Source organism: Manduca sexta, chromosome 24 (genome assembly GCF_014839805.1).
Source record: "Manduca sexta isolate Smith_Timp_Sample1 chromosome 24, JHU_Msex_v1.0, whole genome shotgun sequence".
Classification (NCBI taxonomy): domain Eukaryota; kingdom Metazoa; phylum Arthropoda; class Insecta; order Lepidoptera; family Sphingidae; genus Manduca; species Manduca sexta.
The window spans coordinates 7,738,414-7,810,167 of record NC_051138.1 but is presented as its reverse complement, the minus strand read 5'-3'; the positions used below and the strand labels follow the sequence as shown (position 1 = coordinate 7,810,167).

The 71,754-nt window shown below is 34.8% G+C and overlaps 6 protein-coding genes across 11 annotated transcripts; 5 read left to right on the top strand and 1 right to left on the bottom strand.

Annotated features, from left to right (window-relative positions):
- The first annotated feature begins 2,724 nt into the window (after positions 1–2,724).
- On the top strand, positions 2,725–10,587 carry LOC115446664 (ATP-dependent DNA helicase Q5). Of its 2 annotated transcripts, none has more exons than XM_030173418.2 (11): positions 2,725–3,044; positions 4,073–4,719; positions 4,872–4,977; positions 5,193–5,353; positions 5,954–6,144; positions 6,756–6,965; positions 7,497–7,701; positions 8,266–8,475; positions 8,687–8,837; positions 8,918–10,210; positions 10,295–10,587. In XM_030173418.2, the coding sequence occupies exons 1-11, from the start codon at positions 2,948–2,950 to the stop codon at positions 10,396–10,398; spliced, it is 3,375 nt and encodes a 1,124-aa protein (XP_030029278.1). In that variant the 5' UTR covers positions 2,725–2,947; the 3' UTR covers positions 10,399–10,587. The 2 variants fall into 2 exon arrangements, with proteins under 2 accessions (XP_030029278.1, XP_030029277.1); XM_030173417.2 differs by having other exon boundaries at positions 2,726–3,044; positions 10,292–10,587.
- A 1,522-nt stretch (positions 10,588–12,109) lies between these two features.
- LOC115446668 lies at positions 12,110–27,465 on the bottom strand. Its single transcript, XM_037442390.1, has 21 exons — positions 26,570–27,465; positions 25,523–25,683; positions 24,803–24,922; positions 24,587–24,730; positions 24,347–24,440; positions 24,150–24,283; positions 23,788–23,982; positions 23,175–23,495; positions 21,401–21,553; positions 20,945–21,126; positions 20,130–20,289; positions 18,479–18,608; positions 18,175–18,255; positions 17,795–17,929; positions 17,463–17,637; positions 17,122–17,271; positions 16,774–16,910; positions 15,970–16,188; positions 15,764–15,840; positions 13,665–13,802; positions 12,110–13,128 (listed from the first exon to the last, which is right to left on the bottom strand). Exons 1-21 carry the CDS (start codon positions 27,225–27,227, stop codon positions 12,838–12,840), a joined length of 3,855 nt encoding a protein of 1,284 aa, XP_037298287.1. The 5' UTR covers positions 27,228–27,465; the 3' UTR covers positions 12,110–12,837.
- Positions 27,466–29,424: 1,959 nt separating this feature from the next.
- LOC119190471 (transmembrane protein 177-like) lies at positions 29,425–33,272 on the top strand. Its single transcript, XM_037442440.1, has 4 exons — positions 29,425–29,758; positions 29,897–30,033; positions 31,132–31,223; positions 31,760–33,272. The coding sequence occupies exons 1-4, from the start codon at positions 29,601–29,603 to the stop codon at positions 32,345–32,347; spliced, it is 975 nt and encodes a 324-aa protein (XP_037298337.1). The 5' UTR covers positions 29,425–29,600; the 3' UTR covers positions 32,348–33,272.
- A 1,247-nt stretch (positions 33,273–34,519) lies between these two features.
- LOC115446666 (lipase 1) lies at positions 34,520–42,674 on the top strand. Its single transcript, XM_030173423.2, has 5 exons — positions 34,520–34,974; positions 40,839–41,043; positions 41,317–41,681; positions 41,782–41,940; positions 42,196–42,674. Exons 1-5 carry the CDS (start codon positions 34,819–34,821, stop codon positions 42,580–42,582), a joined length of 1,272 nt encoding a protein of 423 aa, XP_030029283.1. The 5' UTR covers positions 34,520–34,818; the 3' UTR covers positions 42,583–42,674.
- A 2,216-nt stretch (positions 42,675–44,890) lies between these two features.
- Positions 44,891–55,020, top strand: LOC115446661 (tetraspanin-13). Of its 2 annotated transcripts, none has more exons than XM_030173413.2 (6): positions 44,891–45,176; positions 45,964–46,131; positions 46,526–46,624; positions 47,380–47,499; positions 48,539–48,667; positions 51,226–55,020. In XM_030173413.2, the coding sequence occupies exons 1-6, from the start codon at positions 45,117–45,119 to the stop codon at positions 51,322–51,324; spliced, it is 675 nt and encodes a 224-aa protein (XP_030029273.1). In that variant the 5' UTR covers positions 44,891–45,116; the 3' UTR covers positions 51,325–55,020. The 2 variants fall into 2 exon arrangements, with proteins under 2 accessions (XP_030029273.1, XP_037298101.1); XM_037442204.1 differs by lacking the exon at positions 51,226–55,020 and adding an exon at positions 49,982–51,201.
- Positions 55,021–56,258: 1,238 nt separating this feature from the next.
- LOC115446677 (uridine phosphorylase 1) lies at positions 56,259–70,190 on the top strand. 4 transcript variants are annotated; one of them, XM_030173441.2, is made up of 9 exons: positions 56,262–56,414; positions 62,489–62,696; positions 63,060–63,183; positions 64,599–64,760; positions 67,650–67,835; positions 68,060–68,198; positions 68,722–68,915; positions 69,634–69,707; positions 69,963–70,190. In XM_030173441.2, the coding sequence occupies exons 2-9, from the start codon at positions 62,527–62,529 to the stop codon at positions 70,069–70,071; spliced, it is 1,158 nt and encodes a 385-aa protein (XP_030029301.1). In that variant the 5' UTR covers positions 56,262–56,414; positions 62,489–62,526; the 3' UTR covers positions 70,072–70,190. The 4 variants fall into 4 exon arrangements, with proteins under 4 accessions (XP_030029302.1, XP_030029301.1, XP_030029300.1 ...); XM_030173440.2 differs by lacking the exon at positions 56,262–56,414 and adding an exon at positions 61,542–61,666; XM_030173438.2 differs by lacking the exon at positions 56,262–56,414 and adding an exon at positions 61,565–61,737.
- Positions 70,191–71,754: the final 1,564 nt, after the last annotated feature.

The window sequence follows — 71,754 nt, the reverse complement described above, 5'->3', positions numbered from 1 at the left end:
ACGCCGCTTTCCGATAAAGGCGTCGACATGGAACCGGGGTTAACAAAAACATAAAAAATGTCGTCCTCTAACAAAGACCCTTTTATGTGAAATCTTTACACTTTTAAACTGCACATGTGCAGCAATAAAAATGTTGGCTATGCAATATTACTGTAATAAAAACAAATTATCGCCTATCCATAAATTATTTATACTCGTCTATATTTTTGGCATTAAATAAAAATTATTAATAAAGGAGATAGAATTTCGGGCGTCTTCTTCTTTAAATTGGAAATTTCCTCCTTATTTCTTAAATAAGGAGGATTGAAATTGGAAATTTCCTCCTTATTTCTTATTTTTTAAGTTATCGAAGAACCTCTTTATCCTCTTAATAACAATTGTATTTTTTAAGTGCCAATGAACACTAAAGATTATTTTTCTAGACGCATGTTATCCAAATCGAATGAGCTATCACTCATATTTTTGGATCTTTCTAATACATAAATTGACACCTTTATGAGCTTATTGACTGGACTAAAAGGCTTACCGGCCTGTCTTAATATATTCCCAACATTAAATTAGAGTTTACTATTAAAAGTTGACGGTAAAAGTTACGCTTAATGCTACTGCTGTTTCAATATCGAAAACTCTGAATTTTTAACTGAGATCAAGAAAAGATAGGTAACACCTATAAGTATAGTGAGTATACCCGTCGAAGTAGTTTATTTTTGCATTGAGTACTTTTAAGTTTTCCAATTATATTTCTTTTCAATATATTGACATTTGATTATTCGTAAAGCAACTTAAATAACATACTACATAGATTACTACAAGTATGATCAATAGCACTATGTTAATTTTTTTGGCAAAAAAACACACAATGACTAATGATATTTGACCCTACGATAGATAGGATAACTTAAGGATTAATATAAAATATAATAAGTAGCATATTGAAGTCTGTTTTACACAATTAAAGGAATAAGTATTCATAAAAACTCAATAATATTATAATTATATTTAAAAGAGCTTAAAAGGTGGTCTATGTTGGCTTTAAATATAATTAATTATGATGACCAATAATTAAAAAAGCCATAAACCGCGATTTTCTCAAAACTGCAAAATTTTAATTATTAGTTCTCTGCCCTGACGATATTTTTCCCACGCATATTAACGTCCACTAGTTAAAATTAATATTAAAATATTATATAGTATAGTATGACTGATTTACTTACTGTAATATTTAATTCCCGGAATATATAATCCATGGTGCAGTAGTCACATGACGGGTCGGCGACTAAGTAATTAAGAGTCCAGTAAACGAACATAAGTCTACGTAGTGGCAAGATATCGGTGTCCGTAAACGAAAAAATAATTGTGAGCAAAATACTACTGGTACTCAATAGTTGCGTGCGCGTCGTCAATCAGTAAAATACAACTAAAGTAAACAATAATAGTTATCTGCTGTTCCTTTCGCACATCTCCAAAACTGTCGTAATTGGTGAAATATGAGACAGGGGCGTGTCTAAATATCTCGGGACATTAGACCGGTCAAGCAAAATGTGTTTGGAAGTGTACTAGCACCAACTTGTCCGATTGTACCTCCATTCTCACCTCCATTTCTACCTCCATTCTCCATGACTGCCTCGGTGGCGTAGTTGTATTGCATGTCCGGTACAATAGCGCTCTGAGGTCCTAGGTTCGAATCCCGGGTCGGGCAAATTGATATTTGGGTTTTTCTGCTCAGTATCAGCCCGGAGTCTGGAATTTGTGCCCGATATAGCGATAGGCTCGCCCCCTATCACATCATGGGACGGAACATACTTGGCGAAAAGTGGGTGCCCTAGTTGCGCCTCTGCATACCCCTTCGGGGATAAAATGCGTGATGTTATGTATGTATGAATTCTCACTTATTATTTCCAGAAGCCGACGTTTCTAATTTAGGGCATCATTCAATATAGATCATTATCAAAATTCTATTTGATATTCAGAAGTTCCTCTCTGCATCTTCGGTGCTCGATCATATACTAATGTATATAAAGCGAAACCATTGCGAAATCCGGAGTTATATAAACAACAAATAAAAATATGATGACTAGATATACTCTCTTTGTAACTTAAAATAAAAATCATTCACTCACCAAAAAATTCCACATGTGTCCGCCGTTTTGTATGGTATCCGGAGCGTTCTGAAATCTGAATTCAGAAACGGAAAAACGTATGTATAAGCTCGGCTCTCATTACTATTTACTACCAGTGTTGCCAGAAGGTTACATTTCTTACATTTTTCGTTACTTTTGACCCCCTCGCGTAACATGTAAGTAATTTTTATATAAGGCAATTTTCGTAACTTTTGAGAACAACGAGATTTGTAATACAATTTTTTTATTGTAAACGTAAAGTAAAGTAAAGTTTACGAACGCATTTCTATTCAACGCATCCAAATTGAACGCACCTAAAACTGGCGGGTCTAAAAAGTATTTCATTCCATATCACACTTAGAGATGGCTCGCCATGACAAAATGGAACGTAACTCGGATATATTAAAACTTGATTTTGCTTGAGTGTGCGCGGCGGCACATTTCCTACTTCGCGAGTCCCCGCGGTTTTGTAGCTACAGAAATTCTTGCCCAAAAACGCGTAAATTAAAAAAAAAACAATAATGTAACTTTTGCAGCAAAAATGTAACATTTTAGGAAACGAAACGTAACTTACGACCAATGCTTACGACTCAAGGGCCCTGGCAACACTGTTTACTACTGCTGTCTGCTACCTGCAAGTAAATGTCAGAGTTCCGATTACGTATTTTGTAATATTTTGTTGTGTGATTGTTTATTGTATTACTTAATACTTATTTTTTTTTGTGTTTTTGGGGATAAAATATGCAGCATGTTTTAATTCAAATAGTTAATATTTCAATTATAAGTTTATTTACTGTACCTGTAATGTACGTACGACAGAAAACTTCATGATGGAAAACATAACCGAAAAATTATTTCAATATTTTGGACATCGCAAGTTTAAGAGTGATCTTCAGGAACAAGCTATTAGAGCAATTTCTAGAAGTAAGTACATTTATAAATGTTTCTTTGGAAGTGATAGCGAACCAGAATTAAAAATAGCTTCGCAGCAAAGTATTTTTATGGCTGCATCTTTAGATAACATTTCACCAGGATTATAGAACAAAACATAGTTAGTATTGAACCTCTCACATTGTATTACTGTCGCCATTCGACAATGCAAGTATTAGAACTAATAAAAATATTTTTGTCTTCAGAAATATTAACACTAAATAGTTAACAAGAGAAAATATCTATGAAGGTGTTTAATTTACAGAATGAATAAGAGTCCAATTGCATTATTAATGAATAATAAAAGTATTACTGGGTATTGATGATTAGCTAATGAAATAAAGCTCTGAAATTTTATCATCATACAAAAAAACAACTTAATTTTTGAAAAAGTTAGCCAACAAAAACAGAGTACAAAAAGTATTGTTTATATTTTTTTTTCTGTGGAAATTAAGCCAGCATTTATTGTTTTTGTTAATATTATAATCCAAGCTATTGTTTTAATTTTAAATAGTCCTATTAAATGGAATAGCATATTATAATACTGCAATAGCTGAATAATTTTTTAAAATAAAATAATATGCACAAAATTGTTTAACATGATTTTTATTAATTTGATCAAACATATTCTGTCCTCTGAGAATGTTTCAAACAGATGCAACCTGTAACTCAATGTAGTTTTGTTTTTATGTTTGTGATTGATCAAGAGAAAAATGTGACAGTCACGTGTTAGTCTTTTAACCAAGCCAAATAAAACAACACACAGTTGTATTATGTTTTTTTTGCAACATTATACTACAATCAAACTGAACTTCTTTGATTGTCATTTATTATTACTCTTATGTTTTATTAATACTACAGAGATTTACAACATTATCTTTGAATCGTAATCATATCCCCTTTTGAATAATATATAGAATATAATAAATATAGTTAAATAGTAAAGCAATAAAGTGATTTTTGAAAATCTATTACTAAAGCAATAATTTTAATCATGATCTGTATTTTTACTTTCTGTGCAGGAATCCATGATGTATTTGTATCAATGCCCACTGGGTCGGGGAAATCCCTATGCTTTCAATTACCAGCAATGTTGCAGGATAACAAGGTGGCTATTGTATTCTCACCATTACTTGCACTCATAAAAGATCAGATAGATCATTTAACCAAACTTAAAATCAATGCTGAGTCAATAAACTCTAAAATGACAACTAAAGACAGAGAGAGAGTTTTAAATGATTTGAGAAGCATGAAACCAAATACAAAATTTTTGTATGTCACACCAGAGCAAGCTGCAACAGGAACTTTCAAGTCTCTTATAGAACATCTAGTCAAGTATAAAAAAGTTTCCTATATTGTTGTTGATGAGGCGCATTGCGTTAGTGAGTGGGGTCATGACTTTCGTCCAGATTATATTAAACTGGGTGATTTAAGAGAAAAATACAAAATGATTCCTTGGGTAGCCCTTACTGCAACAGCTAGTGTGGAAGTAGTAAAAGACATATTAGAAAACCTTAAATTGTTGAAACCAGTGGCACAATATAAAACGCCAAGTTTTAGAAAAAACTTATTTTATGATGTCATTTACCAAAATGTTGTAGAAGACGAAATAGGTCACCTTTATGAATTTCTTAAGAAAAGTTTAAAGGAAGATGAAAATGTTAAGCCCGTAAGTCAAATATCCTTATTTTATTGCCTCACATTGCCCACTATTCAAAACTATAAATTCTGCAATGTAAAGCCTTTAACGAACCTCTAATTTTCTGATAATCCTATTATCCTTAATATGGATTTTATAAAACCACAAGTTTAATGTTTCAGAAAGACAAAAATGCTGTTATTGTTTATTGTCGCACAAGAGATCAGACAGAGCATTTGGCTAATGTCCTCACAAAGAGGGGGTTGAAATCAGCTGCTTATCATGGAGGTACTTAGTGTCGTTTCACATAACTATACAATTGTATTTTTAGGATTTCCCAAACAATACATAGAAAAATAAATTAATGTAATAAATTAAAGTGCATGAATTAATCATATTAAATAATCATCATAATCATATTAAATTTTTACACATTTCACCTATTCAATTTGGATGATTCTATGACACTGTAAACAATGGTCATAACACCTTTGGTTGATCAGGTTTGAAGACATCAGAACGTATATCGGTGCAGGAGGGTTGGTCGCGGGGTGAGTACCCATGCGTGTGCGCAACAATATCGTTCGGAATGGGAGTGGACAAGGCGAGCGTGCGCGCCGTCGCTCATTGGGGCATCGCACAAAACGTCGCTGCTTACTATCAGGTTCATAAATTAAATTAATCGTCGAAAGTATATCAAAACACAATTAAAAAAGGTACCCAACCAATTATCACACAGGTACACCTAGCTTCTTTATTATTGTGGATTGCTTATTGCCATTAATTTCCAGCTTATATTGTACAATCTTGCTGATTTACAAAAGAGATTAATTTATTATTGAATATTTAATAAATACAGAATATAATTATTTGAACATAATGAGAGATGGTTAATGGATGGTTAAGCGGCGATAGCCTAGTTGGGTGTGGAACGGACTGCCGAGACGAATGTCCGCAGGTTCAAATCCCAAGGGCATACACCTCTGACTTTTCTAAAAAATCATGTGTGTATTCTTTGTGAATTTATCGTTCGCTTTAACGGTGAAGGAAAACATCGTGCGGAAACCGGCACATCTGAGAAGTTCTCTATAGGAATTTCGAAGGTGTGTGAAGTCTACCAATCCGCACTAGGCCAGCGTGGTGGACTAAGGCCTAATCCCTCTCAGTAGTAGAGGAGGCCCGTGCAGTGCTCAGCAGTGGGCAAATATAATACAGGGCTGATATTATATATTATTATTATTAATGAGAGATGGTTGTATTTAAGGAATCTGGTAGAGCGGGGCGAGACGGTAAGCTGGCGTTTTGTCGCATCTACTACTGCCATAGTGAAAGAAATGCGGTTGACTTTCTTTTGAAAACTGAAATAGCGAGATCACGCACGCCTGAGCAAAAACAACGGTGTAAAAATGCATACAAAAGCTTTGAAATAATGGTGAAATACTGCGAAGATGTGAAGTAAGTTATAGTAATATAGATAAGTATATGAAAGTAGTGCAAGATTTTTGCACTATAGCTTTCCATCATTTTCCAGATTTCTTGCTTTCTTTGACAAGCTACGATATATGCTTTTTTGTTTATTTATCACTGTAGGTTCTATCAGTAAAATATTTTTAATATATTCACTTGGTACTGTAAAGTAACTACATATTATTATGTTATACTTATAAACACATTACGCTCCTCATATGTGTGTTCACGTCAATAAATGCTATCAACCCGTCACTAATGATGAGTGGTATATTAGGGGCCATCTATAAAATATATCACACATTAAGAATGTGGGAGGGGCGTCAACGAAGTATGAAATTATTTACCAAGAGATCGAGGATTATAAGTGTAGTGACGGTAATGTTAAATGTAAAGTATTAAAACATTAAAAGTAAAAAAAAGGCTATTTCGTTTTGTTGCTCATCAGCATTATCATTATTTCTGGGTTACATCTTTTCGGAGAACAGGTGTAACCGCACGAACGCACGCACGCACGCACGGACGCACAAACGCACCCACGCACATACACGCTTATACTGAGCAGTAATACCAAATATAAATGAAGGTATATGGTACAGATGTCGCCACCGCACGTTCGCGACGTACTTCGGCGAGGAGCCGCCGGTGTGCGCGCGGCGCTGCGACGCGTGCGCCGACGAGCGCGCCGCGCGCCGCGCGCTGGAGCAGCACCTGCGCCGCGCCTCCGCGCCGCACGCACACGTCGCGCAGCCCGCCACGCCCGCCGACTACGCCGACCTCTACGGCGAGGGCCGATACGGACAGATAAGGTTCATCTCTCTTTTATATTATACTGGAAACCGGCTATGACTATTTAGTCGATAACGTCTGCCCAACTACATATATAACGGCTATGGGATATAGCGTCCAGATTAGGTGGACCCTTCAATGTTGCTGTAACCAGTGTTTAAAGTATTACCAGCTTCCCGCCCCTCACTGATGCGGATTTGCGGCTACGACCATGCCGTCTGCATCATGCCTTCCGTCTCTAGTGCCTAATGGTCGCCATTAGATTTGGTTTACATTAGATGGTAGTGTAGTTGGTAAAATTATAATGTGATACAAAACTGAATTCATAAGCTTTAAAATACACAAGTTACGCAATAAAGGAATAGTGTATAATATCATTATTGCGAATACCGCCGAGTAGCATATTGTATGATGTTAACATGGCATGGATTAATACATTTTATAAGCCTGCAAGGGTAATCAAGATCTTAAAATGAAAAATATAATATACTCAGATATAAAATCAACGATAATTCAAAAACTGCATATGTAATCATTAATATTAAAAACAGGGATACAGAATCATATTATGGTGGCGACAGCAGTGGTTCGGATGGCGAAAATAATAAATGTCGTGTCGCAGAAGAGACCAAATCACTTATCATGAAAGAGTTTGCAAATAGGAAGAAAAGCATTGAAGGCAAAAGGCATCACCAAGTCGACGCAGAGTCAGCCAAGCATTCGAAATGCAAAGCAGCTGACTGCACTGGAAACAAGGTAATTTTTTATTATTCATACCATACCTACTTCCTATTTATCATAATTGGCAAATATTGGTTGACAGATGAGCAATAATTATAAGATACAGCGCTTATGAGTTCATAGACCTATAAGGCAGACGAGACTGTTGCCTGTTATCTGTTATTATACTCTTTTTAACGAAAATTACTTAAATTTAGAACGGTTAATTTTATATGGAGAAAAAGTTCAAAATAAAAATAATAATCCACTAAAAATAAATTAATAAAAAAAATCACTACACACAATATGTGTTAGACACATAAATACATTCTTTTGTTTTTGGTTAGTATATAGTCGAACAAAGAAGACAAATATTATTTGTTTATAGTCTTACAGTATGTCAAACGTAAAAATAATGTCAGACATCTAATATATTGAAAGAAAACGTTGTGCCCCTTTTTAAGCACATTGCGCGCATGGAGAAGTGTTAGTTAAGTATGTGTATGCCGGTGGGATGTACGGATGCGTTTGGTGCCGATCTCGCCGCTGCCATCAAGTGCGCGGTTTTATTTTAAACAAGTTTTTGCAATCTTGTCCCAGGTGAACGGATTGACAGTGCCCATCCGGGAAAGTTATCTGTCGTTATTAACAACCGCCCTTAAAGAAAACCTTGCAAATACGAAAGACGTGGACAAGACAATAAAACCGCTATCAAACTACGATGTCGAACAATGTGCTATAGGCATAGAATATGAAGCATTTTCCAATAGCACTGTTGTTAGCTTATACAGGCGAGCGTTGTCACGATTGGTGAGTTTTTGTTTGTAAAATTAAATGACGAAGCATGCCGCTTGTTTTCTTTTCCAATGCATAGTAGTTGCACTAGTGTCAATACTAGAATCAGAACACAATAGTGCTTTTACAATACTTTCTTGGTGGCAAGAAAAGACAATAGTAGACTCTGGTAAGACGGAGTGAGGTGAATAATATATTTTCATATTTATAATGTAGTTTTTTGTAGATAACAACAATAAAAGCTTGCAACGATACCATTTGCTCGCAACTTAAATCATTCGAACCTAAAAAACGCGGTACGCTTGGCGAATTCATTAAAGAATATGAAGGTAATAAACAACAAGTAGGATTTGTAAAAGCATCGGAAATGGATGTTGGTAAGTAATATTTTACGTTGTGCAAAATAATAATAAAATATTTATTGTGTTAAAACACTGTTTAATTTATGTTGTTTTAGGAAATGTTGATCATTCACGGGACACCAAACAACTGTCTAAAGCAGATAAGGAAACAAAACGAAAAGCTAATTCATTTAAGCGAGACCCGTTAACGCAGACTAAACTTCAGGGATTTTTCAACAAAGCTTCACATGAACTCAAAAATAATTCCAATGAAAGTGACAATGATGACACGCTGATATTTAAGGAGATGAATTCTAATGACAGCACACTTAAATTATATGATAATGTTAGTTCACAAAAGAATGTTGGTGAAAACAACTTAATATACAACATAAGTAATGATAAAGAGGCTAACATATCAGGTAACAGTAAATCGGATGACGAACCCAAGACGTTAGTTATAAATATAACTCTTCAAGGGGTGTCAAGTACGAAGAAAGAAGATAAAGTAACAGTGGCTACTGACACTAAAACAAATCCTGTTAAAACAGTCGAAGATAATTTGAAATCACCTGAAAAACCAAAGTCAACCTCAAAAAAGAAGCTTAAAGCTTTATTTGGAGAGTCATCGGATAGTGACAATGATTGCAAAAAATCAAAGGAATCGAAAAAAAGTAACAGCAAAAAACATAAGCATAAAAAGAGAGAGACAACAGATTGCATGGATCGAAAGCATGGTAGTAAGGAAATTAAAAAAGAAACATCGAAAAGTCCTAGGCTAAAACCAGTAACAGCACACTCTATCCAATTGTTAGACAGTGATTCAGACAGGGAATTAGTGATTGATGAAAAATTTGAATCTTCTGAAAAAGATAAAATACCCAAAACATCTGAAGAACACGATCAAAATCATAACAACAAAAAGGAAAACATAGATGACACTGTCATTATAAACAATAAAAATGAGGCTGATAGTTTAGAAGATGTTTTATCTGACGATATAGAAGAAGCAGACTTAGACAAAGCACATAAATTAAGCAGAGAAGCTGAAGAGGTGCTTCAAAAACTCAAACAATTTTCAGAACAGCCTCCAGAGCCTATCATAGAAAAAGCAACAAACATTAAAACATCCCCAGTTACGGACAGAACAAAAGAGAACCAAGCAAAAGAACCCGAATCACATCACCGTAAACGTAAATTAAGTTTAAGCAAAAGTGACGAACATGCAAAACACGAGAAAAAAATTAAATTAGAACCAACAGTTAAAAAATCTGAAAAGGTAGATGTTGCAAGTCTAGTTGTCAAATTGCTGATGCCATATTATAAGAAAAAGAAAATCAGTAGTCGCGACCTTTTTAAAGTTACCGCCAGGCACATTGTCCATCAGCTCTTAGCTATACAAGTAACTGGTAAGTAAAATAGCATAGCACAATAATGTCGAAGTATTATACAATATGCTCATTCATTACCACAGAAACTTTTTTTTTCAGAAGAGGCGGCTATCAACTTATTGTTAAAGAAAACATTTAGTAGAGATATAAAAATAAAGAAAGAAAGTGATTTACCTATTAAGCTGAACTTGAGTAAAGTTGTATAGTATAGTATAGTATACACATATTATATTTTACTGTTACGGAGGTAGAAACTCGCGCTATTTATACTCAATTAACGCATTATCATTTCAACTTAAACAGTTAAATACATTATATGTAATATAAATTATTATTGTCTGTTTTTTCCCAGTGGTTCAAGAAATATTTTAATAAATAATTACATGAGAAATTTGTATAGATTTCTTTTATTCCCGATCCACTCAAAGTATCTATACTATTATATAAAGCTGAAGAGTTTGTTTGTTTGTTTGTTTGAACGCGCTAATCTCAGGAACTACCAGTCCAAATTGAAAAATTATTTTTGCGTTGGATAGCCCTTTGTTCGTGGAGTGCTATAAGCTATATATCATCACGCTATACCCAATAGGAGCGGAGCAGTAATAGCTAATCTCAGGAACTACCTGTCCAAACTGAAAAAATCTTTTTGCGTTGGATAGCCCGTTGTTCGTGGAGTGCTATAGGCTATATATCATCACGCTATACCCAATAGGAGCGGAGCAGTAATGGCTAATCTCAGGAACTACCGGTCCAAACTGAAAAAATATTTTTGCGTTGGATAGCTCTTTATTCGTGTAGTGTTATAGGCTATATATCATCACGCTATGACCAATAGGAGCGGAGCAGTAATGACTAATCTCAGGAACTACCGGTTCGAACTGAAAAATTCTTTTTGTGTTGGATAGTTCTTTGTTCGTGGAGTACTATGGGCTATATATCATCACGCTATGACTAATAGGAGCGGAGCAGTAATGGCTAATCTCAGGAACTATCAGATCGAACTGAAAAAAATATTTTTGTGTTGGATAGCACTCTGTTTTTGAAATGCTATAGGGTATATATCATCAAGCTATGACCAATGGGAGCGAAGCAGTAATGAAACATGTTGCAAAAACGGAGAAAATTTATTAGTTTTGAGGGCTTCCGTTGCGTGCGCTGCGTAAACAGTTAAAGTTATGCAACAGTGATGTATGACGGGATTGTTCCTCTTAGAAAGTTCTACAAAAATATATTATAAAAATCAAAGTCCCCCGCTGCATCCGACTGCCTGAACGTGTTAAACTCAAAAACTACCCAACATATTAAGATGAAATTTGTTATGAAGACAGTTTGAGACCCTGGGAAGAACATAGGCTCCCGGGAAAATATATAGCGTGACTTTTATAACGGAATACTTTAGCCCGAAAAACTTTCAAACGCGGGCGGAGCCGCGGGCAAAAGCTAGTCTTGTATAATATCGCTGGTCACTAATGGTTGGAAAATTAAGAACTATCGAGTTTCATGTCGGTGATAATGATACCACTCCGGCTTGGATGAGCCATTTATACTAAACTAGCGACCCGCCCCGGCTTCGCACGGGTGCAATGCTGATACTAAATACACTACAGAAAAACTGTGAACATTGTATATAAAAACATAGCGGATCGCTCTGGCTTCGCACGGGTATAACATAACAAAATAACAGTATTTCTCCATTGTTTAATGGATGTTATTATACATATGAAACTTCCTCTTGAATCAATCTATCTATTAAAAAAAACGCATCAAATTCCGTTGCGTGGTTTTAAAGATTTAAGCATACAAAAGGACATAGCGACAGAGAAAGTGACTTTGTTTTATACTATGTAGTGATGCCAATTATCTTAACTTAAAGGAAGGGTTTGGAAGAAATCACGCCCACAAAATGACAAAAAAAAATTGAATACATAGTAATTTTATGTTTATTTAAATAGTAAAGATATAATTTGCTCTCTATTTTTATCAACAAATAATTTATTGCCATTGATTATGGCATTGTTCTTTGAACAAAATCGGATAAATTATGAAAAGATATGGTGGCACTACACTAGTATTGAATTCATTAGTATTATAGCGCTAATTTCTAGCATACGAAGTTTAATTATTATTTCGCAAATTAAATATAGTTGCGTATTAGTGCTTGGCAATATAAATGGTACAACATGTTGTTTCTTTAGTTCCTGCTGAGCGGCACCAATTCTAAAAAAGATAATATTCGGTCTTAACTACTAATACTGTCGCTATGGATATTGACACACTATGGGTCTGTAGGGAGAAGAAGTGATATAGAAAGCACAAAAAGTAAGCATATAAGTAATTATCATATCTCTCATATAAAATGTTAAAATTTACATAATTTGAATCAACGTGTCATATTCGAAATTAACATGATTGTTTAGCATGCTAATACACTAGGATTTACATTCAGTGGCGAAAGGTATAACTTTTCTAAAAAAAAAATGCAAAGCATATAGTGGCCAATGTAACAGAAATCAAAAACTGAGACAAACGTTAATAAACCTAAAAGGAAAGCCGGTAGGCATCGGGTTATATTGCCACAACTACACGACATCCGGATCACTGAGCGGATCTTTGCTTTATTTGGACAGTCCAGATATTGGTTTTCTCTAAGACGTCGAGTGTAGCGTAGTGTAGTGCCACGCTAGGACATCTGGTGAGCGGGCAGCAGGTGGCGCGCGTCTATATGCGCAGCGCGCGCTTGCGCAGCGGCTCGCGCAGGGCGGGCAGGCAGGGCGCGCGGCGCGGCGGCGCGGCGCGCGCGGCGTGTCGGGGTCGGGCGGCGCGGACGCGGTCACGAGGTTGCGCGCGTTGCCGAATGACGGCGCCTGCCCGATCGTCTCCTGGAACTGCTGCACGCGCTCCACCATCTCCTCGTCGTTCTCTATCAACTCCTCGATCTGCAACGTTTGCTTTACTATTATAAAACTGATTACTATAAACAAAGGGGTAATAATGCTTCAAACATGAGACTGCTTTTTGCCAGTGCATTTGCACTACAAAAATGTTTTTTGCTGGCTACGCCCACGACGTCCTCTGCGCAGACAATGATTTATCTCATACGTCTCCGCTGTTATTAGATGTCCCAGACATACCCTATATGTTACACAGAATAATGCTTAAGGTTTTGGAGTAACTAAATTTTAAATTCAATGATTTGGTTTTAGCGTGATGTGTCAATGCGCATTTGAACAGACAGACAAAACTCAAGTTGTTTCATTTCCTCTAGTTTCCTACTTATTATTGCCAAAAATAATTTTTATATGGAGGCTCGGATAATCTACGGTTTTTAATATAAATGCAATGTGTAAAAAAAATAGAGAACAATTAAAGTCTAAACTTGTACATAGATTTCAATATCCATCTGATTCTCAGTATTTCTACTGTATTACACATAATAATATTTTATTGTTATGTAAAAACAACAAAGTCTTACTTCTTGTCGGTAATCGTTGAGAAGATCCGTAGCAAGACGAACAAGATAAGCGGTAAGTTGTCCACCGCGCGGCCGCAGTCGCGAGTACAGTCTCAACACTGCTGGCACCACCACTTCAGCGACGGTCCGTTTCATTTTCTACATTATGTTATTTAACTATTAGGTTTTTGAAATCTTATTAAAAATTATTGTCTTTACTACAAAATTTAAGCATGGAAAATAAAAGAACATACCATGATGCGCCAACGTACCGATGATATTATAATTGATAGGTACCTCTTTTTAATTTGCACTAGTAAACTCGACAAAAACCAATTTCTACGATCTTCTTCTTCTTAATAATAAATATCTCACAGTTTATTGTTTGTAGTAACTAATAAATATCATCGGCTGACTTTTGTAATTTGATTTGTTGTAACGAACTAAAGGCGTCTATAAACAATCCCCTGGCTAATTTCTGATCACTCCCAAAAATAAACCATACAAAATAAGTTCCGGAAGTTTGCCAAAGAAAGTTTATTCTGATTGATAAATTTTCGTACGGTATCAATCTGCAGGTAGCGATTGGGTCGTTTTATGAAAACGGCTGGAAGACGAAATACGCGGACTCTTATAATGTATGGTTCAATAAGACTTTTAATGAACGGGACAGTTGACGGAGGGAGCTACTAAACACTCCAAGGTTACAAGAATTTATCAGTATCCAGATTTTAATAGACATTAGCAAGTCATTCGATAAATAATATATTTAGTAGTATTTACTCAAGTTCTGTAATTGGATAATAATTTGATGTTTCAAGGGTCGCTCGCGGCTTTGCCCACATTAAAGGCGTTCCCACTTCAAAAGTTCTTAAAACACTGCACGACACCATGGCAGTCTATTTAAAACCTCAAACTAAAAACACATCATTTCCCACGGGGGAAAATTACCGGGATAGAAAGTAGCCTATGTTAATCCAGGACATGATCTACGCATGTGCCAATCTTTTTAGTACTAACAAACATTCAGACATGTTCACGAACTTTCGCATTTATAAAATTACTAAGATAACTCTAAGGAAATGGTTTATTAATAAAAAAAAAGCGTAGTTTAACTTGTTTTAGCAGAGATAAAATTAGTATTTATAACAAAAACCCTTATGACTTAATTTTTAATGTTCAACAATCTAGATTAATTATATGCAATATTCTATACAACTCTTTAGTAATAAAATGAAATAAGTATCGTAATATTATAATTAACACATGCGAGCAGATTTACAACTATAGATTGATCTTAGATAACATTTTGGAAGATGGCGAGCGTTAGTACAGATAATGGGTATGTTCATTAAAAGCCTTGCCGACTTATAAAATTGTTTCACTATAGTATTAAATTATACCCACATATTTGATTGAATATTAATATGCCTACATTTAATGACAATAGTTAATTACAGAACATAAATCAAATTAACACCATGTCATAGGTCAAATAAATAAAAATAAACTTAAAGGCAATGCCGTTAAACAATATTTAAGAAGGTACCTTCTCAAACTTTTCCGACAGCTAAAAAGATAATAACATTGAATTAAATTCTTCAATTCAATACCCAAAGTGGATAAATTATTTTAAGTTCACGAGATTTCGCGTAGAGCAAATTAGGTGAACTATAAACTGGTGCTTTTATATTTTAGGTTAGTAAAGGTTAATTTACAACAGCGCCTACAGATAAAAAAGAATGATATGAAGTGTGACATTATCCACTATGGTGGCGACATCCTGTTGGGTAATAAATATGGTTGCTCATATTGAAATCAAATATGCAATGACTGCCTCGCTGACGTAGTTATAATTGTACACGGTACGAGTATGACAACCGCAATATGGTCCCGGGTTCGAATCCCGGGTCGGGCCACAATAATCGTGACTGGGTTTTCTATCTAAAAAATTACTCAGTCGCAGCTTGGAATCAGAAAATTGACGGTGTGATACCCCCGTGGCTCGGCAAGCACGTAAAGCTGTTGGTCCTGCGCCGGATCTCTTTCCGGTGGTGTCAGATTGACCGCCGTGGCCAAACTCGGTTAGGAAAGAATCAATCAAATTATGCAGTACATACGTGAGAAACGATATTTGTTGTGACGCGTTCTTGTAAATCATCTATGTCTGCAGTTTCGCCGTTAGTTTGAGGTCTTCCTGCAATATCAATTGTACTTTTTTTAAACGTTTCCTCTCAGTTATTTTTACACCATAAATTTCCTTAGTTAAAGCAAGAAGCATCAATAATATAACTATGTTAGATTTAAACGATCAAACACAACTTACGTGGTAGTTTCATCCTAGGCCCGCACAGCAGTGTGATAGTGTCTAGAAGCGCCGCGTTGAGTGAGTGCGGCAGTTCGCCGTCGCCCTCGTCCGTGAGGTCGGCGGCGTGTTCCAGCACTTCCCTCGCCAGGCGGCACTGGATGTTCAATTTCTGCACCAGCGACATGCGCTGCAGCATCACGTCATATATCAGCTGACGTGAGTCGAATGTTATGTTCTCTGTGGATAATTTGTGTGCAATTATTGACTTGCCTCAATTTACTATTCGAAATGACGAGAAACCTTTTCTATTAGCTCAGTAATCTAGCTTCGATATTTATTTTACTGTAGTTGTAAAGGTAGCCTTAGTTAACATAAAGATATAGCTGAAACAGACTATAAAATTACCGATCACAGAGTTGTAATTTAAGTATATGTAGATATTATACTAAAAGCAGATCATTACAATATTTGATTATATATTGACATAAAAAATATATTGCTTCTTCGTATCCAATAAGTCCCTCAATACAATAATTCTGTACAAATCAAACACTATCCTAATTCCTAACCGATGGCGTAACGTAGGTTCTAGCCACCCGGAGCGGGCCCAAAATTTGCCACAGATAAACATGCCCGCCTCCTGATCACTGATAAATGCAAAAATAATAAAATAAAATACAAAATTTTTATTTTCGCATTTTGTTGGCCAACTAAATGTGCCCAACAGGGCGGGCTTCTTGCCTTCCCCACCACAACTACGCTACGCCAATGGCTCTAATACAATAATACTGTCAATTATATATGTATCCATGTTATTTTGACCTTCATCATCTTTGTTGTAATGTATGACGCAGTCGACGAAGTGGTGATATATCGCGTCAGGAGTCAAACAACACGTGACGAAGTACTCTGCAGGCTCACGCACATCGTGGTCGTCATCGGATAGCAGGGCGCAGTACCTGGCGTTCAATTTACAATTACATTTTAAAACCTTATTATAACTGTTATGACTTAAAGATAATAGGTACATGTTTTATTTTATCTTCCATTGATATAATTTCACAATAGTAGGAGAAAATACTTATCGTTTAACTAAAACATTTATGTAAATTATAGAACGATTATTACTAAGGTTCTAATTTTATTTACTTATATGAACATTTTCATTACCGATAGTACAGTGGTGTTCGTAAGCGCAAGTATCCGCCGAGCAGGAGTCGCGTGAGGGAACGCGCGGCGGCGCGGCGCAGCTCCGGCGCCGACGACGCCGACAGGCAGCCGCACATGCAGTCCAGCAAGGGCTCCACGATACACGTGTATCTACGTGGCAGTCATTTTTATATCACTTATCATACTGACAAATTCATTTATGTAGATGTAGCGAATGGATTATTATTACCTGGTCCTTTTATTTAAAAATAAATGGATAGTCATTAAACATTGTTTGAAACCGTATCACAGTTTGAATTTAAAGGGCATCAACGAATTGGAGGAATGAAGCAGTGGTTCACCTGACGCAGATGTCTGTGAGCACGAGCAGCGAGTTGAGGCGGGGCGCGAGCGGCTGGGCGCGGTCGCGCAGCAGCGCCGCGAGCGCGGGCGCGGCGGCGGCGGCGGCGGCGCGCGCGCGCACGCACAGCCGCCCCGCGCCCGCCACGCACAGCCCGCGCGCCGCGCCGCTCCACTCTGCACACAGCGCGCACACACACCCACACATTAATGTTCAGTTGAATGCCAATTTTTTTTAATATGTCTTGAAAGTGTAAGCGAACATGTTACTTTATATTTTAAAACGCCAACTGTAGTGCAATGTTGGAACATAATATATATGTGTCGCACTGACCGGGCGGCAGGTGCGCGAGCGCGTCGAGGAAGAGCCGCAGCAGCGCGGGCGAGGGCGGCGCGGGCGCCACGAGCGACACGTCGGCGGCGCGCACCCACTCGCACACGCCGCCGCCCTGCAACGCGCGCCGCTCCGCTGCGGACACGCACACGTCTCACACACACTCCTTGAATACTTATTCCATACGTACCTACGTTATGCATGTCGTCAAGTTAATGGTTTATTAAAATCTTGTATATTTTTATAAATCTATGCAAAAATAAATATAGTACAATTTCCCTTCATATATGAAAGTAAAACTCCAGGGGTTTTGAAATACATAGAAAAAAGGGAAGAGTACTCAATTTACATTATTGCCGATTCACAATAAAATTACTCACCAAGTTGCATCAGCTCGGTAGCCCATTGAAGATTGCTCGGGTCCAACTGCGCAGCCAACGTGACACAGGGAATTCTGCAACCTGAAAGTTGCAGCAGATTGAAAAAAAAAAGATTTATTTAGCAAGAATTATATTTAATAATATAATTTACTCTTTATAAAACGTAACTCATCGGTTTCACTCCCGGCCTTTAACTTTTAAACAGTTAATTTGAACTATGTATGTATTATTTTTGCTTGAAACTCAGTCATTTTTGGCAACAAAGGGTTCCAAATATATGACCATATAGACACTCGAATCTTACCATCATCATTGGCGGCAGCCAGCCTTCTCACAAGATGATCACGTAACGCGGTACGTTCTTCTACGTTAGCGAATCGCGACCATGTGCTGATTAACTCCAACGTTAAAGGCATCAGACGCACGTCACGTGGCTGTTTGAAGAAATATAAAAACTTTATGTTTATTCAACATTTTGTCACATGTATGCGTCGGTTGTGCAAGGAGAGTAACGGTGTTATAATGAAGGCAGGCGATGTTACACACCGAGCCGTTGCATTGGCTTATGTAAAAAACAAGAAGTAACAAGTAAATGGCTTCATGATTATGAATGACTAGCTTTCGCCCGCGGCTCCGCCCGCGTTATAAAGTTTTTCAGGCTAAAGTTTTCCGTTATAAAAGTAGTAGTTTCCCGGGAGCCTATGTTCTTCCCTGGATCTCAAACTGTCTCCATACCAAATTTCATCTTAATACGTTGGGTAGTTTTTGAGTTTAATACGTTCAGGCAGACAGATGCAGCGGGGGACTTTGTTTTATAATATATTTTTTAGAACTTTTTAAGTGAAACATTCCCGTCATACATCATTGTTGCATAACTTTAACCGTTTACGCAGCGCAGGCAACGGAAGCTCTCAAAACTCATAATTTTCCCCGTTTTTGCAACATGTTTCATTACTGCTCCGCTCCTATTGGTCATAGCGTGATGATATATAACTTTGAGCACTCCACAAACAAAGGACTATTCAACACAAAAATATTTTTTCAGTTCGAATCGGTAGTTCCTGAGATTAGATATTACTGCTCCGCTCCTATTGAATATAGCGTGATGATATATAGCCTATAGCACTCCACGAACAAAGGGCTATCCAACGCAAAAATAATTTTTCAGTTTGGACCGGTAGTTCCTGAGATTAGCCATTACTGCCCCGCTCCTATTGGGTATAGCGTGATGATATATAGTCTATAGCACTCCACGAACAAAGGGCTATCCAACGTAAAAAGAATTTTTCAGTTTGGACCGGTAGTTCCTGAGATTAGCCATTACTGCCCCGCTCCTATTGGGTATAGCGTGATGATATATAGCCTATAGCACTCCACGAACAAAGGGCTATCCAACGCAAAAAGAATTTTTCAGTTTGGACCGGTAGTTCCTGAGATTAGCCATTACTGCCCCGCTCCTATTGGGTATAGCGTGATGATATATAGCCTATAGCACTCCACGAACAAAGGGCTATCCAACGCAAAAAGATTTTTTCAGTTTGGACCGGTAGTTCCTGAGATTAGCCATTACTGCCCCGCTCCTATTGGGTATAGCGTGATGATATATAGCCTATAGCACTCCACGAACAAAGAGCTATCCAACGTAAAAAGAATTTTTCAGTTTGGACCGGTAGTTCCTGAGATTAGCGCGTTCAAACAAACAAACAAACAAACAAACTCTTCAGCTTTATATAATAGTATAGATTGATATTAGAGGCTCAAAAACACTTATTATTTTCTCTACATACTAATATATATTACGATTCATACATAGTTGTTTTAAGGGTTAGTAATCACTGTCAGGGTGATTCAGTTGCATAGGACCTGGATGTGTTAAGCATTCCAAAGAAATAAGGAAATTCAGGCATGCGAAAAAATTTGATGCAGAAATCACAAGATAAATAAAGTCTATTTACCTTGTCGTCATCCGCAAGTTTGTAGTAATAGTCGAGAGCAAACCCAATGTTGGAGTAGTCTACGTGCCGAGCTAGACTCGTGAGCAGAACTAAACATTGCAAGTCGCGCTCGTCATCCACGACGCCCAAGTGCGTACTCAGTATGTCTACTATGCGATGACTGGAACAAAAATACATACCCAGTTATGGTAAAACTTTAGAGTTATCGTCATGTTTTTTGACAATAACAAATTGAATGTCCTAAACGTCTCATAGAACGAAGTTAGCTAAATAAAGTATCGATCAAGACACGCAGTTTTCACTAACCATTGGCAGAACTATACGGCTGCTTAGTAAAGCAGCGCAGAACCTGACCCTTCAGTTCAGGGCTGGGCAGAATTTGACTTACTTGTAATTTAAATACAAACACAAATATGGTATTTGTATTTGAATTATTTTCTAAAAATGTAATTGGTATAGGGATTTTAAATACCTGATGCTGAGGTATTTTGTAGATAGTATATGAAATATGTATAGGATTCATTCTTCAATAAGAGGCGGTTTGTCTGACAGTATATGTAAAATGTACTGTTCATAATAGGATTTTTTTTACTGATTAATAGCTTGGCCTGGCTTAGATATTTTCTATTTACTTTATCTAATACCGGCTGTATTTTGTTACTGTTTTATTACGTATTTTAAATACATGTGCGAGATAGTGTTTTGTAATTTGCTTTTAATGAAAGCTAGACACGTATTTTCAGAAACTTGTCACGGATTGTCGAAAGTCACTTCGTCTATTTTTTTTGTTTCAGGGGGACTTGTCGGGTACTCACCTCATTGAACCAGAATTTTTAACCAATAAGGTGCACGCCTTTTGTAAATGTCTTCTCATGTTACGCCGAGTTATGCCATCCAGAAACATCCACGGAATAGGGTCACCCAAATCTTCAGCAACGAATTTTTGAAGACGATCAAATAACAATTGATGGATTAACGTTACTACTTGTTCTTGGATCTGAAAGGATATTATAAGATCAAATTATGAGTTAAATTAATTTCTTACCTACGTATGGAATGTGAATGGATAGGTCAATTGCCAAATGAGCATCTATAGTAATCATGGGTTAATATGCACCTACGTAAAAAAACAGTTTAAGCTCATTTTTTGTTGTTTTCAAGCAACGTCGACATAGTTAATTATTTAGTATTTATAGTTGTTTCATGTTTGGAATTTAGACAATATTATTAATACTCTCTTAAGTACTTATAAAGATTTTTTTTTTAATTACCTTATTCTCTGGATCGGATAGTTGATGCATGGGCCCCGCTAGGAAAGCGTCAAACCCAGCTTTGTTCTGTCTTAACGTCACAAGTTCTCCGAGCGCCGCGATGGCTGCGGACCGCACTATGATACTCGCGTCTCGACATAACCCGACTAAGATCTATTGACAATTCAATGATAAACAATTATATTATAGGCTAGCTTCCGCCCGCAGCTTCGCCCGCGTGGATTTTGGACTTCAAAAATGGAGGAGGTGCTTAATTTGTCGGGATGTTTTTTTAATGTATGGTGGTATGTAGGTGATCCGATTGTCCGGTCAGGGTCTGATGATGGGATCCTGGTGAAATCGAAGGAAGCATATAGCATGATTCAGTATTCACGCGTGATTGCTTATTATTAGCGTATTCCATGTATAACTTTGGTGTTTCTATACCGATTTCTATGATTCTATGATTATTTTTTATGGAATATTTAATAATGTTAACTTTTTTAATTAGGGATGACTGAGTGTTATAAACGTAAGAGTAGACAAATATAATGAGAAAGCTTCAAACTGCTAACCTATCGGGAGTTACACGTGTTATTGTGAGTCAACCATAAAAGATAGACATATGCTGTCGTGGGATATTTTTTATATAATTTTAAGGAGAACATTTCCGTCATACATGATTTCTGTGTAGCTTTAACCATTAAGTTTGCACACGCGACGGAAGCTTAAAAAATGGAGTAACTTCTCCCGTTTTCCCAACATTTTCCTTCACTGTTCTGCTCCTATTAATTGTAGCGTGATGAAAAGTATACTATAACCAGCTCAGGAGTATGACAAATAATTGTACTAAGTTTCGTTAAAATCCGTCGAGTAGTTTTTGTTTCTATAACGGTTATACAGACAGACAGACAGACAGACAAACAGACAGACAGACAGACAAAAATTTTACTAATTGCATTTTTGGCATCAGTATCGATCCCTAATCACCCCCTGATAGTTATTTTGGAAATATATTTCATGTACAGAATTGACCTCTCTACAGATTTATTATAAGTATATAGATAGATAGATAATGTAACATAATTAATATGGGATTTATACTTGGGCGGTTTTTGATTCCAAAATTATTTTTATTAGCAATAAGCTGGGAATAGTACAATGACATGTAGTATGTCAAGCAATAGGGTATTTAACTATATCTGCAAATAAATTAAAGAAAAGTTTAAATATGGCATTTATCATTTTACACAATCAGTTTTTTATTTTTGATTCATTAAAATATCAAGATAGAATTTTATAAAATTTATATAATTCTATTTTCTATTAATTGTTCTATAAGAGCGCTAAACGGTAATCGCAATTATCGTGATATCACTACATAGGTATATATATAATCTACACAAGAACTTTTGTGCAGTAGCATGAGCAAAAATTATATCACTATCACCTTTTCAGTGATATAAAGACCTTATGATATCACCCTATAAAACCATTTTCCTCATATTTCACCTATCATCTCTCAGTCCTGGGACTGGGAGGATGCACGGTGCAACCAAACATTTTCTTCGGTCAGCAATTATTCGCTGCGCGTGCATCCCAGTTCCTTCAATATAACGCCAATTAATTTGCTTCCATAGTACAATTAATATAATGATATGAGTCATCTTGGGCACAATTCATACTTACTCAAGGGCCGCGCGCTAGAAAGCTTGTTACCTATCGAGCGTTTGATAATATTAGGATTTAGCGCTCAACTAAAGCAAAGTTTTTTCAATGACATTATGAGACTTACCGCTAAATCATTGCCAGTGAGCGGCTCTTTACAAGGTATGATCGGATCTTTTGCAGCAGAATCGTCTGTAATGGAGGGATCAACAGGAGTTTTAGGGCCGGGCATGGTTTCATTAGGGTTATCAATGCTAGAAAGTCCTGAGCCGTCAGGTTTATCAGGGTTGTCGCCGGAGGTCGGCGCCGAAGTGTGTGCAGACGGCGCGGCGGCGAGCAGGCGGTGCAGCAGCGCGACGCCGGCGCGCCGCACGGCCGCGCGCTCGTCGCACACGCTGCGCGCGCCCACCGCCGTCAGCCGCCACACCGACCCCGCGCCGTTCAACTCCTGCACCACGGTATATTGCAACCATACATCACACATCATTACCTATTCAAAGTAATTCATTTTACATAATATGTTTTTCGGAGTTACTTTACGAGACATTCTTTTGAACCAGTCTTGAGGCATGAGGTAAGGAATTTATATACACTTCTGGTAATTGAGCACGGGGGAAAATTTAAAACCTTGGTAGAACTCATAGACCACCTTTTCTAAACAAGGACGGCTAGACCATTGATAAATGATAAGAATACAAATACGCCGAATTCATGAATAATGTTAATTAAAAGGGGACTACCTCGACAGCTTGTTTCATTGGTAGCCGCTGGCTAGTGACGCACTCGGTGAGTATAGCGAGAGCGCGCGTGCGCAGAGTGCTCGACACATCATTAACGCGTTCATACACAGCTCTCAGAATCTCTGCGTGTGGAACAGTTTGTGGACGTTGGCGAAGAAGACCTGATATTTCTTCTTCTGTCATTTCTTGGTCAAACTGTAAATTGTAATAGTCATTAGGTAACTGAAAGAAGAGGGTAATCATTTTATTACGCCTATCTCGTTGCCACGACTACACATATTGGCTCAAAAACTGTAAGCAGATTTTAGTTTGCATGTAGAAATGACAAAAATATTGACAAATAACCAGGAAAAATAATTTACATTATCTCGTTGCAAAAGTGACTCCTGCGTGTTGTCATCATCAGTCAATAATGAATCTCTGTCAGCTTGTTTCGACAACTGATCATCTGCAGCGTTATCTTGACTCTTATTTGTTTCATCAACATTATTTTCACCTTAAACAAAAAAAATTACAATTTCCTTCCATTAATAATTTTATTAATAGAAACATAATTTACCATTAGGAGAAGGTGACGAACTATCTTGGCTTCGATTATTTTCATCCTTTTTTGACGCCTCAGCCTCATTACTCAACAGATTTGACAACATTTCCTGTAATAACCAACATATTATGTACAATAGACAATATATTTACTTATTAATTATTTGATTTAATTAAGTATTATAGATTATTATAGTTTACTAGTTGGTAGAGAGATATTTAAAAGTGTACAATAATGTTCAGTACTGTGACATACCATTGCAATATGACGATGTGAAACTTTCGCGGTTGTCGACAACTTAAGCAACCAATTGACCATATTGCGATAAGACTTGCGTGGTAGCAAACTCATTAGCCCAACCACCAAAGACACCCTCGCCGTTCGTACTTCGGCGCGCTCCTGCGAATAAATTAAAACTTAACATACATTCATAAAAATGTTAGTTACAACAGTGTTGTCCTTTGAACCTACCAATCCCTCCAATGTGAAGCATAGGTGTTCTAGAAGGACAATATAACCCGACAGCGCTGCCTTCCCATATTTAGTCAGTAACAATCCTGAATAGGTCACATAGGATGCTCGCACTATATTCTGAAACATTAACATATTTTATTGTTATAGATAGTTGATTAAAAAACGACATAAAGGAAGTCCAGGTTGTGTTTGCTTTCATCAATACTTAACTTTTCGTTATACATGAAATTTAACTCAATCAATTCATGATACAATTATAAGTTACACCAATGTAAGGATCAAAAATAAAATTAAAGGCACATTTATTCCAATAACTTTATTATAAACTGATGATGATGATGATAGCTTCACACAGATAGTAGAGCTTATTTATGTCTAAATTTTTTTTCTATTGTACATAGTAATAACTATACACATAAACCTTCCTCTTGAATAACTAGTTTAATCATTTTCGAGTTTTTTGTCTGCAGACAGTTGGGGGAGATATTGTTATATAATTTTTAAGGTTTTATATAGGTTTATGGAGAGGTTTCAGTTTGGAAATGAAAATGATATTGCAGAATAGCTTTTGATGAAAGTTTGCACATAGACCACTTCCCTCATTAACATATATAGGTTTATTTTAATCCCGGCAATGTACTTTATTCTGACAGAAGTTGTTCACCTGGATGAAGCCACATTGAAAACATAGTATATTATAAATAAATATGGCCTTACATTTGAGCTTCTATTATCTGAAGATGCTGCAATTAGTTTAGGGAGTAAACATTTGAAAAGCAGCTGCAGAGCTTCTGGATTTGGTTCATCATTAGAGTTGCACATCAAAACATCTATCATCTCATAAATAACTCTAGATATGTTTCCCAGTTCGATTTTATCTGTAAAAAATTATATAGGTTTTAATTTCAGTAAGAAGCGGCGATAGCCTAGTTGGGTGTGGAACGGACTGCGAAAACGAATGTCGGCAGGTTCAAAACCCAAGGGCACACACCTCTGACTTTTTTAAAATCATGTGTGTATTCATTGTGAATTTATCGTTTGCTTTAACGGTGAAGGAAAACATCATGAGGAAACCTGCACATCTGAGAAGTTCTCTACAGGAATTTCGAAGGTGTGTGAAGTCTACCAATCCGCACTAGGCCAGCGTGGTGGACTAAGGCCTAATCCCTCTCTGTATTAGAGGAGGCCCGTGCTCAGCAGTGGGCAAGTATATAATACAGGGCTGATATTATTATTTATATAGGTTTTCAGTGTTTTTTGAAGGTATAATTTTTTGGTAAAAAGTTTTTATTTTTGCTTTTTTGTGTTAGTAATAATCAGTATATGTTGACATCATAGTTGACAACATTATTTTAAGAGTTTTTGATGTATCTTTGAAGTCAAAGGTCCAACAACAATTCAATTTATATAGGACCACATGGGAAGCACCAGCTTTCAAATAAAAAAAGAATCGTCAAAATCAGTTCAACCAGTCAAAAGTTCTGAGGTAACAAACATAAAAAAAGATACAGCCTAATTGAGAACCTCCTCCTTTTTTGAAGTTGGTTAATAATATTATTAAATAATTATTCTTATATTATTTGTAAGGAATGCTATCAGGTGAAACTGGTTTACACTTCCTGCAGTAATAAACTATCATGTAGGCTTTGTAAAAGTCTATATTGCACTAGGTCTGTAGATATTAAATTTAAGGCATTAAAATAATAATGAAAGTTTCACTTTTCAGTAGTGTATTTATGTACATTTGAAATATTTTCAACTTACCAACATTCAATTTATTAACAATAGCTCCTCCAGTGACATCAACCAAGTTACTCAAAATGTCCTCAAAATTCATATCACTTGGATTTAGATGTAAAGACTCCAAAATACATCGTAAGTCAAGGACAAAACTTCTCAGTCCTTTAATAACTGAATTCACTTCACGAGTCAATTCCTTAGTGTTGAAATAACTATCCTCACTGTCACACATGGCCTTAGGAAATCCAAGACACGCCAAGGAATGTGCAAACAACTGGGAGTGATACACATTGTATGCCTTATATCCAGGAATGGAGAGTAACTTGTAGTACACACGAGATGCAAGCAAAGCATTTGTTCTATGTTCCTTTACAACAACATTTTTAATACCATAGTCAATGTAATAGGCTAAAAATGCCAGTAGTTTTTCATGCCCTACTTCATGTATAAGTGTAGACCATGATTTTTCTTCACTTGAAAGGGATTCTATGCTCTGCCACTCATCAATACTTTTCATTATATTTTGGAATGCCAACGGCAGGTCCAGTGACTCCAATATACTGTCATATTCCGTTGGAAATTCTCCAAATTCCAAAAACTCTGAATAAAAGATTGCCTGCACCCAGCCATTATCCAGCTGATGTAAGTGTAAATTACTTATCACACTTACTACGTCCTCCATTGTATAATCTTGCAGCGTTATATACTTAAAACAATTATATTTTTATTCGAATACTATTGCTAGTCATATTGTTTACACCATACGAAAACAATAATAAAATTGTTTATAATATAACCTCCGTTAATACTAGAAAACAAATACATATAAAAAAATCACTCAGTTTACTGTTTTAATTTATTATTCCATAATTTGTAATTATTGTTACTCGTTATATTGTAGCAATATTTTCAATTCAATCTAATTTATTTTGTTTGGCTGTTAGCATTATTTATAACATATCAGGAGTATGTCACTCTATAGTTGTTTATGGCTGAATATCAGTTTTTTATTTTAATACTTGTGAAGTAGATGTCAGTGGAAACAAGTTTTAAAAAAAACTCATCTTACCTTTATCCATATTTATAAAAGAATTATGCACGATAATTAATTAAAATGGATATTTATATATATGAAAACAAATATCAGAGGTTATTTGGAATAATTCTAGAAATTTATGGACGACCCAAAATATCCGAAAGAAATACGATAAAAAATTTACTGACGTAATGTCAAATGAGTTATCACAATATCTGATGATTATCTTAATGGAAGAATATTAGAGATAAACTTCAGTCGTAACATGTAAACTGAAGCTTAATTTATTTTTTATCCAATTTATTGGAATTATTAACAAATCAACGCATACTCTTTAAACTTTATTCTAGTTTTCAATATATGAAATATTTATTTTGTTACAAGCGTGTTAAAATATTTATTATATTAAGTGGCAGCATTGTCTCGTTTCCGTAATTTGAAGTTTGATTTGAAGTCCGGTTGCAAATTTTCAATTTCTAATTACGCTTTATATGCGATAAGTGCGATTACAATAAATAAAGTAAAGTGACATTAAGTTGTTATTAATAATATAGATTGATATTTGAGAATGTTTTAGCATATTATAAATATCAATGTTAATTTTTGTCTCAGTACGTATTTTTATACATAAAAAAAGAATTGACTTTTGACACATTTATATATTGATTGATAATAAACAAGTATTTCCAGTTTATAAGTAAATTGTTGAATAATAAAATTATTGTATAATAAAAAAAAGTAAATAAAAAAAATATTTTCAATGTTATGTTTTTCTAATTAACGATCTTATTACTATCACAATTATATGTATTGTTAATGATAAAGGTACACTGTAAATAAGAGATCAAAAATATTGTATAATAAAACATAATAAACCTGAATCGTAAAACGCAACAAAGTTCGTAAACGCCCTCTACCTCGCAATAATGAAATAGCTTAGGTTTGACATATGTCAATTGGCACAAAAACTCAATGAGTAGGTTCTCTGTTTCCATGTATATATTAGAATTCTCTTTGATATACACTCACATGACGTTTGATAGTTCACTAGTGTTGATATAGATAGTCTGCTATCGATAAATAATCGATTACCAATCAATACGAAAGCAATGATACCGATAGTTTAGCTATATTATTGTTACATGTCAATACTGTCGATATTATTGATAGTATTGATGGTTTTTTAATACGGATAGCCAGTAATTTTTTGTTAGTATTGCTATGTCGATAGGGTTTGGTAAAAACGAATGGTTTTTGCTATAGTATCTATGGTGTGTATCCATAGTATTACTCTTGTCTGCCTCGGTGGCGTAGTTGTAATTGTACACGGTACAAGTACGACTACCACACTGAGGTCCTGGGTTCGAATCCCGGGTCGGATCAAAATAATTGTTACTGGGTTGTTCCATCTTAAATATTTCTCAGTCGTAGCTCGGTGTCGAATTCAGGATAAATCCAACTTCCAAAAATATTTACCATTAACGCTAAATTAAAAATATCTCTAAGATTGTCAAATTACAAAACAAAGATAGTAATCTACTAACGTATATCCAATAATTATTTTTAGTACAGACAAAGTAAATAGCCACCAACGGGTGTAGTTGCTAGTTATTTTATTTATAAAATGCTATTTCTAGGGCAAAGTTGATAATCTATATAGTTTATTTGGCTTTGACTGGTAACATTTTCTTTTTTATTTAAATTCCTCATTCCTAGTAACTAGGAATTGTACTAGAAGTCACTTGTAGTTGTTGTTCCAGTGTTGACGATACTATGTTGGAATAGTTATTTACTCCGGGTTTGGGATCGGCACAAAAAAGTTAGTAACTCTGTTGGAGACTTGTCAGTTGTCACTGTCACTATGTGACTATTGCTTAACCAAAGGCTTATTTATCTATTGTAACCTTAAATATAATCGAATGCAGATTGAATAAGCTTTGGAATGAAACCGTGATTATATTACATTTTACCAAGTAATATACTATGAAACATAGTATCCTTTAAAATTTTATTTACGTGATGGCGACTAAAAAAGCAACGTCCTGGTTTTTAACTGAGCGCGGTCGCAAGTTTTCATTTTTTGTACTCACCGGCTCAGGAATTGGTCTTATGGCAGCAAGATTTGTTCCAAATACTTTACTTATATCGAAATACAAAGATTTCGTACAATATTACAGGCACGTAATAAATAGTATGCATAGTATAGTTTTTTATAAATACTTACATCATATTTTTATTTTACTAAATTTATTACTTAATTAAATACTTGAGGAAGAAATATATAGATCCTTTAAATTATCTTAATATTGTTTCAGTAATGGAAAGCCGGTAGAATTACCAGAGAAAATTAATCAACTTCATCAGAAATGTTTGGATGTTCTTAATATATCAAATGTTCATAGAAAACTGATCTCACCCTTCAGTGTATATGGCTACGATTTATTTCATGCTGGTATGTGGATGAGCTACTTATTTTTGTCATTTTATAACAATTACACTAGTACTTATAATAATTTAAAAAAATGTCCATGTAATTTAACATATTTACATAGATGTAAATTATCGCAAAACATCCTGCGCGAAGAACTGTATTCCTGATGACTCACGACCTCCAGCATTGGGGAATCGATGCCAGGAGGAGGAGGACATAGATGATAGTTAAATACATATATTTTTAATTTTTCATTACACATCACAACTTTGAGATATTTTTTATTTCAAGGCAATTAAATATGTATCATTCTATATTATAAATTACTCTTCATATAAAAATGTCATCTAGAGTGTGTTGTGTACTACATTCAAACTGATTTTGTTGACCATTTTAACAAGCCTATTAGTATTATTTTGGATTTCTGGTGTCAAATCAACATAAAAATTTGGGCTACTCATGTGATTTTCAATAACTGTAGATTGGTCCTCAGCTTCTGGTATTCAGATAAAAATAGATTAGGTACTGAAATTTGCAATTGAAATTTAAACTTTGTTTAACAATAACTTATGGTTTTATCTCAAAAAATGAAGATACTATAAAATATGCAGATACTTCATCAGTGTCTAAGCTGGTCCTGTATTCAGAGGATTTACCAATTCCCACACCAACTGTCAGAAGCAACCAATCTTCTGCAAGATCTGTAGGAAAAAAAAATTTAGGCTTTGAATAAGTAGAAAATGCAGCCTGGAACTCTTTCAAAAGATCATTACAATTTTGTAAGATAATAAAAAAAAAGATAAGATTATTATTTTTTTTGCAAAATCATGAGCATATGAATGTGAACATGTCACCAAAGATTATTTCCTTGCTTTTCTGTTTAGTTGTTTTACTAGAAAAATTTCTAAGTATGAATGATGAACAAATAATAATAATAATTTAAATTATTTTTTAAGGTAGTTTATATCTTTTTTATGAGTGTAAGATAAAATTTATTCCTTATTCAAAATATTTTACACCAATGTCATGGAAAAAAACCCCAGAAGAACCAATGCTTGACAAGCATTACTTATTTTTGTATACATAATATAATAATTTATAATATTTTTGAATTTGCAGGTTGCTCCAGTTCTAAATTTGGCATGCTAGTGGGTATTCCAGTGAATTTCTCATACAAAACAGAAGAAGATGTGAAGAAAGATAATATACAGGCAAGTTATTTTTTATATAGATCATTATTCTTCTGACCAAAATTACTTGCAATTCCAATTGGTGCAACATAACTATTTTGCGTAATTACGCATTTTACAAAATTGCTGTGGTATAGTTTTTGATTGGTCGTCTAGTCTTGTTGCAATCAATCTGTAGGGAACAAATTGAGTCCTTCCTAACTGAATTTTGGCCAGGGCGGTCCATTTGAATGGAGATTAGCCAAGTACGGGGAGAGATCAGGCGCAAGACCAACGGCTTTACGTACTTTCCGAGGCACGGGGGTATAACACCGTCAACTTCCAGACTCCGAGCTGCAACTGAGTAATTGTTTAAGACAGAAAAACCCTAGTCACCGTTATTTTGGCTCGACCCGGGATTCGAATCCTGGACCTCAGTGCGGTAATCGACTGGCAGCTTCTAGGTATTAATTTTTTTCAAGAACAATGTACAGATGCAGCCAATCTACAATTTATATGCATCGATAAGCATTTAAGTAAATGTGTTTGAAATCAAACTTGATCATTTGTTTTTTCAGGTAAACCAAAGATCAGTTGACTGGACTTCCGAAGTCGGCCAGAAGCTCGCAGAATCTCTAGTATTGCCTGAAAAAGTGCAGCAGTTTGCGATATGTAGAGAAATATTAATGGCACTTAATAATAAAGTAATATACGAATCGACTTATCCGTTCGCGTGTATATTCCTCGCCTATAATCTCGCAACGTATTTAAATAGAAGGCTTAATTTGTATAGAGCCCCTGTAGCAACGAGGGGAATGTTGTACTCGTTAATCGGTATGTTTAGTACAGGTTTATATTTTCTTATGAAGGATATGACAGAAGTACATTATGAAACAGAAACTGATAAGAAACTTTGCGAATTAGGGCGAGATTATATTGAAAGCGGGGTAATATTTTACGATAAATTACTACAAAGAAATCAAGCACTGAGGGTTTTGATGGGAAATGAAGGGCAAAAGAAGTACAGTGTGCATGGTAACGAGAATTTTGGCCTCCGACAACCACGAGTAGCGCTCGTGCACAGAAAACAATATTTCGAAGAGAGATTGAAAGAAATTACCCAAGAAGAGTCTTCAGACGATGCTATAACGGAACAGGAAATCTGAAATTTAAAATGGAAAGGTATGACAAAATTTGCTAACCCGACTCTAAGGCGTTTCTAAATAAACCGGGCGGAAAAGCCGCGATGCTTCGCAAGCCCATAAGACTTGCCACAACACAAACGACGCTAAAGTAAAAGAGGAGCGACTTCACGTTGCCGTTAAGTACTGCGCGCGTGTTTTTTTATGGATGGATAAAGGCACTCTTAATACCAGCCTTTTGGAGTCTTCCGTCTCTTACCAGCCAAATTTATTATCTGTGCATAATTATTATTTGCTTGACGAAAAGACGAATTCATAATAAATACTAGCAGTAATTTAAATGTAAGAGTGCATTTTTTTAAGTAATCCAATATACAGGGTCATTTTGACATCGCGTTACTAAATGAAACCACATACTTGTCAACTTGGAAATAACACAATACTTTACAAGGTTACTTAAACCGCAGGTGTGAAATAAAAAATAATGAGTATCGGACAAAATAAATACGAATGAAAAGTAATCTTAGTTTTCGCGCCCTAAAGGTAAATGGCTGTACTATAAGGTGTCCCTAATTCGTCACAGCGGCAACATCACGCTTCCAGTTAGAAATAGTCACGCATACGCCATATTCGCACTAAACTATTAAATCATCGTAAGCCCTGAAAAGTAAAACTGGAATTTTTACTATAAATATTCGTTATTCATGGATGATTTTTAATATAGTATTAGTAGAGGTAGAGACGAGTACAAAGTTTCATTTATTAACGCAATGACAAAATAAACAGGGACATTTTATACAGATAAAAGGCGGGTATTCTGGGTATTCGCTTCAATAAAGCCTTAAAGTCAATGCATTCAATGAAAATTATATTATTTATTTATATTATGTTAGCAAAATAATAACTCCTATGTAGAATAGCTGATTAAAGGAATCAATGGAAAACACTGTATTGTTTTTGAGTCTTGAGCCTCCTTCAAAGAATAGGATTTTCTAAGTAGCTCGTGAGTGAAAGGATTCATTTGTATGTAATAAACCATTTAAAATTGTCAACTAATGTAGACTATGCATTTTAATTACGCTAATGTTGCCAAACTTTATCATTGTGGTATCAGCGTAAATCTTTATAAGTAAATACGATTAAAAGCTTTTACACGTTATAATGAGACGGTATACAACAATGGCAAAGTACCTATATCTACATCCATTTTAATATAATGTTAAATGAGCTAAAAACTAAAAAGAAGTTTGTAGTTCTCGATGAAAAGTTACTTCCTAAACAAATCTTTTCATAATTGATCTAGTAGCTCTAGAGATTACTGTTTAAACAAATAAACTTTCCGAGGCTGAGAATGTCGGCTTTATAATACTAGGTGGTGCTCGCGGCTTCGCCAGCGTTAGAATCTTTTACCGCTCATTGTACTGATCCATAGCGCTTTCTACGGGACGCCATCGCCCAAAAAACTCCATAATTCCCCCAAAAAAAAAAAATGCCAAAACCAGAGGAATTTCCTTTCTTTTGATTCTGAACTACCAATTATCTTAAACAGGTTCAAAAACCATCGAGAGTACAAAGAAAAAAACACGTCTTTTTGTATTAGTTCCAACAGGCCAGCATGATTGTGTCGACTGCTGAAGGTCATCATCTCACGTCAGTCGAGATTCTTTTGGACCCACTCTACTTACCATCAGGTGTAGAGGGGTCACTTTGTCGTGCACGTATATTTAGTTTTTTATTATTAAGAATTAAGAACTCGTGAAAATATTTTAAAACGCTGAGTCAAAGTAATACATCTATGCTATAAACATATGCCTACAGCACAAATCACTTCACTTGTTTAGAATAGAGCCTCTAACATAAAATCGACGTGAAGTTAGAACTTGCTGTTGCGCTTTGTATAGTTATGGATATAACTGAAATCCCAAACACCCCGCCATTTATCGAATCTTTTTATTGCGTTGTTGGCCTAGTTGTGCCACCCCAGGAAGTTGAGACATACTGGGATGTTGATTTGTGTATCTTCTGTACATAATATGCATAATAATATTATAAAGTTCGTAAAAGGTGATGCTTTTCCATTAGGTGGGCTGTGGCCTACTAACTCATTTGCCTTTGAAGACAATAACTATCGCACATATTTCACCTAAGAATTTGTTGGCAGGCACACACCTGTTGACATATTGTCAAGTGATTAAACAATTAAATGTTTTGTTAGAAAATAATATAATCTACACGTTCCTGAATGACTATTTTGTTCAATACCTAATCAGTACTTTTGATATGTGGAAGACATATGAGTGTAAAAATTATGAATTATATTTGAAGTCCAATATCTTTGATATACAATGACCATCCGTCATTATAAATCTGTTTTTTGTAGCTACTTAAGGACTGATATGTATCTTCTTATCTGTTAATTTATTTTACGTAATCAAAGTCTGAAGGACTTATATAAAGAATTACTTTTGGACTAAACTCAGTCCGATTGTTTTAAAATGCGGTCGGTATTGGTTTTTGTTATATGCGTGTACATCGGGCTGGCCGATGCTCGACGGTCACCTCATGCTGACTTCGTGGAGGAGTTATTTATGACGGGGCCACCAGGGAGCAGGATTTCCAACAACATAACTGAAGATGCACTCCTAGATATTGTAAGTAACTAAACGAAGAGTGAATCGGACTACTGACGTGTGCGATCTTGCACCCCTTGAGCATGCTTGAACCTGCTAAGAGAGTTAAACATCCATGATCGTAACAATGTGTCAGTAATCAAATTATTTATTTAATAGCTTTTGCTCGCTGCTTCTTCAAAAAAAGAAAGGGAAAGAAAGGAAAAAGTTTTCCAGGATAAAAGGCACTGCACAATCTTTAAAGAAAGAAAATTGGGACGGATCCCATTAGGCCCTGATTTCTTTAGGCTTAAGACCACATTCTGGTGACAAGCATGAGACGAGCGCTTACCGCACGCTAGACATGCGAAATACGTGTAGCTGTCAACATGCGTCTTACGCATCTGAACAGGGTGTTTCGTTGAAGAGCGCGGTTAACGGCCTCTAGTCCGTCAGTCGAGATAAATCCGCGCCGCAGCGTATTCGTCGCGTGTTTCGTTTACTGCCGCATTGATAGTAGCTCGATTAGGGCATAATATGACATACAGTAGAAACCGTATATAACGACGCATCGGTTATATCGACTAAATAGTAAAGTCCCTTTAAATAAGTGCATATAAAAATCGTATCGTTTATTACGACTATCGGATATAGCGTCCAGATTCGGTGATCCCTTCGGTGTCGCTATAACCGGTTTTCACTGTAGTTAAAAAAAATCTGGCGAATTTGCTGGCACAATGGTCGTTACATAATGACTCATCGTTCTTTATTATATTTTATCGGATTTCTACTATCTTAATACGGCTTTCGGCTTGTAAAGTAATTCAACATGTAAGTACTCAATAAGTTTTATGGCTAATGACAGCTACCACAATGGTGAATGAAGTAGCTTAATTCTATTAATATGTCTTATGGAAGCCCTGTGTTCAGTTGTAGGACAGTAGATATATTTTAATAATATATTTAAGGGCTGATTATACCGTAAATATCATCATTTATTATGTACTAGCTTTTGCTCGCGGCTCCGCCCGCGTTATAAAGTTATTCAGGCTAAAGTTTTCCGTTATAAAAATAGTAGTTTCCCGGGAGCCTATGTTCTTCCCAGGGTCTCAAACTGTCTCCATACCAAATTTCATCTTAATACGTTAGGTAGTTTTTGAGTTTAACACGTTAAGGCAGACAGATGCAGCGGGGGACTTTTGTTATATTATTTAGAACTTTTAAGTGAAACAATCCCGTCATACATCATTGTTGCATAACTTTAACCGTTTACGCAGCGCAGGCAACGGAAGCTCTCAAAACTCATAATTTTCCCCGTTTTTGCAACATGTTTCATTACTGCTCCGCTCCTATTGGTCATAGCGTGATGATATATAGCCTATAGCACTCCAGGAACAAAGGGCTATCCAACACAAAAAGATTTTTCAGTTCAAACCGGTAGTTCCTGAGATTAGCCATTACTGCTCCGCTCCTATTGGTCATAGCGTGATGATATATAGCTTATAGCGGTCCACAAATAAAGGGCTATCCAACACAAAACGAATTTTTTGGTTGAAACCGGTAGTTCCTAAGATTAGCCATTACTGCTCCGCTCCTATTGGGTATAGCGTGATAATATATAGCCTATAGCACTCCACGAACAAAGGGCTATCCAACGCAAAAAGAATTTTTCAGTTTGGACCGGTAGTTCCTGAGATTAGCTATTACTGCCCCGCTCCTATTGGGTATAGCGTGATGATATATAGCCTATAGCACTCCACGAACAAAGGGCTATCCAACGCAAAAAAAAAAATTCAGTTTGGACCGGTAGTTCCTGAGATTAGCCATTACTGCTCCGCTCCTATTGGTCATAGCGTGATGATATATAGCTTATAGCGGTCCACAAATAAAGGGCTATCCAACACAAAACGAATTTTTGGTTGAAACCGGTAGTTCCTAAGATTAGCCATTACTGCTCCGCTCCTATTGGTCATAGCGTGATGATATATAACTTTGAGCACTCCACAAACAAAGGACTATTCAACACAAAAATATGTTTTGAGTTCGAATCGGTAGTTCTTAAGATTAGCCATTACTGCTCCGCTCCTATTGGGTATAGCGTGATGATATATAGCCTATAGCACTCCACGAACAAAGGGCTATCCAACGCAAAAGAATTTTTCAGTTTGGACCGGTAGTTCCTGAGATTAGCTATTACTGCCCCGCTCCTATTGGGTATAGCGTGATGATATATAGCCTATAGCACTCCACGAACAAAGAGCTATCCAAGGTAAAAAGAATTTTTCGGTTTGGACCGGTAGTTCCTGAGATTAGCGCGTTCAAACAAACAAACAAACAAACTCTTCAGCTTTATATAATAGTATAGATTATGAAAATATAATCTTAGTCGAAAAGAAAAAGCCTTGGTAAGTATCGACATATAGCACCTATAGAGCTATAGGTGTGATACCGTAGGCTCAGAAAGGTAAAGATTTGATACTTACTGCATTTGAAAAATAAATGATGTCACTTTATTTGTTATGCTATCTGAAAACTGTTTCTTTAAAGTCATAACAGAAAAGATGCGTCTCCCACGGCGTCAGTACAACTAGCAGATACTTACAAAGCTTAACCACAACTGCTGGTTTATAATAAACAAAACAAACACAAATCACGCCTTTATTCTTGAAGGGTGAACCATGGACGCAAAGGTGCAACAATGGCATCCACTTTTCGTCATATGTGATTCGTCTCTGGGACAGAGGGTGAGCCTATCGCAATTTCAGTGTCCAGACTAATACAGAGTAGAAAAAAACCAATATCGTTGGTCGATCCGGGATCCCCGAGACATATCAGCGCGCACGCTATACCACTACACCACCGAGGCTTGATAAATTATATATATACCTAGTCTTGCCATAAATATTGTAATAAAGAAAAAAGAAAATTGTTAACTGCAAATAACATTTATTACTTTTACAGTGTGTCAGTTTAATACATAAATATAAAACAATTAAAAATATAAAAAGCTTATTCGAAGTGGTCTCCATTGGCTGCAATACAGTCCTTTAAACGATGAGGCCAGTTATCAATAGAAGCACGCACTCTTTCCATGGGAAAATTCTTCACTGCCAATCGTATAGATTGTTTTAGGGACTCAAATTATCATGGCGTTTAGAGCAAGCTGTACTCTCTAAAACTGACCACAAATCATAATCCAGCGGATTAAGATCGGGACTAGACGACGGCCAGTCTTCAGCTCTGATGAAGTCCGAAACGTTCGATTCCAACCAAGACTGCGTGGACCGAGCTTTATGACCCGGCGCCGAGTCTTGCTGGAAGGACCATACTTGGTTATTGAACATGGTGATGTTAAGGGGCTTAACTACCTTCTCAAGAATGGTATCTTGATACACTTGTGCCGATGTTTTGATACCTTTTTCACAAAAATATGGCTCAGTCACTCCTTCATAGCTAACACCCCACCAAACCATTACTGAAGTCGGATAATGTCCACGTTGCACTCTGTCGACTAATTGGGAAGCTTCCTTAGAGCTTTGAGCATAAATACGGTCATTTTGTTTGTTAAAATGTTGCTCAATTGTAAAAATTTTCTCATCCGTAAACAAAATTTTTCTGTGACCTCCCTTTGCGTACCGCTTCAGTAGTTGTTTCGATTTTACCACCCTATTCTTCTTTAAATTATCAGTTAAGAAATGGCCAGTGCGTCTCTTATAGGCTGCAAGTCCTAAGTCATCTTTTAAAATACGCGACATGGTTCTAGGTGCTATCTTCATTTCCCGAGATAAAATCTTTTGCTTTCGGACAGGATTTCTTCGAATTCTTTCCCTTACTGCTTTGACCACCTTTTTCGTACGAACACTACGTGGACGGCCAGATCTTTTCTGTCACAAACAGAGGAGGTCTCATTGTACCTATTAATAGCCCGGTACACAAACATTTTACTAATACCAAGTGTATGGAGAGTTTTAAAAATTGCATTTGGCTCCATACCTACTTTGTGTAATGCTATCACAGCGATTCGGTTCTCTTTATCACCCCACACCATTTTAATATCGCAAAATATTTTACAATGTATTGGCGCCAAAATGAGAAAACACAATGAACAATCGTATAAAAATGACAGATTCGAAATTCAAATGTAATATTTTTTTATAATTAAGTGTAACAGTATTTATGGCCAGACTAAGTATATATATATATATATATAATATATATATATATATATATATATATATATATATATAATCCCTATATCTCTTGGTCACGCCATCACGCGTGAACGGCTGGACCGATTTCACTATTTTTATTTATTTTTTTGTTGTGTTTGTTATTGTCAGGAGAAGGTTCTTATGAAAGAAAAAATTCATAAAATTGCGCGGAAAATTAGAAAATATATTAAAACTTAACGAAAATATTAATTTTAGGTATATAACTGTCAATTGTTTGGAATACTTAACTGTCAACAATTGACAGAATGCGCGCTACAAATTCATAGTTAAGATGGGACAATGTCTGTCGGGTCAGCTAGTTATATATAAAATAGGTATTTAATTAGTCATATATGATGAATATCTAGACGTCTAGCGGCGCGGCGCGCGGCAGCGTTTTCGCGATGACTAATACGGAATACATATTACAAGCATGACAGCAAGGCTCTACAGGCAGCAAACCAAGTCGTTTAACCACATTTTTCGAAACTATAATAGACATAGAAAATCTAAATTTATACACTTAAGTAGAAAAATAAATATTTCTACAATGTATAATGTTTATTTTTTTTATATTATGCATTTAGTTTCATTAATTTCATAACTAAAATATAGTCAAGGGGTATTTTTCCCTCTACGGGACAAATCCATATATTTGCAATTCAAGCGTCCTATTCGAAGGACGGTGACCAACATAACCCCCGTCGATGGCTGGGCGGTAGTTGTAATGCACTTTATCTGAAAAACTTAAAAAAAAGGTCCACCGGAACCAGAAAAATCGTGAAAGGGGTCTATGAGGAAAAAAAAGTTTGGATACCTCTGGTTTAGTTCTACGTAATAAGGAAAATATTTCTTCCATTTCTGGCCTTTTGGTATGGAAATTAAGACTTTTTCAATGATGGAAATTAACACCAATTCATTTTAAACAAGTCTCATAATTCTATATTCTTCAAACAAGTAGACAAATCTTGCAGCTACAAAAAATAACGTTTAATATATTTTGAGCAGCCTATACCTACTCAATGTTCTGATTGCGCATTCGTATCACAGATTTTTACACGTTTAATAGGATTTCTATGATAAACATTTAAATATGACATTATCAACATTTATTATTTATTTCAACGTTATAATCTGGATTATTAAAATTTTATGACGTGTTTGTAGGTACGACAATAACAAGATTATTTTTCGTCCACAAATTGCTAGTAACTTTGGGTTTTGATTTTTTTTTTTTATGTTACAGCTATCATCCTTGCTTAAAGGATATTAGCGACACTACTTTTCCCGTTGTCTACCTACGTTCCCGTAAGCAACCCTCGGGACTTGGTCAGTGGCGTAACTGCAACGCGGGCGCGTAGCCAAGTTCTAGTACCCACCTATCGCGCGGAAGGGTGGAAGGGGTCAAGAAATCCAAAAAAACATATACATAGAATGACGTTCATATTCATTTAATGAAAATAAAAGACATTTTCATCTTTTCCGACTTTTTTTTTAGGTTCCAGCACACAATACATTAGGGTCCCTGAAGCTGCGGCCCGTAGGATTATATACGTTATTCCATCCCATTGTTACGCCACTGGACTTGATCCAATGCTGGCCCTAATTAGGCTATACCAAGATTTTCTTTTTATTAATTTTGTAGATATATACTGATATTTTATGTCTATATTGTTGTAATTTGTTTCCTCAAAGGTCGGGCTCATCTCCAAATATCGTTATCCAGTGGAAGTGCATAAAGTGGTCACTGAAGATGGATATATTCTAGAAATGCAAAGAATACCACACGGCCGTGACCGCAACAACCATCCCGATCCGCGTAAACCAGTGGTGCTTGTAATGCACGGACTATGTGCATCTGCTGCCGACTGGGTGCTCATGGGGCCTGGAACAGCTTTAGGTAATTTTTTAACCTACATCAATCTATGATAATGTTTATATTTCAATATGTAATGGTTTGATACGAATTTTGGCTTGGTGCCACAGTGGGTTCGATTTCCAAAGACAAATATTTGGTTTGGATCTGGATAGGTAGATATAGTGAAATCGAAAAATTTGATAATTTTGATAATCTGAGTTGTAATTATTAAGTATTCTGTAATGTTCAAAATGGGCGTAGTTTCCTCAGGAGATTTATTTGGTTTGAAATACACACTTCTCTTACATCTTACAGCTTATGAACTCGCCGAGCAAGGCTTCGACGTGTGGCTCGGAAACGCCCGAGGTACCTACTATTCAAGATTCCACACCACTCTAGATCCTGACCGAAGCCGTGAGTTCTGGAATTTCAGTTGGGAAGAAATAGGTACCAGAGATTTACCGGCTATGATTGACTATGCTCTAAGAATCACTGGAAAAAGACGTTTGCACTATATCGGCCATTCTCAAGGAACTACAGTATTCTGGACAATGGGCTCTTTACGCCCAGCGTATAATGACAAGATTATTTCTATGCAAGCTTTTGCTCCTGTAGCTTACCTAACGAACAATCAAAATCCAGCATTTATCGCATTAGCCCAGCACGCCAATAGCATAGAGGTAAAGATAGTCTAAGATGTTTTTATTACATTTAGTAATTAATTACTACTGTACTACAAAATACCTATGCTTAGATCTCCTGTTTTTTTTTCACTTTCAGGCAGTCTCTAGCGTCCTCGGTGTTACTGAAATTTTTGGAAGATCTGATTCTTTCACGAATATAGGAAAAAAATTCTGTTCGGATGACTCTCCAACACAAGCACTCTGTTCTAACATGATTTTCCTTATCGCTGGAAGAAGTGAAGACATGCATAATGCTGTAAGTATATTATTATACTTCGAGAATGTTAAATGTTTATTCAGGTATATTTGCAAAAAAGACTTTTTATAAAGGATGGGTATTGAAAAACTACGCACTACCTAAGTACTTACCTAATGCAAAAAGAGCTCGCGGCTTCGCCTGCATGTGTTCAAGCCTTTCCCGCTACAGAACTACCTTAAATGTCTCTGAATTAATCGATAACCGATTAAAATAGGTACCAAATAAGCGAAACATTTTTCCATTTTATTACAGACAATGTTCCCGGTGAAGCTAGGTCACACCCCTGCTGGAATTTCAGTGAAACAGCTGGTGCATTACGGACAGCACATACGCAAGGACTTCTTCAGGCGCTATGACTATGGGGCTTTAACAAACTGGAGAATTTACAGGAGTCTGACTCCTCCAAGCTATAACTTACGCAGAATCACAGCTCCAGTTTTCTTGCACTATGTAGATGATGATGTGTTTGCACACGTTAGAGATGTGACTCGACTCTTCAGAGAACTTGGTCGTCCCGTCGGAATGTTCCGAGTCCCTCACGCGACGTTTAGTCATCTTGATTTCATGTGGGGAACACAAGCGAAGAGATTGTTGTATTCTAGAACTATTAATTTAATGAGATCGCTCGGCGATGAGTAAACCCATTGGAAAATTATTTTTGAATATAAAAAAACTACCTGTTTGAAGTTGTTAAACCTGTTCATGAATTAAATACTTGAGTACATACTTAGTTTGATTGTTTAATTATTGTTTCTGTTTTCAATCCTCGGGTAACAATATCGTAGACATTTGGTTACGTTCATTCTTATAATCATGTAATAAGTTGTCTATTTCATTTTAAGTAGTTAGAGACGCAGTGTACCTATGATGCCAAGAAGCCAAGCATGTTAAGTACTTATAATTCTCTTTAATTATAATTGCTCCAAAGACAATTTTATTATATTTACACCAAAAATATGCTTTTTGTGCAGGCCAGCTGCCCCAAAGAGAATTATAATATACTTACTAGCTTTCACTCTCGTGAAAAAGGTTTCCGGAATAAATGCTATATTAAATCTGATGGAAAAGTTTAAAGAATTTTTCACCTCGCCGTGACTATTTTTTTTTAAAGAATATGTGAGTTAAGAGACTAGAGAAGTTTTGATCCACCTTAGAACTGCGAAGTCACCTGTTTAGATTTTTTTATTTAAAGAAGAAAATTTAAGTCATAATTCATAGAATGTAAGTTTTTCACTTTACACCAACGTTTTCATAATTTTCATTAAAGTTACGAAGCTGATTGTTTTTAACAAAAAAGTACAACTAATGAAAATTTAGTTGCAATAAAAAAATCTCGAATAAGTCTTCTACTTTTTTAAAAGGTCATTTAATCGTTTAAATCGAAAATTCTCAAAAATTCTCAAAAATATGAATAACTCGAAAACTATGAAAAATCGCGGAACATACATGGGGATGATTCGGATACCCCAAGGGGTGCTCTATCTCTGGACCTCCGGTTGACACTACTTTCTGGGACACCTTGTGTATATATAATTTCCTGGGACAGAAAATAGCCTACGTCCTTTCCAGAGTCTCCAACTAATCCGGTGGGTCGTGTTTGAGTTTATCGCGTTCAAACAGGCAGACAAATGCGGTGGGGGACTTAGTTTTAAAATATTTTTTGACCGCATACGCAGCGCATGCAACGGAAGCTCTCAAAAGATATAGTTCTTCCCGGTTTCTGCAACATTTTTCATTGATACTTCGTTCCTATTGATTATAATAGCGTGATGTTATATAGCCTATAGCCCAATGACATTTTACAAATAGACGCGTCATATCCTAACAAAATTGCACATAAAAACAGCGGAGTATTTACTATAGTCACAGCCCTAGCGGCTCGCATCGATACGGCCCGAGCGAGCCCGAGTGGTTCCGAATGGGCCCGAGCGTCGGCCGCCCCGTCGCCATGACAGTCGAATGAAATGCATTTATTAGTTTAAAAATATTTAAATAGTGTATACTTATTACTAACGTATGAAATGAAACGTTTTTCTTTCACAGTTGGAGTATAATTTGTACATCGTCTAAAAACACAGGAAGGAATTTTATTTATAAAAATACAAGAAGTTAGTAAGCAGACTAGCCGCGACAGTGGTTGGAGGTTGACTAAGTGAATGTCGGGCAGTTACCTTACTTTCGTCTTGCCAGTATTGAGCTCGGATAACGTATCTATGTAATAAAAACATCTTAGCTATAGCCTACATCCTTTGATTTAAAGTATAAACCTATTATTTTGTAACAAGATTTTGGGACTGTTATTTCAATGCCCTGACGGAAAAATGTAAGTAGGTATTTATATTAAACTTAGTGGAAACACTAGGTTTTTAGTAGCTGTAGGTAAATGCATAATATATTAGGTACAATTCTACCGAAACGTAGTATACTAGTATTATGTATATATCGATGGTAAACTTATTATTATCTTTGGTCAGACGACAGCTGTGACAGGCAGTGTTGCCAGAAGGTTACATTTCTTACATTTTTCGTTACTTTTGACCCCCTCGCGTAACATGTAAGTAATTTTTATATTTAAGGCAATTTTCGTAACTTTTGAGAACAACGAGATTTGTAATACAATATTTTTATTGTAAACAGTTTACGAACGCATTTCTATTCAAGGCATCCAAATTGAATATGCCTAAAACTGGCGAGTTTAAAAAGTATTTCACTCCATATCACACTCAGAGATGGCTCGCCATGACAATATGAAACGTATTTTGCATATATTAAAACTTGATTTTGCTTGAGTGTGCGCGCGCACATTTCCTACTTCGCGAGTTCCCGCGGTTTCGCAGCTACAAAAATGCTTGCCCAAAAACGCGTATATTAAAAAAAAAACAATAATGTAACTTTTGCAGCAAAAATGTAACTTTTAAGGAAACGAAACGTAACTTACGACTCAAGGGCCCTGGCAACACTGGTGACAGGACTGACAGTTCTCGTTGCTTATGTTCACAAAGTTTATTCTCTGCCTGTGGTAAATGTGGTTTTTTGAATACTTTTTGTTGTAATAAAAAGCATTTCTTTGCGAAATTATTTTTATTAAAACGTTCAAGTCATGTTTTAAAAATTTACTTCAGATTTAGTGCACGGAATAGTGATTTGTTAGTATTGATATAATAGCAATCAAAATGTGTGGTGGATTCACTTGTTCTAAGAACGCATTAATTGCGTTAAATATCCTTTATGTGGTAAGTAGAAACAGGAATGACTGTGTACTATAATTCCCTATTGTGTTAGGTACATTAATTATTTTAAATCTACCCATAATTGTCTTAGACCTTCAATGCGTTTTGTGGTCTTAAAGGTCAAAACAGATTAATTCAGATTTATAAGATTAGTAAATAACTGCAGGAATACCTATATAAAGTATCCATAAAAAACAAAACGAGTAAATATTAATTCATTAATTGATAAATATATAAGGTAAATGAATATGAGCCTCAAAATCACCTAGGCTTTTTGACCTTAGGTACGCCATCTAATCTGAGTCATCTGGAGTTTAGGAACAGATTGGTTTGCTGTGATTCCGTTTTCCTAGTTCTGATACAATAAATACTTACTCATAATATAAAAACATATGTTTTGGATAGGTTTTATGTTCTCTTCATAATGGCACTATGTATAATAATATATTAGTAATTCCCTGATCACCATTAAGAAAAAATGTGAAAGTTTTAAGTTTTACTTTTTATAAACTTATTTTAATGTAAGTTAATATAAGAAAATACAATATTCTGAGATTAAAATAAATATCTAAATAGTTTATTATACCTAATTGGTAATGCTTGATAACTAGGTTCCAAATGATAATACAATAGGTACTTATTTTATATGATTTATTCACATCACAATGAATATTTTTGATTTGATGTTATTTATTAGAAATCTCTAAATAATACTTATTCAAGGTCTTTTATACTCAAAATATTTTAGTTATAAACTTATAAGCAATGAGTATTTTCTTTCTATTTGCAGGTGGTTGCAAGTATTCTCATTACAGTGGCAGTGTATGGACAGGCTTCATCCCTGGTATCGAACCTTCCAATTTTGGGGGGGATACTCGCATGTGGGGTTTTTCTTATCCTGATCTCATTGTTGGGATTGGCTGGGGCAGTTAAACATCATCAAGTTATGCTGTTCTTTGTATCCTTTGAAAATATTTTAATTTTTAATATAAAATAATCTTATATTAATATTTTTGTTATATTTGAACAGTACTTTTTACTATTGAAATTATGAAAATCTGAAAACACACAGAAATCATTTTTTGTTTAGTTTAGGATACAGACATCCCCTAGAAAATGATTAGAAGTTAAATAGATCTGAATTAGTAGCCAAGAGGATTTATCTTACTTTGTCTTATGATAATTGCATACAAAGGGTTTAGTATACATTCATATTATTTGCTGTAATTTGTTATATTATTTACTTTGAATTTACAATACATAATTAGGGAGAAGTATTACGAAACAATACTAAAGAATACTATCTGATCAACAAAATAATTTTCATAATGTTACCTTAACTTGATGCACAGTACATGGTGATCTTGTTCCTCTTATTCTTGGTCCAGTTCTCAGTGGCTTGCGCTTGCCTTGCGGTTAATTCTGACCAACAAGAAATGCTGGCACAACAGGTAATAAATACCAACATTATATTTTTTTATGAATAATCAGACCTTTTTCAAATTTACAGTTTTTGAGTAATTTATGTACATAAAACATCTGATATTAGTTTTATAATTAGATTTGCCTATTAAGAGTATAAGGACTATTTTTACATAGAACTTGCGGATAGTTTAGTCATACTGATATTTAATACATATATTTATCTATCTAGGAAAGAATGGTCATTGTCATAATATAAGGACTTGCAGCTAATTCAAATGCATTGTTACATTTAATATTTGTTTTGCAAAAAGTTTAAAAATTTGTGTTACATGTGTATGAACTAATGTTAGTGGTCATGACAATGCAATGCTCACACCTCCACAAAGTCAAAAATATAGGATGCCGTTTTCTTTGCATTTGCATATTATATATCTTTTTACATTCCGTGTAAAATGGTATTGGTGTAGATACAGTGAACGTGCCAGTTTTCGTGTTTTTTTTTTCCCCCTACTTGCCAGCCCGAGCTGGTTACTTCGGTTTGTATCTTGTCTTTTGTATAAACTTTATCCCTAATTTAAAATGTCCATAGTTATATAAGTAATTTTAATAGTTGTTTAGATATAATAATTATTCTTATTCTTTGTTTTGACGTATCATAATAAATATCATGATAAATAAAGTATTTTATTTTATTTTATTTTAGTTTTAGTAAACCAACGCTTATCATAGATGAATTAACACAATTAATGTAAGTAATTATTTATTGGAATTCATAATTTAGGGTTGGAATGAAATGGATACTGATGTAAGACAGCAAGTACAAGATCGGTACCAGTGCTGTGGTTTCCAGAATACTCTGAACAATACTAATGCTGACCATCCCTCTTGTGATGTTATAAATGTAAGTTATTTTCATATGAATGGTTTTTATTATAGTTTAGATAGGCTAAAAAAATATAAAAAAATTTAAAGTGTGTTATATGTGTATGTGTTATTTATATGGAACCCTTGCTTTGTTGGGGGACCAATGATGCTCCCTGAGTCGTGTTTAAAATGCTAGCACTAGAATGGCTTTAGCGTGTTCGGTTCGAAGTTCCGGAGTCATTCTAAAGTCTTTATGGGGACCACCATGGGGTTTTTAGTCGGTAAAAATCCGATATACCCCGTCTACATTGCATATGCACGACGGGGACACAATAGGATTTTTCTCATGAAAAAAAAAAGGAACACTTAATGCTATGGACATCGCTACGGCCTCATAGATATCGTATGTCTACGAGTGTGTAACGAAATATTTGTTTTTCTTTTAGTATGCAGTATTCTTTCTTTTTACGAGTACATTTAGTGCCGACTATCAAACGTGGGACTAAGCTGTGCAAATAAAACTAAGTCCATCGTCAATTGGACGTCATATCGCCATATTGCGCGACAAGATGCACGTCACCTAGTATAGTAAATTTGGGAGTTTGTTGCGCTACTTCCACCTAGCAAATGCTAGTAATTGAAATGTCAGAACTTCTAGTATGATTATTTACGTTATTGTATGCGTTAAATTATTTTTCGATTAAGTAAATTTTAGAATTAATATTTGAACAGCGTCCCGTGAGCGTATTTGGAACTAAAATACAGCAGTAAATTTACATTGCGCGCGTGTAAACTCTAAGAGTAAATCGTGTAGACATGGAACAGTAAACTCAAATAAATGGGAATCGGCAGCACGAATGTCTTTTTTCTCGTATAGTTTCTTCTAGCAAACTGTAGAGATATACCTTAACGTTAACTTATTCGATACGCAAACTGGACGCAATTCCTAATTCGTGCTGCAGGCACTGGCCCACATTTTGTAGCGCTTCTGCTAACATTTTTGTATGAGCCACTGTAACATGCGCATCCGTGTATAGCGATAAATTATTGATTAAATTCTGCATTTTTTATTCCAGGCTAGCTGCTGTAAGGATTCAAATGTACCAAATTGTCAATGTGAACCGTGCATGGAAAAATTAAAAGAAACTATTGACTATGCGTTTAAACTATGTGGCGGCATCGGATTATTTTTCAGCTTCACAGAGGTAATATATTTTGAGACTATTTCAATAAGTTATTCAATTAATCATATGGTAAGTTTATAAGGTGCGTTCGGGTAAGATCGGGTACGGGGTAAGATCGTATAACGAAAAAATACCACGAATCTATGGTTATTTTTTAGTTTAAGCTATGTAGGCGGCTACGCGGTCTCTTTTTGCCCCACCCTATATACCACAGTTGATGCTCCGACCAAGAATGGGTGCGCTATGTGCACTGAAACAAAAAAGGTGGATTTGGCACTTTTAACATTTTTGAGACTTCTGTTTGATTTTGTGGACCTTATCATACTAGCATTAAAAGCGTTATTAGAACGTAGTCCGAACTTACCCCGATCTTTTCTAAAAATTTTAAATTTCTATACTGATATTATCATCTATTATTAAGCTTACACAGAAAGAATTGAAAGGTGACTAAATTATCACATAAAGTAGCATTCATAATAACCAGTTTCATGTATTTAAAATGTTGGTATCGCTTAAATATTTTATGAGAAAAAAAAATATTTTCGAGACTCCTTGCAACACACCGAAATCCGTCCGAAATTAGCTGAACGCACTCTACATCATTTTCGAGTAAAATGTGGTTTTCGTTAGAAAATAAATCTCAATAGTCTATAAAACACTTAAATAATTTAATAAAGAAATATCTATTCATAAAAATAATACCGTCGAGTGGTGTCACATTAGTATGTAATATTACAGCTAATTAAATATCTATAAGCCTTTAAAGGAGGTATTAATAAACTAATCTTATTTTTGAATAGGATCTTAAGTAAACGTTTAAGGTATTCAACTATTTAATAAATAAAAATTAGCTGTCATTTGAGTACCTGTTTGCCGAGTCGGCGCTGTTTGATGAACGAAACTCGGATCTCCTCAGTAGAACTTTCTCATGCCTTCCATAATAATGTATTAACTATAAGTATGAATATAGTTGCATCGAATGTTTTTTTTGTGTAGTATTCAATTAAATACAAAAAAAATATTATACAGTTAGTCTTGAACCCTTTTTCATTTGATTTTTTTTTTTAAATTGCGTATTCGTTTTGTCTCAAATAAATACACATTGAATATGCCCAGACAGAAGAGATATGTGTATTACATTAGTGTCCAACGAACAGCGTTTTGAATGGCATTGAAATTGGAAAGTTATTCTGTGAACATGTTTCATTGTTACATTACTACATTGCATAACCGTGTTCAGTGCTCGCTCGCAAGTGTCCTAACATTCATGATTTCCTAATAAAATATTTTCTTGTTTCAAGGCATTTGTTTGTGACTAACAGTAATTGTTTTCAGTTTCTTGGTGTTTGGTTGACAGTAAGATATCGTAACCAAAAGGATCCACGGGCTAACCCAAGTGCATTTCTGTGAATCATTCGGAGGCTCATGTCATTAATGTTATTGGAGGTGGATCGGTTTCGCTAACACATTATCTGGCTTGTACTTGCTTATTGGAGATGGCTGTTGCATGCGCATGAAATTGTTCTTATTTTTGTGTTTTACCGAAGAATTTGAGAAAAAATATCTTTTGTTACGTTGGGTGATTGTAACTTGCATGCAAAAACTCACCATCATAAATATTTACTAGGAAATTATTTGAGAAAATACTACTGCTTTAAATTGTGTGAGTCGATAGGCATTAGCCGTGTTTGGGGTCGAAGATTCATAAAAATATGGTCCCGGGGTGGTTAACACTTTTGAAAACCCCAGTGCAATATTTATTGGCGGTGTTTTGATTCGTCATATTTGAATCGATTCGTGATATTACGCACGATGATTATTGAATCAATAGAATATTGTTATGTTTTTAAATATTTTATTTTAATTTACAAGATTAAATGGATATCATTAATAAAATCAAAGAAAGCCCCGGAAATATTTTATGTGTTAATCTAAAATATTTTATATATTAATATTTATTTCTGTTGTCTTATTTATTCAATATTTATCAACTAATCAATGGCGTAGCCACGGAGTTTCTCTAATAGGGTGGCTGGCGGAAGAAGCAAAAACAAACGTCGAATTTAAAGAATTGCTGGCATCACACCATGGCACTGTAAGCACAAGGCTCTCCTAGCGTAGGAAAGAGGAAAGATGTGCCAAGGGCGGGCATCGGCCACTCTTGCCACCTCCGCCCCCAGTGTGTGCCCTTGAGATTTGAACCTGCGGACATTCGTCTCGGCAGTCCGTTCCAAAACTAACTAGGGTATCGGCGCTTTTTAAAGCTTCCTATTAGTAAAAATAATCTATTCTAAGATAAGCGCGTTCAAACAAACAAGAAACTCTTAAGCTTTTTATGTATATTAGTACCTATAGATCAGTCGCATGTATGAATACAAGAAAAAGGGATGGTAGCTAACTATAAAAAAAATATATGCAAAATGGAAAGTAACACTTTTGCGTTCTCATAAATTTTTTAATGCACATTATTTAGAGAAAGCATGAACTGCATGTTTGCCTGCTTATAGTACTACTTGTTCGATCAGTGTAATGTACGATAATTTATAGCATAGAACTCTATAACTCTGACTGTGTTACAGCTATTTGCGGTGTGGCTCGCTCGTCGTTACAGAAACCAGCCGGACCCAAACTACAAGGAGCCACATGCTATCTTCCCAAGACAAAATTATCTTTATTAATATTATAAATATCCTTACGCATTTAACAAAGGTAAAGTTTATTAGTTCATGCATATAAAAACTGTTAAAAAAAAAGTTAATTTTGTTAAATTTATCAACTTTTGTCCAGTTTCTGAACCGATACTTATCTTTTTATTAGCTTGGAATCAGAGTAAGGAAAAGAAAATCGAATTACTAAGCTATCAAACTGATAACTCAATACATGATAAAACATAATCTTGATGCTAACAAGGGACTTCAGAAATTGGACATTTAATTGGCTTGTCGAATTTATTTAAAATAATCAAATAACAATAAAATGTGTAACGATAAAATGTGACAGAACTAATGTGTTGTTCACATGAATATCTTAGGGTGTGAATTTTTGATTTTTTATGCAAATTAATTTATTAATACGTTAACTGCGGCGTATACATTTGCGTTTTATTCGCCGTATATTCTTACCGCGTATTTTTACACACATGTTGTATGCCGCTGGCTCTTGCTGTACAAGTACAGAAAATAAGCCTGATGTGCTAGCAGTAATTATAAAAAAGTTATTTTACTTGTGCTGCAATCAACGCATTAATAAAGTAAGCCGAGCGAAACAGATTTTTGCACAGGCGTGAAGTGTATGTGTGCGTCTGTACACGAGTTTTAATCGTTGCGTCGGCATCACAGGTCGCAAATATTTTGACATGATAGTGCGATGTGAATTCATGCAGGTGTTAATAATAGTAACACACGTGTGTGTTTTATCGTCAAATATTAGTGAGGTGTTGGCAGAATTAGCTTAAACTTATTTGACAGAGAGGCTTCACATGAAAATATTGAAATCTGTATGTGACACAGGTACATATTGTAAGAAATATTTTTCCTTCAAGAAAATAGCATTACCTACATAATACCTGAATCAATAGAATGTCGATATACTTACTCACTTGTGCATATCTTTTGTTATGCGCCTGATAGTTATGTACCATTTAAAAAAAATATTTTTTTCGAAAATCTTTTTTTATGCTCACTCTTAAGTTACATTGTAAGTATAAAAATATGTATACCAGTGCGAAATTTCACACTACAAGAGACCGGTTTAAGCTGTGTTGTTAGGCAGTGTCAGGCGAGAGATTTTTTATGAGGTACCAAATAAGAGGTTATGAATTCATCGCAGAAAATCCATTTTTTATTCTGCAACCGCATTTTGTCTTGGTGTCAAAATAAGGAATACGCATGTGATTCAAAAGACAAAAATATCTGTTGGTAATCTTTATCGTTATTATCGACATTGAATTATATTATTATTGTTTTTATTTTAACTAATAAAGATTTAAAAAAGTGTAAAATAGAATATGTTATCACAGATTACGATATCACAGAAGGCGCGCCAAGTGGCGTCGTTAATAATTACTATTGTGGTCAAATTTGTCATCAGCCTTATATATTTTCAGTGACAATTTGTTGTTTGCATTTATGTATTTTACATTTTTTTATTATAAACGAAAATGTAACCGATTAAGTGATTCGCAAGTTATATACACCTACTTAAATAAAAAACATTCATATAAGTACCCTATGTAATCTTATGTTTTGTTATAATTTGCGCTATTATCCTAAGATCTGTATATTGTTGGAATTGATCGAATTAAACCGAAACGTATTATATTCTGATATTGATGTCTCGAAATCCATTTTATTCATAAAACTGTTTATTTCTTACATTCTATGGCGACTAACCGCGTGGATTTAAATAAGTAATTTACGATGAACAAAAAAAAAATAATTTGTTTTGGTAGGTGCGGAAAACCCCGCAAATATGAGGAGTATATTATAGAAAAATATGTCTAAAATTCTTTGCCACAAGTTATTGTTTAGGGCGATTATGATAATCTTGGGAAGACGAAGGTGTTTCTACAGCGACCTTAGAGAGGGAAATGTTTGCAAACCATTGGAGATAAATAGCAAAAACTTATTAGATACTAATAGATAACAGTTTAAGCGCCTGTATTATATTCTTTTATCGGGTTAATTTATTCTATTATTTTTACAAAATGTCGTACGTAGTGCCGCTGCGGAATCAGATAAAGCAGGAACAACGTATATTATGGCGTCATAGCCCTAGGATACACTCGTGCGAAGTAGAAATTTAGATATTTTTATTGCTGGCATAGTTCTTCACGAAGGTATTTAAAATATTGATTGAGTGCAACTGCAGTCTACTTTGGGTTTCTGTTTTAAGATACTTTTCATATATCTCCATGGTTTCTGATTTGCTCTTATTATATCCCAGTCAAAATATAATATTTAAACCCATATTATTTTAGAAATTGAAATGTCACAATTATTATACATTATATATTAATATGTAAGTTGTGGAGTAAAGAATATTTTTGCTTTTAGCTGAGTTGAGTGAGATTGGCTTTCGCTCTTTTATGGTTAATAATATCAAACCGATTTATACACCACTGTTTTAAACAATATGTGACATATAATATTCCTAGTAGCCTATTATAGCCGTTGAAGTAAATTAATAAGTATAAATTGGATATGACTTCAATAATCTTCATCTACTTTTTTAATATCATTATCTTGAGTACAGGCTTACATTCTATAGTACATAATATTTTTCGTGTTAGTGTAAGTTTTAGGAACAGCATGTCTCCTAGTCAGTAGTCTAATTTTATTTTATTATTGATTTCTTTCAAATTTGGAAAAGACAGCATATAGTTTTTGATATAAACTATGTGTGGACTGAATTAAGTACGTATACAGAGATATAATATAGTGGGTGTGAAAGTTTCTATGTAAGAATACTGTGACGCAACTCTACATGCTCTTGATTTGCTTCTGTGTTTATAACATATAACGTCATATGAAAATGTTTTTAATGTTATAATAAGTAAAATGTGAATTTAACTTACGAATACCGTGATTTAAGTACTACAACGTTTATATCAAAATAGATAAGCCACATTTATATTATGTGTGTGTTTCTATGTAACTGGGGCTCGGTTGTTTGAAAACATAACTATTATATTTTGTAAACGTTACAACGGTGTAACAAATGACGACATTCTACGATGTACCATGATTCATATATTATTGTTTGTTTTGTAGATCAATATTGTCTGTTACAATATAACCGTCACGTTATCCTATCATAAAATCTTGTACGTTCTAAAGTGTGAAATAGAATGACCAGAAAGTATGTATAAGGTAGAAATCTCACTATACCATGTGCAAAAAATCTCGTTTGACAAGAATTAACGTGAACCGTATCAGAATTGCAGAACGAGATAATTATTTAGCGTAGTTTCGCTGTTTCTCTTTTTTGTACTTGACAGCTGCATCATTATGCACAGTCAAAACAAAGGTAATTTTCAAACAATCAACCCTAAAACTCATTTTCCTTCCATGTACGATTTGGTCTTCAGTGTCTATGAAGCTTTAATTAGTTGCTAGCCGGGTCGATCCCGACTTTATAAATCATTTGCTTTTATATTGTACTAATAGTAATTTTGACTTTGCCTGTGTAATGCTGATAGCGATATCGATGTTCGCTAAAATGTAAAGGCAAAAAAATAATTTTAAACAATCACATTTATGATTGTTTGATGCAATCCTTCTGACACCATAGTAGCATATTTTTCTATCTGGGACCTGTTATGTTATCATAATACTGATTGTATAAATTTCTTTGAAATAAAGTGTTCAAGCATATTTTTTTGTTTTATTGATGTTTATTCATACCTTTCTTAATATTATATACGTATATCTACATTTTATGAGAATTATGCATCTATATACAGTAGCGAAAGGAGCATAAGTATAACACACGTGAAACTAGGTACATAATCTTAAATGTTAGATGGGTTTGCAGCAGAAGTTGTATTGGTATTATTTACACTGCTCTATCGAAATTGAATTATAAAGTTTTGAATCTTATACGAGTTCCATGTTCGCTAAATGGATTTTTCCGTAATTGTCTACTATGTACTTTACAGAAAATGGACGACACTGTATAAAATAGGGATTACATTATGTTAATGTATTTACCCGCGACTAATCAATATTTCTATTTGGTATGTAAAGGTTTCGCGCTATGAAGCATCAAATCCATCGTTCATAGTATTTTTATGCCACTTCTAACACCTAATTTTTAACATGTCATTCGCCATCGTTCTGTGCCCATGGCTGAATTACAATTGTAACAAATTGGCGACCCATTTTACAGTTGAACGCTTGCTTATTGCTTTTTGTACCTCGGTCACCGCGATTATAGTTCTATTTTCGTTAGGTCACATTATGCTACTGTGGATGGAGAACTGATACATTTTGGGGAAGATGATTTAGGCAATGTGAAATAGTGTTAAAAATCTAGTTAAATCTAAATACAGGCCTGGCTAAAAGGTAAAATTTTTAAAGAAGCTAAATCTTCATTATTATTTCCCTGATCTCAAAATTAGCCACAAGAACATGACGCGCAAAAAAACGCCTTTTAAAAATTTAAGTGTCGCAACCTGCAACCCTCTATATGGCCAGGTCTACATTATCGCATTCAGGGATAGGTAATTAGAAAAAGATATTGACAATGTTTTATATTGCCTCGTAACACTAACCTATAAATAATCAGCCCTTAAACTACGATGAATTAAAGAATCGTTAATTTAATAATTATTAGTAATTCAATATGAGAAACAAAATGTTAATATTTCATTACTATTTACGTTGGAACCTGTTACTGTTACAACCTTTAATGGTCTTTTTTTGGTTTTCTAGTATAGGAGAAAGAGGTATCTATTTATGTTTAATAAAATAATCCACCCCAAAGTAAAACATGGGGTGTAGCACGGGTGGTTGCGTGACCGTGTCTACGCGCAAAGCTTCCGCGCAAGCCCTTGGTGGAACGCCCGCACCCTGCCGACTTAGACAGAAAACCTTGTGAGTTGTGGCTGACAGTACTAGAGGCAGTTGTGCAGCGCCCGCACCCATCGTTACATCCACAGTTACACCCATCGATCCGGCTCTGATAAACGTTATACGTTCAGAAGTGTTTAGTGTTAGCACAACAACTCAACTACCATGTCGTTCGATAAAGACGAGCTCCGTGACGAGTGAGTATGTTTTTATATCGACTTCCACTGAATTAGAGCCGCGCAAGTTCCATTGTCTTTGAAACAGGTGAATCATTTATTATCTCATTAAACGTTTTGTATTTCAGAATTAATGTAACTTACATTTCAGTGTGATTATTTCATGATGTACATTACAATCAACAGTTTTATTTTATGTTATATGAGTAGTATATGAATACAGTGGTCTACATATCGCATTGTTTTAGTAAATATGTTTTAGTATATATCTCGCGTCTTCTTTTATAATATGTGCTTATGTTTAAATTACTTAGTGATCACGATTGCAATGCAAAAATTTGGTACTTTTTAATTTTTTTATACACATATACTTCCTTATGCAATACCTGCTATGTACGTTATATTGTTTATCAGACAAACGTATAAATGTTTCGAAAACAATGTCGCAATATAAAAAAAAAACAGACAAAAAACGTGATGGTTATTGAGTTTGGTTAGTTATTTCGATGAATAATGTTATAATGACTGTGTAGGCACAAATTGTAAAAAACGAAGCATTAAATGTAAAGGTTGCGACATTTTGTTGAATATTTTCTATGGTATTGGTTTTTTTCCTACGGTTATTTATTTATCAAGGTTATTGATCTCAAGTTTTACAAATTGTGCGTTGACATTAGGTATTATACTGTATTTAGATCAGCAGGTATAAAAAACTAACAATGAAATGGAGCTTGAGCTCCAAGCACGGCGATGGTATGCCGACCTCGTCCAAAAAACTAAGAGAAATGTGATGATATTCGGTTCAATTAATATCTTCGACTTAGAACGTTATATTCCTGTACCCATAGTCAAATAAGGATAAAAGATTGTATTAAAAATTAAATAACAATGGAATGTTATTTTTTAAAATTATTTATTTATTACCCCATTAGTACATAATTGTAACTGAACTAAACTATAATAAATCCTGATCTCACTAGAAATATAACGTAATTAGTCATAAAATTGATTCTAGTGCATATATTTCCGGGGAATCTATTAATCTAATTTATGTTCATAATTTCTGGTCTGATCAAGGATAGGTTTATTTACACAAAATTGCCCTTGGCTATACCTACGTCTTTAAATTAGCTGTAGTTTACTTAATTATGATATTTTATCAGTCTATGTATCTTCAAAAGTACTTATCTATTGTTATTATTATCGGCTTGGTAATTAGTGATTTTAAAAATTGGACCAATTTTATGAAATCTTATTTTTTAAGGTTACCTACTTAGATCATTTCAGTATTTATTTATAAATCACTTACTTTTAAATACAAGTATGCGAACCGAGTTTGAATTGTCAACGTTTTCGGCCGTTTTTATGTATGTGTTTATTTACCAATTGAAGTAAATTGTGATTTAAATATATACATAGGTACCTACTTAGTCTGATTAATTGAGCTTAGAGTGTACATTCTGGTTACCTACTGTTATACGTACCTAACCATTGATTTAGATTTTGTAGAGTTACAGTGATTAACTTGTAAGTCACTTCTAGATTATATTTAGATCTTTGGATACTTACCGTAAGCGTAGAATATCTTTGATATCCTGTTGCCGTGCGGACACGACCTTGAGTGTCGTGTCTCGGAGGTGACTCTCGATCGAAGTGATGTCGGTTTTCTACCATATGAAGGTGGATAATCAACATTATACGGGTCGTATCATAGGCTAGGGGTGTGGTTATTGATTTTTTGTCAAAAGAGTTAAGAGGCAAATATTAGAGTCTCGCGGCACAAAACTGTCTGTTTTGTCTGCAGTAGAAATGGGCCGACCCGGTCGGGGTCGAACAACTATATCTCGAACACTGGAGAGAGATGGCAGCAATTTTGTTATGTAGGGCCAGTGTGCGATTGTCCGAGGATTCGAGACCCATGCGTTCCCGCTTAATTCTCGTTCTTCCTCTTCAAACGCCGACGACACGCGCAAATTATTTCTTGATATGCGCATGGGCTCATCACTTACCTTTAATTAAGTAAGGAATCTACTCTTCTGCTTTCATTTATTGTAAAGGTTTTATTTTTTAGGATTAAGTGTATTATTATGCCATGATAAAATGTAAGGTCCTTAGGTACTAGTAGGTACTTTAATACCTATCTAATTCATATCTCTAGGTAGATATGCCGGAAAGAGACACATAATTTGCATTCATTTTGTTACAGTGCTGCATGGAGCTGCATATTAAAGTTACAGAGTGAAAGTCAGAATACAATAACATTTATTAATCAGGCAAAGATTGTTTTAAATCGAAATTCAGCAATTATTTGGAACTAACACTCTGCATCGGTGTTTTCTGAGCGTTATGATGTTTTGTCCTTCTTCAAACGAGGTTTAAAAATAGTGCTTTCCTCCCGGTAGGGAACGGCTTAGTTGTGCCTCTAGTATTGCTGTAGTCCATGGGTGGCAGATGCTGTTTACAATCAGGCGGACCGCTTGCTCGTTTGCCTACTAAGACAATAAAAACAAATGTCTCACAATGTAATTTGTAAAAATAAATAAATTTTGTAGTTTTAACCTCATAATTTTGCTACAATAAGATCCAAAGAACTGGATACCGTCTAAAACACATAATATTCTGGCCGCGCTGCCTATTAATAATACTCGGTCGGTACCCATATTTTATCATCTTTACCTATCAAAAAACTAAAAAATATATCAACAGATTATAGGTCGGCAAAGTTTTTTTTTTATACACACTGTGGTTCATGTGCCGATTTTGTGCCCTAATCTCTAGTTCATGCACGTCGCCTATAAGGCTTACGTTAGATTGGATGCTCATTGCTAAGCGAATCAATAGGGTAGGATTAGATGTGCTAAACTACGATTGTGGTGCTCATTCCTAGTTAAAGCCGTTTGATATAACTCATGTCTCTATTACTGAGATATCCTGATGAATCACAAATGTAGTGGTCCGGATGGTATCGAATACTGGTACGGGATACTGAGATCTGTATAACCTTAATTTGAAGGTTGAAGATTTAATGATTTCTCATGTTTACACGAATGTTAGACATTGAAATAAAAATATTTTCGGATTTTATTGCTGTCTTTTCTATTATTATAATTTTCTCCCCACGTTTCGAAGACTTTGAAACCTTTATGGTCACAGGGAGAACTGGAAGTGTTGGTCATTCAAAAAGTCAAAGTTACAATGTCTATTTACAATCTACATTTTACAATCAAACCATTTTTTAGCTGTTGACGATCCGATCTACGCCGAATGGACTCACAGTGTCTTGAAGTCTGACATCCTATCTCTTAGGTTCCGATTTAATTAAATGCAGAAAAGGATTACAGGCTTGTGCAAGCTTCCAACTATCTTCTCTATTGACATTTGGATTTTGATTTTGGATTTGGTTTTTTTAATTTCAATAGCCTCGCGAATCATCCTAGATAGGAATCGGTGTTGTTTTGTAAGGATTTGTCTTGGGCTTGCCTAGTCGCAGATATTGATTGAAGCTTTCATCCGAGTGTTCAAAATTGCAAACTGTGTAGGGCGTCGGTGTTTCACGTCAGCTAGGTATAGGTATATTCTTTCACGCGTGTGCCAATATTACTATATTTATTTTGGTTCGTTCGATATAAGAGAGGTCACAGTTGCAATTTATCGTGTATACGCCCGATTCTTGCAGAGGTATATGGCGCTTGACAGGTGGTAAAAATTTAATAATCTTAGGTGGCTGGAAATAAATTTTGATGGTAGCACACTTTAGGATATAGGAGACAATCTTCTCAGTGACTCGTCTTACATATGGTAGTACAACCGGAACACGTTCAAATATGGCTGGTTTCACACGGTGGTGGTAAACGCATTTTCACCGCAAAAACAAAAAAGGGACGCCTTTTTAAGTAGGTACATACCTATACGCGACAGCACGAATACGGATGAATAGCCCTTCTAAACATTTATAACAACATTCTCATTCTCGGAATTGGTATGCAAGTTTGTTTACCTCGAAATGCTACTGACTGACAAAAAGGAAGTGAACAGGAAATCAAAACTCTAGGTCGGCTTATTTAGGTAGAGTTCATATTTTGAATGTAGGTAAATAACTATCTATTATATTAAAATCTATCAGAATTCTCGCTTTCTAGTGTTTTGTACACTTCAGGAGTACGTGAGTGTCTAAATTTGAATATTTTTCCTTATTCAATAAGTCATTAGTTAAACTGTAGGGGAATCCAGTCCCGGTCATATTGTGGTAGAAAAACCCATATGACGTGTTGTCCAACTTAAGATACGTATGTACCTAGGACCTCCTGGTCTACGTCCCATATGCGATGGCGCTATATTTCTGTATTCTATCACGCTGTAGCTACTCGCTAGGTCGTGAAGGCGACTAAAATCAAATTAATCTATATAAACAAATTATAATTTGTGTTTCCTGGCAACCAACGCACTAACCTTATTACCAAATTTATTACATATCGAGTTTCTGGTGAAGATGTAACTGTCAAAAACAAATACTCTCCTCAGTTTCCCCTGTTTTATTCTGATTCGTATAAACATAAAGTTGAGTACCTACCTATTGTGTATCAATATTAAGTATAATCTAGATACCTAAATATAATTCAATATATTATTGATTAAACTACGTGTTTAGTACGATATATTTCATACATATACCATTATACCATTATATACCATTATATGTATGAAATATATCGATAAAATTCCATAATTTTAATCATGTTTTCGTACCTATATTTGCTCTAGTAACTATTTGATTAGTAGGTATACATGTTAAATTAAGTTCATTGATGAAAATAGATAAGTACTTACCTAATTGTTTAATTATGTCATTTACTTAACTAAGAAAATTAATTGTCCATATTGCAGATATTGTAATACGCTGGGTAGTAAATACTACATAGTTTACATTTTACAGTATCAACTTTCATTAGCAATGAATTTGAACCTAATGACTGGGTATCTTTTATTACGTTCCGCGTTTACTGAGCGAAATGATGTATAAAATAACTACGCATTCATTGACGGTGTTTATGCATGATGTTTTGCAAACGTGGTACTATAACTTCAATGGATCTCTCGTAAGATATAATCCCATTATCGATTTAATATTTTTATGTAAACTAATAAAAGGTGGCATGGAAGCGTTACGAATGCTACTCGTTGGCTTTAATAGCTATTCCCCCTTTGTGAGTGGTGCCAGTAATACGTTTGCAAGCATTTATTTACTGTGTATAAACAGCAAATAGTGTGTTTTGGTGAATATCTACTTCTGTGTTTGTAATTTTGTTTTCACGACACGATTGTACTGCATTTTTATTATTTATAGGTCAGTAAATATTTTTATTGTATATTTATAGTATATCGATAGATTTTACTGATTAGATTAGTTTTAATGATATTCCCATCTATAATAATTAGAACGATCAGATTGATATGAATATGGAGGTATATTATGCAATAGCGTTGTACCTACCTATTTTATTAAATATAGATATCTATTGTTTTAGTACGAAATATAGTATTTTATTCCACATTATACTTACAAAAATTTACAACGAAAGCTTTCAAATTTGTTAAAATTTTAGTGATGTGTACTTACTTAATCGTTTATGTGCATAAATTTGAAAAGTTCTTGTCACTGGAAGTTTCATTATTTTCAAGTGTCATTATATTAATTATAAACAATGACGACTATAAATAATTAAATGTTATTGTAATTGTTAGATATAGTTGTAATATCATTATAAGCGATTATTTTATATTTCCCTAATGGTATAAGTGTCCTATGGTTTTATAAGTATAATAATAATAAAATATAACTAGGTGCATCCAAATACACTTTATTAATTGTAAAGCGTTACTTAATTCGGGTACAAAAATATTAAATACCTATGTACATTTTGCAAAATTCATAACATATTTCTCTAGCCCTGTTCCAACAGTCATTTGAGTAATCGTGTAAGTTACCAAACAATAAGCGCTAATATTACCAAATAAACAGACTTATTTAAATTCTTATCATGTGTTTGTTACTTTGTATACCAAAGATAGGTATATTATGTAATTTTTTTCGCCAGTTTTTATGGAGATAACTGTGTAACGACCTTATTGTGCCATGAACGGACTCTCGGTATTGCCACGCAGTTGTGATAAAATCATCCAACGAATTCCGAAGGAGGCAAATGGACATCATCATCATCCTCACAGGAAACTATACGACAATGATGGCGAAATTCAAGAATACAGAGAAGATATCATCAATGAAGTGGACGAAGATACTGTTAGGTTGTTGGTCGAATTTTATGTTATTTTATTCAAACTTTGTACAAACCATTTTGTTCCTAAAATCTTCATAAATTTATTAATCATAATAATTTAATGTATATTGTATGTACATTATACAAAATTAAAGTACTTACCTATATTTACTAATAGTCCAGACGAATGCTGACTTTGACCGGTTAAGTTATAAACATTCGAAAGGACATACTTTATTTCCTTATTCTCTTATAAGTTTACAAAAATGCAACTCGACGCAATTTTTTTTTGCTTATGGTAAAAGAATGTATTTTATTTTCCGCTCTATATGGTTTTATATGTCCACGGACAGAAACAGTAGTTTATTTTCTTTCTTTAATTGCCATATAGGTATCCAGATGGCAGTGTGCGGCTTCGTAATCCAAACATCGAGCTTATGGACCAGGATATCCTTTACCATTTAGCGTTGGGGAGCGGCTCTCATGATCTGGTCGAAATGTTTGGAGACGTGAAGGTATGCAGATCCAAGTTTTTTTTCCCTTTTTTGTATTGTATCATAATTGAAATAAGTAGTTGGATACTATTTAAAGTCCCAAAGGCATAAGCATTTTTTTTTCATTTAAAAAATAAAATTCGCATAATCTGAGGTAACTGGCTAGAGGCTACATTAAAACTAATTTGGCATTATGAATTAGATGTGATTACAATTTTTATTAGGTAGATACAATGGTCAAAGTTCTTAAAAATAAGTAAATGTAACATAAGTTCCAAAAATATTACATATTTAAGACTGAAAACTCTGGCGTGTTTCAATACAACATTAAAAATTCCATATACTTAGTTTACAAGTTGGTAATGTAAAATAATATTTTAATTGGAATTTATTTTATTTTAAGATAACAACATATCTAGCTAGTTATCTATATCTATCTTCTATACTTATAATAAATCTGTAGAGAGGTCAATATATATGAAATATATTTCCAAAATAACTATCAGGGGGTGATTAGGGATCGATACTGATGCTAAAAATGCAATTAGTAAAATTTTTGTCTGTCTGTCTGTCTGTGTGTATAACCGTTATAGAAACAAAAACTACTCGACGGATTTTAACGAAACTTGGTACAATTATTTGTCATACTCCTGTGCTGGTTATAGTATACTTTTCATCACGCTACAATTAATAGGAGCAGAGCAGTGAAGGGAAATGTTGGGAAAACGGGAGAAGTTACTCCATTTTTAAGCTTCCGTCGCGTGTGCAACCTTAATGGTTAAAGCTACACAGAAATCATGTATGACGGAAATGTTCTCCTTAAAATTATGTAAAAAATATCCCACGACAGCATATGTCTATCTTTTATGGTTGACTCACAATAACACGTGTAACTCCCGATAGCTTAGCAGTTCGAAGCTTTCTCATTATATTTGTCTACTCTTACGTTTATAACACTCTCAGTCATCCCTAATTAAAAAGTTAACATTATTAAATATTCCATAAAAAGAATCATAGAAATCGGTATAGAAACACCAAAGTTATACATGAAATACGCTAATAATAAGCCATCATGCGTGAATACTGAATCATGCTATAAGGATTATTTTTGTATATACATATATAAGGTCGCGAACGCACAGGCAGGCGGCTTGCTTGGCACCTAGAGTCTAGCGAATCACCTAGCGAATAGCTTCGTAAAACGAACATTCTCGGACGTTCGCGACCGGCTCCATTTTTGAAGTCCGAAATCCACGCGGGCGAAGCTGCGAGCGGAAGCTAGTTTATAATATATTTATTCGTTTGCGACCTACCTATATATAACATATTATTGAAAAAATAATTTCCGGTATTGAAAAATATCTAAACTAAATCCACACTCGATTCCCAATGCAATGACGAATGCGAAAATGTGAATGCTTATTTTTCCTGTTTAGTTCGTGTGCATGGGCGGGACACCGAAGCGAATGGAGCAGTTCGCGTACAACATCATGGCAGAAATTGGACACAAGCTTCCCTGCGGGACCACACTGCAAGATATCAGCCATTTCTCTTATAGATATTCTATGTATAAAGTTGGACCAGTACTTTCAATAAGTGTATGTACAAAATATGTTTGAACTCTTTACTACTTTACCTACAGTTTAGCTGCCTAATACGGTATTTTCTTTCTGTCTATTGTGTATAATCCAGATACTTTCTTACGTACCTCGCTTATATTATAATTAACCAGTGACTATAATGTCTTCTTATAACAAGAAGGTATATCCATAGAGTGGACGTACATTGTAAAATCATGACAGAGATAAAGCAAACGTCTCTGGATTAATTCGGATCCATCTGGACCAATTGGATCGGTTATTACGGCGGCCAGTATTTCTCACATGTTTGAATGTTGATCCTATGTCTATGTAATATCTTCTCCAAATAGACGATTTTATGACCACTTCATTCTTCATGTCCATCATCTACAAACCCCTTCGTATACAGGCTTGCGACATCGCCATGCGCACAGGTCATAGAAATAAGCTGCTATAATTCATAATCCTGCCGGTAAATATAAATTGGGATCTCTATATATTGCTTTCGTTGAAGAAAGAGATTCGTTTGTAATGTAAAAAACAATAAATCATTTAAATGTCTATATAACTTAGAAGTTTACGGATTCCAATTGATATTAAGCGTCGCGTCGTTTTGAAGAAAAATCTAAGGAAGCATAAGAAGGACTATTCACTATTCTGTGCTAATACCACCAGATATAAGTAGCGAATACCTACCTATTTAACTGTAATATAATATGACATTATTACAGTCAATTCAGTGCAATTGAGAGTAATAAAAAAACAACGACTTTGCTTGCTAATTGAAGGAGAATTCAGCATTATACGATCTTGTGAATTAGTCATTGTCTATTTTAATATCAGTCCTGTTTACCTCGTAAGTACAATTTATTCTGTGACTGCAAAAAGTAAGATGTAAAAATGATACAAGTAAAATGTTTATTTTCATACGTGCACGGCATAGTGTCCCCGCTGCACCTGATGGTAGTTGGAGTGCGGTCCAATAGAATGTCGACTGACGAGAGATGATTACCACTCGGCCGTCGACACAATTATGCCGGCCTGTTGGAACGGGATATACACAGGCTGATCCCGGAACGCGAGACATTTGCGTAGGCCACTATGGCAGGTTTTAACACTTTGTAAAATCTACATAATTTTATGACAAAATAGATGTACCTAAACTTTACATCCGATACTACTTTGCATTTGTTTATATATGCAATTCCAATATTTACTTTGATTAGGTAAGTATCTTCTTAATCCTAAGCGGTGCTGCCTAACCAGAATACGAGTAATACTGATGTTTGCATTAGTCTTATATAACATTTAATGCCAATAGCCTGCCTCCATAAATAATAAATTTTTCAATTCGAACCAGTAGTTTCTGAGATAAGTAACCAGTAATTTCTTTTATTTAAGCTTTATATACGAGTGTAGATGTCTGGCTCATAACATGTTTCCTACTGTCTCGCGAGGTAGGTATGTAATATGACCTATCTAGGACCTACCTGCGTCGATGTGGGCGACATAAATTTGCCACAACCGGCACAATACTTATACCTATCGTTTTATGATTCTACCTATGACTTATGGTGCCGTATTATGTTTACTTATAGGACAATAAATCGATCGGACGAATAATTTTTAGGAGTTATAAGTATCTATCGGAACTCTAGTTCCAGTATTCTTCATATTTAAAATATTAAAGTGAAAAATAAAATATCGGAAACCTAATTATGAGCCATCATTACGTCTAAGTCTCTACATAAATTCAGCCTAAATAATTGTTATGGTATATACGACATAAGATTTTATTTCGACTCCGTATCATCCGTTTGTACCGTTTGTTCTTTGGTTGACTTTTCTGGACCGTATAATACAAGATTTTTCTCCTAAAATAAGGCAACTATTTACTAGTTACAATTAATTTTTAAATATTTATTATTTAACTCGGGATAAGGACATCACATTTATGATAAACAAACATTACAATGTAATAATTAGATACGCAACAATCTCGCGCAACATGGTGTTGGTGTAGATCAGGCCGAAGTGATTACTATTGTTTAAGTAATGTGGAAACCGGTTACTTTGTTGTTGCCTTCTATTGTAAACGCATGAGATGATTATTGCACTTTTCATCAATAAGTTTTATATTGGTAATAAAGTGGCGTATCAAGTGATTAATAGGTATTAGATACCGAGGGCAGACTTGTCCAATTGGTTCCCAGGTGCCGGTCATCTGGTTTAGTACGCAGCGAAGTGTAAAAGGTGATTTTCGTCAAATCTCGAAATTCAATGTTAGATTATTTTGTTTTTGTGTTGAAAAATTATTGTCGTAGCAAAAAAACAGATTTTCGCCAAAGAATGCCTATATATGCTTGAGCGCCCCAATATTTTCTGTTTATGATTAAGCATTTTGAATATGTGTATTACTGCCCAAAACAAATAAGTATTTAAAATATATGTTTATAATATGCTAACTTTACTTTGTAATATTTATACACTGAGGGAATGACGACAGTAAACGTAATTTTGATATAATTTTAACTGAATAGTATTTTGCATGGGCTCATTTTCATGCTTAGATGAAATCTCCCGTAGAAACATATTAAAAGTATTCGTCGGTTTTTAAAACTTCTGATCATTATTTGGATTAACATTTGAAGTGTCTATAAATCAAATATATTTAAAATTATAAGGAAATAATTTTATTTGCGAGACACACACTTAAACTCATTTCTTGTGTTTTATATTTGCCATATTACGATAAATCATTGGCATATTAAAGTATGGCTATTTTCTTTAATAATTAAGTGGTATTGACAAATATTCTTATGCTATTTTGAATACTAGATACTTGAAGGTGCATTCGCTGTACGCTCTACTATACCCTTTTCTTGAATTTCCTAATATGTTTTCCAGCATGGTATGGGGATTCCATCAGTGGGGATTTTACTCCATGAGGTGATAAAGCTGATGTATCACGCAAAGGTACGCGACCCTGTGTTCTTTAGAATCGGCACATGTGGGGGCATCGGCTACGAAGGCGGTACAGTTGTGATCTCAGAAGAGGCTGTGGATGGAGCAATGAGAAACGTACTTGAATTGGTAAATATAATTTTATTGGTAAATTATCGTAATAACAATATTGTTTTGATGTTATTTAAAATTAGAGCAGATAATGTGAAAAGCAAGGCCATGCAAAAAAATATTTCTCGATGATGTTATCATGGTACAATAAAAACATTTTTGTTTACGACAGAAATTAGCTTGTTTTATTTACGTACACAATTTAGCTCCGTTATAGTTTTAAAGGTTTTATAAATTTTCAGACCGTGTTAGGCAAGGTCGTTCAACGGCCGGCTAAATTGGATCGACGACTGGTGCGAGAACTGAAAGGTTTAGCCGACCCCGAGGATCCGTACGATACTATTACCGGAAGGACGATGTGCACCTACGACTTTTACGAGGGTACCAAAATTTTCTGTTTTTTTAATATATTTCTTCAAATAATATCCGTATTTACAAGACTTTATAGCTAACTTTTTATTAAGGCTACCTCATGTGATATTATCAGGAGTACCTAATAGGTACATTTTTTCGTACATAAAAAAATACTTACATATCATAATATTATGTTTTGTTACGTTATTTATCTTGTAAACATTTTAGGTAAGAAACGTAGCATGTTTCTCTTGATGACACGAGACCTTTTCAGACCCGCCGGTCATCGCATGATAATGCTATCTTCTTTCACGATTACTCAGATTACGTTTTCTTCTTTGACCTTCCAATTACCTTTTATAATTGTTACTGTAATCGGTGACAAATGCACTTGAGAGTATTTTTTCTATCTATCAGGCCATTACAACTTTTTATATCCGATGTCGTCTTATTTTGTGATTGCTTAGTTATGTTTATGTGTCAACAATACAATTATCTATTCAAGCGCCGCGTATGTTGTGAACTGATTACAGTAATTATATATGTATAGGGCAAGGGCGTTTGGATGGCGCGTTTTGCGACTTCACGGAAACCGATAAGATGGAGTATTTGGAGAGTCTTCATAAAGCCGGCGTAGTCAACATCGAAATGGAATCTCTAGCGTTCGCGGCGCTCACACACCATGCTGGTATCAAGGCAGCTGTCGTATGCGTAACTCTACTCGATCGACTTAAGGGAGACCAGGTACAAATATAATAAGAGATCATTGTGTTATACTAGGTACATAAAAATGTGTACAGAATACACTATAGATATAAAGCGGCTCTACCGTTTTAAGTTTGACCAATACCTTTATTAAAATATATTTTTCTACGGTGAATGTACATGAGTCTTTATGAACTATTTTGATTTGTACCTATTGTCTATGAAGTTCATAGGTACAAAATATAAAAAAAGTAACAAAATGTCAAAAATAGAAATTAGTAAATTTACTTATACAATGATTTATACTCAAATAGCTTTGGTGACAGTAGGTAGTGACGTCGATGGTAGAGCCAGTACCTATTATTTTATGTGTTTTAATAAGCAGATTACTCTAAATTATTTCCCGCGACATGTCGATATGGCGCGTTTCCCTAAACTAAGTACCTATATGTACGAATTTATGATAATCCTGCGTGATTAGGAGCATATATCATTGATAATAATGGTTATTGATTTTTGATTAGCGGCTTTTAACCTTATTTAATACGTTATAACTTGTACATGTTTATATTATAAAACAAGCCTACTATTTTATTATATGTATAGATATCTATCTATTCATTATATACATTTATAGATACATAGAGATAATACTCTAACTTGATAGTTATAAACATGTTTTTATGGTTAACTGATTTGGCCCTCATACTACGTTTATACATAGGTTAATTACTTGATTGTTTTCCAATTATTATAGGTGCTAGCTCCCAAAGAAGTATTAGATGAATGGCAGCAACGACCCACGAAGTTGGTTTGCCGTTACATAAAGAGGTAAGTACCGACTATAATTTAAAAAATGAAAAATAAAGTACGCGCTCTTTAGACATTTTTAAATTTATGTTTTTTAATTTATCAATCTATCGACGATGAATTATATAACACATTGTCTAAATAGCACAAGTACATAATTGAAACGGAAGAAGGATAGAAAGGTGATCTATCAGATAAAAAAATATTGCTTTCATAAGACACAATGTTCGAGACACTGTACGAATGTGTAGTAATTTCATTAATGTATATTTCCAGATATCTTCAAATGAAGGGCCGTTTGTCGTTGGAAGGGCACGGTTCGATCGCCGTTAAGAGCCCGCGTCGATTCAAATTGGTTCAGCAGGAATCTGAAAATTACGATTAAAATGACCACTTGTGAACATCTCCTATTGTGGGCGTTATTGATAGTTACAATAATTACTTTGCAGTCTTACAGAGACCAAGAATTCGATCAGTTTGTAAGTGTGAAGTTGCCGAGCAAAATTAATTTTGTACAATGTTAGCGCATGCAGTCAGTAGTTCAACATTTTTAGATAATGTGCATATCTATATTCCCAAGAGACTGAATATTTAATGTCATATATTCGGTATTGTAGTAAAAATATATTTTGTACCGTATTGGGTTATCAGTATGTACTAATCAGTGGCGGCGTGAATCGACGCGGGGCCCCAGGCGAAAACAAAGAAAAAAACGACGTAAGGCCCATAGCGGAGCAAAAAAAGTTCTCCTGTTTTAACAGTTCCGTCTGTAAGATCGTAAAAACGTCCTTTAGGGCAGTTGCCTCGTTCGCCTCCCCTTAAGACCACCTTTGGAAATATATATATATATATATATATATATATATATATATATATATATATATATATATATATGTATATGGTCAGGTAACAACACTTATAGGTCGAAAAACCGACATTACTAAGAAACATGCTTATGACAAGTTTGTAAACACAGGTTTTCAAGGCTCGGTTGTTTGAAACCACTGTTTCATGAACAATAAAACACGTTTTATACCACGTTGGGTATGTTAATTAACGAACACGAGTCTTTTATGCCAAAAAATATATGAAGTCTATAAATGTTGCTGAACACAAATAAACTGCCTGGCGTTTTAAAAACTTCGATTGTATACTTAAATTCCAGTTTTAAAGGATTAAACAGTTATTTTATGTAGGTTCGTTACAAATAAACCTTAATAAAAACGGGTAATGTTTCGTCACAAATGAAGTCAACAAAACATTGAAACTTATTGCACCTTGCGCGTTTTTTTTACCTGCATAACTGCGCACGAAGATCACCATATCAGAACTGCGCACGAAAATCATTGGTCAACATTATTTTTGCTCAGTGACCACATTATTTTTTCATAAAATAAGGATGTTGACTTCTTTCAAAATAAGTATATGAATAAACTACAACCAATACTATGACTGTAAAAGTTATATATACAAAGTTCACACAGAGACATAATTTGTTATAAAATTGTTAGACATGACCGGGCAAAATTCTGACTACAGGTACTTTATAGGTACATTTATGTCAGATTAGTTTCGAAATAATGTAATTCTTTATTTTTCTGAAGATTAACTTAGCAGCTATTTTACTTAATTATGTCTTCGGTCTTTCTATTCTACTTATCGTTAATTTTAACGAGAGTTTATAAAATTTGTGATATAATTAATATGATCATTGGTTCTATTCATTTTTATTTTTACTTGTTTAATTATGTATATAAATATTTTGAGTACTCCAGTATTTATAATATTTTCAATTTGTTTTATCCACATCTTATTCAAAAGAATTTTCATTTAAGACTATTTATGCTAGCGATAGATATTTTGTTTCGGCTCAGTTATCATTTATTGCTAATCTGATCTACTGCTGTTCAAGTTAGCGCTTGGTAAAAATCATGTATTATTTTTACACTGCCGAAATAGTTTTACAAAATGTTATCTATTGTCTATTATTTAATAATTTTCGTATATAAAATAGGTTAATTTTGATGACCGTATAGTATATACCCTAAAAATTATAATCTTTGTCTGT

Excerpts from the sequence above, each read along its gene's own strand:
- LOC115446664 (XM_030173417.2), top strand. The coding sequence starts at position 2,948 with ATGATGGAAAACATAACCGAAAAATTATTTCAATATTTTGGACATCGC. Across the intron at positions 6,145-6,755 it reads AAATACTGCGAAGATGTGAA|ATGTCGCCACCGCACGTTCG; the intron begins GTAAGTTATAGT and ends TATATGGTACAG. Across the intron at positions 8,476-8,686 it reads GGCGAGCGTTGTCACGATTG|ATAACAACAATAAAAGCTTG; the intron begins GTGAGTTTTTGT and ends AGTTTTTTGTAG.
- LOC115446668 (XM_037442390.1), bottom strand. The coding sequence starts at position 27,227 with ATGGAGGACGTAGTAAGTGTGATAAGTAATTTACACTTACATCAGCTG. Across the intron at positions 24,441-24,586 it reads CACATCGTCATATTGCAATG|GAAATGTTGTCAAATCTGTT; the intron begins GTATGTCACAGT and ends TGGTTATTACAG. Across the intron at positions 20,290-20,944 it reads AAAAATTCTGGTTCAATGAG|TCATCGCATAGTAGACATAC; the intron begins GTGAGTACCCGA and ends TTTTTGTTCCAG.
- LOC119190471 (XM_037442440.1), top strand. The coding sequence starts at position 29,601 with ATGGCGACTAAAAAAGCAACGTCCTGGTTTTTAACTGAGCGCGGTCGC. Across the intron at positions 30,034-31,131 it reads CTACGATTTATTTCATGCTG|GTTGCTCCAGTTCTAAATTT; the intron begins GTATGTGGATGA and ends TTGAATTTGCAG. Across the intron at positions 31,224-31,759 it reads TGAAGAAAGATAATATACAG|GTAAACCAAAGATCAGTTGA; the intron begins GCAAGTTATTTT and ends TTGTTTTTTCAG.
- LOC115446666 (XM_030173423.2), top strand. The coding sequence starts at position 34,819 with ATGCGGTCGGTATTGGTTTTTGTTATATGCGTGTACATCGGGCTGGCC. Across the intron at positions 34,975-40,838 it reads AAGATGCACTCCTAGATATT|GTCGGGCTCATCTCCAAATA; the intron begins GTAAGTAACTAA and ends GTTTCCTCAAAG. Across the intron at positions 41,682-41,781 it reads AGCACGCCAATAGCATAGAG|GCAGTCTCTAGCGTCCTCGG; the intron begins GTAAAGATAGTC and ends TTTCACTTTCAG.
- LOC115446661 (XM_030173413.2), top strand. The coding sequence starts at position 45,117 with ATGTGTGGTGGATTCACTTGTTCTAAGAACGCATTAATTGCGTTAAAT. Across the intron at positions 46,132-46,525 it reads ATCAAGTTATGCTGTTCTTT|TACATGGTGATCTTGTTCCT; the intron begins GTATCCTTTGAA and ends CTTGATGCACAG. Across the intron at positions 47,500-48,538 it reads CCTCTTGTGATGTTATAAAT|GCTAGCTGCTGTAAGGATTC; the intron begins GTAAGTTATTTT and ends TTTTTATTCCAG.
- LOC115446677 (XM_030173441.2), top strand. The coding sequence starts at position 62,527 with ATGAACGGACTCTCGGTATTGCCACGCAGTTGTGATAAAATCATCCAA. Across the intron at positions 64,761-67,649 it reads GACCAGTACTTTCAATAAGT|CATGGTATGGGGATTCCATC; the intron begins GTATGTACAAAA and ends TATGTTTTCCAG. Across the intron at positions 69,708-69,962 it reads GTTTGCCGTTACATAAAGAG|ATATCTTCAAATGAAGGGCC; the intron begins GTAAGTACCGAC and ends GTATATTTCCAG.